Below are 72,089 nucleotides of genomic sequence, written 5' to 3' on the forward strand. Positions count from 1 at the left end.
GCAGCAGAATGAATATTTTGAAGCTTTAAAGTTAATATAACTTTTACTCAAATATAATTGTATTAGGAGAACTAGTTCACTATCCAACAGTGCTATCAATGTGATGAAGGAATTCTAAACCTTCAAAATATCCAGTTTTTGGACAGCCAGATTTCTGAAACTCTACCTGTATTAATAATGTTCTGTCACATGGCAAAAAGTTTAAAAATTTATGAATTGATCTCATTTTACACAAAAACAAAATATGTCAGCAGGTTAAAAATTTTAAGAATACTGTACTGTTGAACAGATGACAGAAAAGTACTGAAATGGTCATGACCATTGGTAAAGTAAAACTGTACCATACTAGTTAAGGGTTAATATTATGTTGTTACAATACTAAAATGCATCTAATATATTTCGAAAGAAACAGACATAACAGAAGAAATTAATGAAATGTCTTGTTTCTTTAATAGAGGATACCCACAACAAAGAAAGTAACCATGATAACTAAAAAACTTCTTGCTCAGAATCTGCATAATCTTCTTCATGTTACATCTCAAAAATAGTTATGTATCAAAAATAGTTACCTAAATAGTGCATATATTTTTTAAACTCGTTTATCCATATTCTTTATTCATATAATTAATAATGAATACTATTAATTATATGAATATGAAGAAAGAAGACTAAACTAAAATACATACATAATTTTAAGGTTATTGGACTGAGTTCGTGATCAATAATTACTTAAAAAGAGAAGAAATTTTGAAATTAAAATTAATTCCAAATATGATACCAATTACAGTACAGATAATTACCATTCCAACTTATCCACTGCTAAGATTCAGGAAACATATAAATAATCAGTTCTTTTTTATTCACTTTTCCAATTGTATTTCGAGGAAGTGCCTCGCACCATTTCAATACAGTAGGAATGGAGTAATTGGGCAAGTGGTCTTTACACCAATCTCGAAGTTCATTGAGAGAAAATTGTTTTTTATTTCTTGTCACTAAAACTGCAGCAACTTTTTCACCCCACATAATGTCAGGTAAACCTACAACAGCACAGTCAATGATATCTGGATGAGCAAGTAAACAACGTTCCACATCAAGAGCACTGACTTTGAAGCCTCCATTCTTGATAATGTCTACTGAACTGCGGCCCAGAATTTTAAATGAGCCATTCACATATTGGGCTGTATCCCCTGGGAGAAAAAAATTAATTCGATGATAAAAATATATATTCCAAAATTACACATCCAGTATAAAAGATATTTTTTTATCATTAATAAAATATAATAATCAAAATTAATGACTCTCATAACTCCGTTATCACACGCTTCAGTTTCTGGTGCATGCCCTCTCTATAGATATTTCCATGGGTATTGTTACTCTGAACAGACAATGTCAATTTAAGGATATCAAGATATTAAGAATTGTGTGAAAGATATACATGGCAAAAATTAACTCAAATATTAAATATGAAAATATCCGTCAAGGGAAAAGTGAATTATAAAAAAATTTGAGTTTAGTGAAGTTTAATCATATATTAAACTTAAACTATTCTTATTCTATTAAGAATAACATAATTAAATAATATAAGTTTATGATGACACCCAACTACTGCTCCACTGCACATGGTCATACCAATACTGTCACTGTGGAGATAGCAATAAAAGACAGCAGATATATCTATGACTTAAACATCAGTGTATTAATAGCACACTGCACTGTTCAGGACTTTGAATCCAAAAGGTGTGTGACTGGTGGGCACTGCACTTGCTTGCTCAATGAGGAGCAAAGGTGGTTAAGTATGGGATTATCTCTGCAACATTTGATGAAACTGTGGCTGATGATAAAATATAGTGTACACTTTGAGCAAGAACTGAAAATAATCAGCATGCAGTGGAAATCTGTTTTCTCCTTGGGAAAAAAAAAATTTTAGAGTCTAATCATTTGCCAGCAAGATGATGCTTACTATCTTCTTGAATTCTCAGTTCCTTGCTTCTGTACTAGTTTCTATCAATGATCAGTAATACTGAGAAACACTACAAGACCTACATATGCCCTTTACAAACAAGTACATACACAAGCTCATAGAAGGAATTGCCTCTTTCATGACAAGTCATCTATGTAGAGTGAACCTGTTATATGGAATATGTTAGGAGTATTGTGGAATGTTATTTACAGCCCATGTCTCTCTCTCTCTTTCCATAATTTAGATATATTTGAGCCTCCATAAAAAAAAAAAAATAAATAAATAATGAAGAGATGCCAATTTCAGATGGTTGTCATTAGCTTTTCTGTAACTTAGTTATACCACATTATTGTGTATTATGTCTATATAAGTGTGCATTCACAGGCAAATTTGCTGTTGTGCAGACTGAAAAATCCAGAATAACTCATAGGAAAAAACTGTACTCCCTCTGATTCAGATGGATGCTGAAGTGTAGCATGCTGTCTGTGATTGGTTTCATTAAATAGTCAAAGGAACTCTTAAAGAAAGTACCTTGCAAGTGATGAAACAAATAGTGTGTTGTGTGGTGAGAGAATTAACAAAATAGATGGAAATATTAACTACAAAAATTATTATTCTGATCTAAATAATTAGATAAATTGTAGAATTCTTACAGTACCAATTTAAATTGACTCAAATTAATAGCATAGCTTAATTTTCGGTACTCATCTTTTTATATAATCTGCAATTGACGTGTTGAGATAGGATAAAATGGTAGTTGAGTTTAAAAATTGGAATTAATATGGATACGTTTAAATTTTGGAAACAGAGTTTAAAATATGCTCAAGGAAATAGAAGTGCACGTCTCATCCTTGGTTGTCATGAATTAAAAGTTGAAATGATAAAGCTAGGAAAGTTAAACTGAGGAGGCCAAGAGCCATAACGAATTGGCTTTCGTTGTTAACGTCTTCAGTTGGTGATAGTGGGAGGGAGTGAACGCGTGTATTTAAAAGACTATGTTCCCGTGATGATCCTCCTAGACATGTATCAAAGTTATAATAAAATTCTAGCAACATAATAAAAAAAAATTAAAAACATATAAATCTTCTGAAACTAATGAGACTTCTCAGCTTTTTTGAAGAACACAGCATAAGGTTCAGTTCAATTGAAGAGAGAATATAGTATTAAGAAATTGGAAAGAAACTAAAACAATGATAACAGTTAAGAAATGAAGAACCAGAAACTGAAAAAGATGCCACTACACAACATGTTAAACCAGTTTAGACATGCTAAACTAGATCATTGTTAACAAAATATGACAGCATTGCTGTTAATTACATTTAAAATCCTAATGACTTTTTGTAAAATAATTAAATATTATTATATTTAATTATTTAAATAACTATTGTTTGAATTTAATTCTTTGATATTTTCTATTTTAAAGATCTTGAAATTAACTCACCTGTTTTGAACCATCCATCTTTGGTAAATGCTGCTTGTGTAGCTTTGGGTTTATTCCAATATGTTTTAAAAACATTAGGGCCTCGAACAAACAATTCTCCAATTTCAGTTTCACACCCTGACTTAACTGAGATGTGGTTGGAATCTCCTTGGACCAGAATATCATATCCATTAGGTGAATACACATTCTGTTTTGCTATACAAACTTCTACTCCAGGAAGTGGCAAACCCACACATCCTAAAAAATTTAAGTTACATTGTATTTTGCAATGGCAAAACAATTTTTTAAGAATAAACTGTCATTGATTACATAGAAGAAGATATCACAGGTAATTAAGAAGAAGATAATAATGGCATATATCTGGTCAGTGGCACTATATGCAGCAGAGACGTGGATTCTTACAAAGGGAGACAAAAAGAGACGAGGCCTTCGAGATGTGGTGCTGCGCAAGATAGAAAAAATTAAATGGACTGAAAAAGTGTCAAATGTGGAAGTATAAGATTTGCCCGACTGCCAAATCTTATAATGGAAAGACGCCTCACCCTAACTGTCAAAATGACCACTGGAATAATCTCGGAGCCAAACATATGGGAACTGTGCAGCTGGAGGATCCCTCAACCCGGACTGAGATCAGCTCCAACCCTTATAGCCAACCATAACAGACTAGCCCTTAGCGACCGCTTTCTCCCCAAGCAGATGCTTATCACAGTCCAAGCAATCGAAGGCGATCTCTACAAATTTGTCAAGGATCGCAAATACGGGAGCGAGATCCTTGATGACCTAAATTCAACCAGGAAAACTGCACAGTAATGTCGCAGTATAATAAATTTAAAAAGGATGTCTGTATAATATTGTATATAATGTCAAAAAATACTGTATAACATTTTTATGAATATTGTGAATAATTTAACTGAAACCTATTATACTGTTGGCCCTGGGGGATGAACCCGAACTTCGATGTGGGCCCCGTCTTCAAGGCCTTTGTACACCAGCCAATGTGAAGGCCCCTGGCATTCCTGCCGTGAAGGGTAAATTGTATACATCCTTTGTACAATAAAGATTATATATATATATACTAAGACAGAAAGGAAAATTCTAGGTAGAATAAGATTAACTAGACTCAAATGGGGTGGGCCACATGATTCAGCATGACGGTTTGCTTCTGGATGCCATGGAGGGGACTGTGGAGGGAAAATGCCCTAGGGAAAGACCCTGGAGCAGGACTTTGAAATTTTGAAGAACTAAAACAAATGGCTCAGGAGAGACAGAGGTGAAAACAGCTCATCAGAGGAACTGACTAGTCACAAGACTGAATTACTGATGACGACGACATTGAATTACTGATGAAGATGATTATTTAGCAAAAAACAATAATTAAGAGTATATATCTAAGTTGTTTGTTTGTTTGTTATTTGGTTTTTAGGAGCATTAGCAACTAAGGCCATATTGCTCCGGGGATATGCGGTGGTCATTCCCTGGCCTTTCTGCATCCTCTGTATTTGGTGGGCACAGGCTCGAACCCCGGTCTAATCAAAAAGCGTGTGCTACGCACTGCTACTTCTGCCCACCTGGCTACGGAGGCACCATATATATCTAAGTGCTAATGCTCTATGCATACATATTGAACTCTGTAGCCACAGGTAATAGAGCAGAGTCAACAAGATTATACTACCCTAGTTGATCCAGAGTCCTCCTAGAGCATTAGCACTAGTTTTGGTCCAGTGGATTATCTAACAGCCAACCTACAAAACCTGTTTTAAAGCTATAGACTTCAAAGGTAAGGAATATTGGACCTTGCCACAATGCCTGTCATAACCTAAAAAAAGGTGAATTTTATAACAGAAAAGATACAAAGACGATATTTGTTCTGGAAACCAAACAGTTTTCACTATTTCAAGCCTCCATTAAGCAAAGTGGTGGTACTGCACCAAGTGAAAAGAATCATCCACCAGTATTGTTTGGTGTCAGACATACCTGTTTGTGGTGTAGATGCCATATCACAACCTCTGCTTAAGTTGTTATGCTTTAGTGATTAACTCCAGCATATTAGACAGTATTTCTATACACCGTACACAGAGAATATAGCAAAGATTGCTAACAGTCCCATTATTATTTTTTTTTAGGGGGTATTAGAACCTATAGTACTTAGTACCATGCATGAGTTGAAGGTTGAGAAGATGAAAGAAGGTATTTGTTGACATTAGACTTGAATTTCTGTAGATTGTAATTTTCAGAAAATACGTATAAAGGATGGCTCTTTCAGAAAACAGAAGTTGAATGAATAAATGAGAAGGAATAAAAGTTAGTTCTGTGAGTTTGAAGTTGGACAGTAAAAGGATGTTGACCAGTTGTGGCACATGTTTGGACTGCTTCGGATGAGAGAGCAGGAATTATAGAAGCCAATTCAGAACAGTGCCCATCTATAGAAAAGGCATGCAGTAGAAATAGAACATCTATGAGACAGAGTGTGGAGAGACTGTTAGAGATGAGTCATTAACTAACCTAACTGCCCTCTTTTGAATGAAATCTAGAAGCCTGAGAGAGGTTTTGGGGGCACCGCCCCAGATGTGGGAACAATATTCCAGGGTAGGATGGATTTGCAATTTGTACAGAGTGAACAGCTGTTTAGAAGAAAAGTGCAGAAAGCAAAAGAGAAAACCCAGTTTTTTAGTTGTAGAGGAAGCAATATTTGTAATGTGCTTATGCCAAGGGAGAATAGATGCTGTGGTAAGCCCCAATAGAGATATGTGATCTTGCCTAGAAATCAGTGTCATTGAATATAAGCATAGGAGCACAATCCTTTTTGCGAGATATAAGACAGAACTGAGTTTTAGAAGGTGAAATCGACTAAGTTATCTTTTCCACACTGGAAAATTACCTGGAGATCAGCATTTAAGGAATTAGTAGTGGATATTGTAGAAGTTGAAGTTGTTTGTGCAGGGCAAGGTTTTGCAAACTGGAAGGCGGAATGCAATATGCTATCATCAGCAAAACTACAGATAGATTTTTCGGTCAATGGAAGAAGGTCATTAATATATAAGAGGAAGAGTGGGAGAAAAAACTGAACCTTAGGGAACATCAGCATTAGTGGAGAAGTTAAAAGACTGAGAGCCATCTACTATCACTCATACTGAGCAGTTACCTGGAGATCAGCATTTAAGGAATTAGTAGTGGATATTGTAGAAGTTGAAGTTGTTTGTGCAGGGCAAGGTTTTGCAAACTGGAAGGCGGAATGCAATATGCTATCATCAGCAAAACTACAGATAGATTTTTCGGTCAATGGAAGAAGGTCATTAATATATAAGAGGAAGAGTGGGAGAAAAAAACTGAACCTTAGGGAACATCAGCATTAGTGGAGAAGTTAAAAGACTGAGAGCCATCTACTATCACTCATACTGAGCAGTTAGAGAGAAAACTGGATATACAATTGCAAAAAACAGTTGGCAAATCATAAGATGGAAGCTTGTTTAGAACACCTTTATGCCAAACACGATCGAAAGCTTTTGAGATATCGAGAGCAACTGCTTGTGATTCGCCGAACTTTTCCATTGAATTAGCTCATAAATGGGTAACATAAGCCAGAATATCACCAGTGGATCAACACTGACAGAATCCATACTGACGATCATTGATCAGGTGGAGGTTTCTACATAGTTTAAGAGTTAATTGATTTCTCCATTACTTTAGAAAGAGTAGAAATAAGTCCAATAGGACAATAATTGGAAGGGAGGGATTTGTCACCCTTTTCAGGAACTGGCTGGATATGAGCACATTTCAAAGCAGAAGGGAAAACACATTTGGAATAAGAAAGAGGGAAAAAGGTGGTACAGAACAGGAGTAAGTTCTGGAGCACAGATTTTGAGAACAAGTGGAGAAATACCATCAGGACCTGGAGCTTTCTTAGCATCGAGATTGTTCAAAATCCTTCAGACATCCTTTTGATGGAAGACCACAGGAGGCATTGAATGGAGTGTACTGGGAATTGTAGGTGGTGTTTAACAAGATCATCAATACACGAGATGGAAGAAATGTAGGATGCTAGCAGGTCAACTTTATCTTTGGTTGAAGTAGCATAGAATCAACTGGGTTTGACAGAGGTGGGAACAGAGAAGGGCAAAGGTTGTGGCCAATTTCTTTGGCAAGAGACCAGAATGCTCAACTACCATTTGGACAAGAAGCAAGTTTTCTACTCTTAGCTTGTTCAGAATCTAGTTTGGACTGATGAATAATTGCTTTACAATTGTTGCAAGCTTTGGTGTAGGCAAAAAAATGAACCTGGAGTTTTGGATACAAACCAATTGTGATATGTAGCATTCTTGTCTTGAGCAGCCTTAGCACATTTATTGGAAAAACAAGGTTTAGATAAAGGACGATTTTAAGGTGGAGTGTGGAATAAAGGATTTCATCCCTACAAGAATAATTTCTCTGACAAGATCTGAGCAAACAGTGATATCAGAAGATTTGAAACAGTAATCTGACCAAGAAAATGAAGAAAAGAAATCTTGCAGATCATCCCACTTTGCATTCTTGTAATGCCAAACAACACCAGGTTGAGAATGACCACGAAAGAAAGGCTCTACAGGGAGAAGAGACCATCATCAAGTTGTGATCTGAGGTGCCTAGAGGACCACTCACCTCGACCGTGTGCTTAGAAGGGATGTTTTAACAACCCTTCTAAGCACACGGTCAAAGGTGTTTTAACACCTTTGGCTGCATGCTGCTTGGTTAGGATTATCTGGTATTCTGGTAGGTAAATGAACAATCTATGCAAGTAATTGCAAAAGCCTCAGCATCTCGACCAGCTGGGTCCAAGTGACTAGAAAATGGAAGCCAGCTGGAGTTGAGAACATTAAAATCACCAAGGAAAATTATCTAACTGTTAGACAAGTTGGAGTGGAGGAAGTCAAAGAGTTCCAAGTGATTAGTGGAGCTGGCAGAATGATAGAAGCAACAGATGAATTTGACAGAATGTGGTAGAGAGATTTTAAGCCAAAGAAGGTTGAAAAGAGGAGACTCAAATTATTAAGTCTCTGACAGGGAATATCAGAAAGGACATATGCAAAAGGAATCATATAGCAAATAACACAGATGAGCAGTGGTTGAATCAACCAATAACTAGAATTCTATCAAAAAAGTGCATACAATTTGGCAAACTGTAAGTGGAAATGGACATCATTGAAATTAGAACCGCAACCACATACATTTGTGAAATGAACGAGGAAGTGTTTTGGTTTAGATCTTTTCACAGATAAGCTTGTTCAATTATTTTGACAATTCATGGTGTATTCAGAACAAAGAAAAGGTGGTGAGGACATGCTGTATGAAGTAATGAAATTTTTGTTGTTTCGCTATGTTTGTTATATATGTTTGGATAATATTTCTCTATTAACACAGAGGTACAAGTAGAGGATTTAGTTTCCACAAAAAAGACCAAACTTTGCCAAAATTTGATGTCTGTGACTCATAAGTGGGAACTGAATATTGTTGGAATGTCTAAGACAAATCTCAGTGACCACATATTAGCTGTATCTGTTTGGAGTTTTTCCTGAATTTCATACTGAATCGTGAAAACACATCACTGTAACACAACTGTAAAGTCAGTTCTTTATCTACTTTTGGTTTAGACTATTCATGATAAAGCCCAATGAATTTTATTATGTTGCCAACAGGAAAATTAAATATAGCCAGCATGAAACATATAAGCAATTTAAAAATGGCTTCAAAGCAATTTCCCTGAGACCAAAGCCAAGTCAAGGGTTGATTGATAAACTACTCTAATGATTTACAAAGACTGGTGGGGTTGCAAACACTTCTTTATGAATACCCAATAATGTCAATGGGATATACAAATTTTTTAGTAGGTCAAAAAAATTTCTCAAGAAACAGGAGTCATTGTATGGCTGTATACAGGGTTCTAAAGTGGCATAAATTTCCTTCATACAAACTATTGTTGAGAACTTACACAGAAATGACTTTGATTGAAGAACAAAATTTTGCAAGTGTATTACAAGAATACAAATAACTTAGCCAAAAATCTCTTTGTTTTCCTTTAAATGAAACTGTGAAATTGCCACAATTATCATTATTCAAGTGATGAAATTTTGCACTATGTGGAAGAATCACATTTACAGGCTGATCCAGCAATTATAGTGTGGCATGGAGGAAGCATTATAGGCCCATAATAATGAAGCTGTGACACAGAACTTTCAATGAATTAAGTTTTTTCATCAGTATATATATAAAAGTTGAAGAAAGTGTGATTTCTGGTACTCATCTTCCAAGTAATATCAGACCAGTTCATTCTCCTGATAGGTTAAAAGTGATTTTCTGAAATCACCTCAAACAGGGCATTTTTTGTATAATTTGATAAGAAAATATTAAGATGTGCATGTGTAATGCTGCATGCATTAGCAAGGGAAATTATTAGCAAAAATAACAGAATTTTGTAATGTTTGGAAATATGTATACAAGAAGTTTTTAAAAAAGTATTTAAATAAGTATTAAAAAATTGTGACTCTCTTAAAAAATAATACTAATTTTTATTAAACCACCAGAAGACCTCATCTGAATTTTGCTTCATGACGTTCCCCCAACTCTGTATGTCTATTAAATAATTACAGTATTCAGAAATATATATTTCCATGTTTTCAAAATGCAGGAATTTCATTGGGCAATGTACTGTACTGTGCTTTTTGAAAAACATGCTTGGAGCTTGTTAAATATAAAAGGATCACTGGATATAAAGTACAAGCTGTTTCAGAAAATCTTTTCATCATAAGGTGTCAATTTAATGATATTAGAAAGCTTCTGGGTAACATTAGAGTCTGAATATATTCTTCAAAATATTTTTCTTTAATAATTTACTGGCGAGTTCTAATAAAATCCTATGGCTCTCATAGAAACTATCGTTTTTATTAACCTTCACAAGCTCTCATCTAAGATATGATTCATGAACTTCCCAAAGTATCTAATATATATTTATTTATATTTATTAGATAAGTATATCTTGTAAATAAGTATTTATCAAATCTTCCAGCAAAAGCTTACCTCTAAGAATCATATTTCAGGTTTAAAAATTCATAAAAAGCAAAAGCGGAGGTAACGAATTAACTACATTAAATTAAATAAGAACATACCCTGATAAAGAAAAAGCACACTGCTTTTACCCCAGGTTGTCATCTATAAAAGAAACTGCATAAAAAGGACTAGGACAGAGTGTCAATAACCAAGAGCCTAAATATAAGACTTTTGATGCTATCATCATCAGTTGGTTATGTTATACAAGCAGATGGTAGTTAATTATTTATAGTAACTTTAATTCCCAGGATGCATCATGTTAAACACATGGAAATTTGAGATGTGTCAGGTGCCATATTGGTGAAAGGTTTGCCAGTAATTTAGCATTTAGGATTTCGTGTGACGTATTCTGTCAGAACCATTGTACGGCAAGGGCTTCATACCAGAGTATTTTGTAATTAGAATTTAACTTGACTAAGGTGATTGAAGAGTCTATTAATGTATTGTGATAAAAGATTGTGCATGTTGACTTGAGTTCAATACCATACTCGTTAGATTATAATGATAATATGCTGTCTGGTTCGCTGTCCTGGATGATCTGTGTTTAGTGGTAGTACTACCTATGTAACAAGCATTACAGCTTGGCTGGCATTTAATAAGATATACTATATTATTTATGTCACAGATATTGTATTTATATGTCTCTTTATACTTTCTGAACAAGGTTCCTAGTTTATTTTATGAGGAAAAGGCTAGTGTGATGTTTGTGCCTGTAAAAACATTATGGAGTTGTGCTAATTGGCATGGGAGTGTAAATTTAGTATTAGCAATGGCCACATGGTACAAGGAAGCCTACGGCTTATGCTACACCAGCCAAAAAAAAAAAATAAATAAATAAATAAATAATAATAAGAAGAAGAAGAAGAAAATTTTAAAAAATAATAATAAGAGAAAAGGAAATAGAAAATGTATGCATTTCCCTCCTCCCGTAGGTAATTATCCAGCTGACCTTTGAATTTCCCCAAACTGTCAGCCTCTACCACCCATGTAGGTAACTTATTCCAATAATTTATAACAAATTGGCTAAAATAAAACTTCCTGCAATCCAGTCTAAACATCTCCCCCTGTAACTTGAAATTATGGCCCCTAGTTCTAGAATCATTTATATCTGTGAAAATTTCAATCTTTCATTTTACTTATGTCTCTCAGATCCTTAAACACCTCAATCAAGTCTCCTCTAAGGTGCCTAGTTTCCAAGCTCTGCAACCCACATATTCAGTTTTTCCTCATATGGATGCTGTTTTGCCGATCTCACCAGGCGAATTATCATCTGTGGATCCTTTCAAGAAGTACAATATCTTTCTTTAGGTGTGGTCTTTGGTGTCATGTATAATTATTATTAATCCTATTAATGTGAGGATTATCAATTTTATTTCTTACAGCTAATATAGTATTTTAGATTAACTGTTTAGGGTATTTCCTAGTTATAAAATTTTTCATTAAATACTGCAGTTCTGCTGTCGTATCTTCTCATGAATAACTGTATTTAATAAAATTGTGGATCTGGTTGTATAATATAGATTTTTTTTTACTCTAAGGGTGGTGAGAATAAAAGTGTAGAAATTTTCCTGTGTCTTTTTCCTATATACTCATGTCCTGAGTTTATCAGATTTATACATCGTTAAGTTTAGAAAGTTAATACTATGATTTTCCTCTAGTTCTGAGGTATATTTTAATCTACTGTGCACAGAATTAAGCTTGTGTAAAAATTTGTCTATAATGGATTTATTGCCAATTAACAGTATGTCTTCTGCATATCGTATGAATAACTTGATCTTGGAAGGAAAAGGTTTAAGTATTTGATTCTCAACAGCTGCTAACTAATTTTTCAGTCTAGAGATTGTGTATGTGTTATCGATTTTGCATGTGTCTGAAAGAATTTCTAGAATTTTCTTTGTGTATGCAGACTTGTCCAAGATTACAGTGGTGTCCCCTTTGTCGGCTTTTTTTTATAACTGTTTTTTATATAACTGCCAGAAAGTGAGTATTTATTAAAGTAATCAATTTCCTAAAAGTAACCATTTTCTCATAACACACACACACACACACACACACACACACACACACACACACACACACACACACACACACACACACACACACACACACACACACACACAATAAGGGTAACTATTATAAAGCTATTTTACTACTAATGCAATGGCTGTATATATTTCTGCAGCTTCAAGCTTCCCCTCTAGAGTTGAATGGAACACAAGGATACACTGGTGTTCAAAGAAAGTGCATCACCCCTTAAAATTGTAATTGTCGTCCGAATAACGTAAGTATATGGCAATATTTCTTACAGATTGTATCAGATAAGATTGACATGCATAGGTGATGACTTAATATTGCATCAGCTGTTACTTTCAGCTATATAAGCATGCTCTGAAAGAGTTGCAATCATTCCTTGCTTGTGTCAGGATGGCGAGTTACGTGCAGTTGACACCACGAAGAAAGTGTGCTATTGTTGCTTTACGTGAGGAAGGATGTTCTTCCTGCCATATTGCTTATAGAGTGTCTTGCAATCAGTTGACAGTGAGTAGATTTCTTTCCAAACTCAAGAATGCTGGTTCTGCTGATAGGAAAAAAGGAACTGGACACAAACGAGTCTCTATGCCAAAACAGGATTGCGTTTTGAAGTGCATATACCCTAAAAACCGTAGAGCTCCTTCATCTGAGCTTAAAAGAGAATGGGAAGAACATACAGGAGTGGTAGAAGGTGCAGTAACAGTCAGAATACGCCTTTTCAAAAATGGGCTTGTAGCCCATCGTCCTAAGAAGAAGCCCATCCTCACACAAAAAATGCAAAAGGCCCAATTAATTTGGTGTAAGGAGCATGTCAAATGGACCTCCGAGCAGTGAAAGTCAGTTATTTTCTCGGATGAGAAGAAATTCAACCTGCATGGCTCTGATGGGAGACAAATGATTTGCCGTAGACGTGATGAAAAATACCATCCAGACTGTATGGTGTCTACATACTGTAAAAACTGTAAAGCTTCTTAATCCGAGCTGAAAAGAGAATGGGAAGAACATACAGGAGTGGTAGCAAGTGCAGTAACAGTCAGAAGACACCTTTTCAAAAATGAGCTTGTAGCCCATCGTCCTAAGAAGAAGCCCATCCTCATACAAAAAAAAATGGAAAAGGGCCGAATAATTTGGTTGAAGGAGCATGTCAAATGGACCCCCGAGCAGTAGAAGTCAGTTATTTTCTCAGATGAGAAGAAATTCAACCTGCATGGCTCTGATGGGAGACGTGATGAATACCATCCAGACTGTATGGTGTCTACAGTGAAATTCCCTAGCAGCCAAATGATATGGGGGGGTTGCATTTCGTATCATGGGGTAGATCACCTGCAGTTTATAAAAGGTTCCGTAAATGCCAATGGAAACCTGGCTATATTGGAAGGCAAATTGCTACCAACCATTAGAGACCATTTCAACCTGCCAAGTAATTGCATCTTTCAGAATGACTCTGCTCCTTGTCATCAGGCAAAAAGTGTAAATAGGCACTTCTGTAGTTACTTTAGCTTCATTTCTGCATTAGAGGTTCAACAGTAATATGTTTACATTTGTTATAGGGGAAAAAATGGTTAGAACAACAGTCCGTTACAACTGTTAGCTGGGCAGAAAACAGCCCAGTGCATCCTACATGATGCACTTACTTTGAACACCAGTGTAATTAAAAAATTAAAACTTTTTATAAAGGAACCTCTGTAAAATCAAGCACTTAACAATTCAACATTCTTTAAATTCTTGCACATTTTTAAAAAATATCATTCTACAACATGGAAATATTAAGAAAGCAATCTGGCACCCATATCTATGATTGCATATCTTTAAGAATTCAAGCAAAAAAAAAAGGACAATATTTCTCTCTTTTAGTGTTATCGCTTATTCAGTAAATTACTATGTGGTAATTTGTTGGTCATACAGCGCTTGTGTGAACCAGTAACTAGTCTGACATCACTTTAGAACAGTGAGAGTGAAGAGAGATACAAAATGCCCACTGTGAGTTCAGCTGTAAAATTATCCTCACTACATTATTAAAATTAAAATGTCATGTACATTATTGATAAAAATTGCACACACACCTCGTTATAATTATTCTTTAAGAATAGGTAATTTTTTTATCCTCCAGTGCAAAAGTACATCTCTAAAACACATTCATTGATATTCTCCATGATACTGTACTAGGCACACATTTAAAATTGATATTACAGTACAGCAAGCCCCCATTATAATGCAGTTTGCTTTACGCTGATTCGCTATAACGCTGTTCTTATATTATAACCCGTATTTGACTATAATGCTGTCACAGATCACTATAACGCTCTTTTACAGATTGCATTTTTGGCATATTTAACGAAATCGTTTCATTTGATGGAGTCGATAGCTTGAAAATGAATAGCAAAACAGCATTAAAACGTTTCCCATGCCGACTTGAGAAATTTTCCCACACTCATTGAAATTTTCTCGCACGCTAATTTAATTGCAATACAGTGACTTGTTACGTAGTTCCGAGATCAACATTTTAAAAAATGATCAAGTATATTGCTTGTAATATTTGTGTTATATGCATTTATCTGAAGTCTAGTCATCACTCAGTACAGTATTAGACATTGTGCATAACGGACAGTTTACTTGAACATTGTATCATGATTAATGCAACCAACACAGTTACATTTTCGAAGAGTTAATAATGGCCGATAAAATGAAAAAGCAACATCTGAGTGCAGTACGAAGACTATAAATGTAAGAAAAAGACTGAATTTGAAAATTAAATTAAACGTTTTGAAGCGAATCGATTCCCGTCAACGACAAGCGGATGTGTGCCATAATTTAGGACTTGCAAGTTTAACTGTAAGAACAATTATAGAAAAATAAAGAATTTATTTTAGCAGCAGGAAAGATAGCTGTTCCACTGCAAACAACTAGGGCTAGGCCGACTATTAGGACTAAAATGGAAAAGACTAACTAATTTTATTGAAGATAATGTCCAATGCAGAATTCAGTTAAGTTAAATATTATATATATGAAAAAAAAAAAGGAGAGAGAGAGAGAGATTAGCCAATATGATGATCTGAAGAAAACTCACCTAAAAAAAAAAAAAAAATGTGGAACCATTTAAAACTGGTAAGGGCTGGTTGAATAGATTTAAAATCTAGGGAGAAGCCACAAGTGCAGATCAAGGAGCCGAAACTTTCAAAAAAGAACTTGTTAAAATTATTGAAGAGGGGTATTGTGTGTTATACTTCTCAACAAGTTTATAACATAGATGAAGCAGGACTTTTGTAGAAATGAATGCCTAAAAGAAGTTCCATATTGAAAGAAGAAAAAAACATGCCAGGTTTCAAAGCAGCGAAGGATCAGGTGACTTTATTGTTGGGTGGTAACGCTGCGGGGGATTTAAAATTAATGCCCCTTTTAGTTTATTTAGAAGAGGGCCAAAGTTCAACCCAAAATCGACACATTTTTCATGATTAAATTCATCAATTAAATTAAATCAATTAAAATCAATTTAGATCAATTAAATTCATGATTTTAATTGGAATTTTAAGTTTAATTTTGATACGTAAATAGTTACCACATAATTATATACGTATGTAATGCAGAATATTTTATATATACAAACATTTGAATATTAAACATTTTGACCGACATTTGTGCATCTTTTCACTACCGTTTATTATTGATTAGGAAATATCCTATGGCACCGACCGCAACTTACAAATACATGTCACCTTATGGGAATGCAGAGCTCGCTTAGCACGGATTCACTTAGCGCTCTGTTTTTCTGGAACGAATTATTAGCGTTAAGCGGGGGTCACCTGTTCGTGATTACATTGGCTGTGACTTTACTATCATTTGTAACCACTAGCACTATCTCTAGTCATTATAAATGTTTACAGGTGTAAATAAGCTCATTTGTTAGTCTTTAATATCACTGAATGCTTTTCGAAAACTGTTTAACCACTAGGTATACCCCTCTGAAATTGAAAAAATTTTAAAACGAGGCACCTCACAATACTGAGGGTGCTGGATTTTAAAGAGTTTACTGAATATTCCAGACAAGAAAAAATAAAAAATATTTTTACCTGGTAACCTATTCCCATTAAGAGGATTTGAAAGTGCCATTCCAATTTCTGACATTCCATATCTTTCTAGAAGAGTGTGTCCTGTGATTTCTTTCCATTGTTTCATCACTGGTTCTGGAAGGGCCGAAGATCCACTAACCATTAATCTATAAAAATATTGGTTAATTTCATTTCTCTCTTCTGTGATGAAAAATTATTAAAGAGTTGTATAAAAAAAAAAAATATATGTTTACAATGAGGAAATGGTTACACACAATCAATATACAGTTATCTTACGCTGCCTGAAACTAGAATTCCTTTTTTATGTTTTCTTTAACCCCTTCCCATCATTCACAAAATGCCTTAACCCCTTCCCGGAACATTTTTTTCCGGAAAATGTGCCGTAACAGATCAACTTTTTTTATTTTACAGATTAAAAGTATGCATCGTACGAATACTCATTGTATAGTTTTTTGTGTTTTTTATTAATTTTTCATAGAAAATATATAGGAGTAACTAACCCATTTGGGCTATCCCAAGTTATCTCATGTATGCCAAAAAAGTGTGCAAATTATACAGATTTTTTAAATAAATTAGCACTTGAGCTAAAAGAAAGGCACAGAAACACTCTTCATTACTCATTATATAAATAAATTTAAAAAATTAAGTGGAACGCACAAGCAGTAACCTCCCGCCACAAGCAATAATCGCGAACTAACTACATTCTGACACACGGCCGCCGCAAGTGAACAGACAAGGTAGGTGTCGCTTACGGGCAGCAGTTCAAGAGGGTGCTGAAATATTTTTCGATATTGTTTTTGTGAATTATTTTCGTAGGTTCAGTATTCTACATTTAGGACAGCAAATTATATTTTGCTTACTGGCGGCACAGGAACGCGTGCTACTGTTCTGACATTGCTGTACAATATAAGTAAAATGAAAGCCAGTCATCTGCTGCCAGACTAAGAAAATCCTGAGAAATCTCAGGATTTACCTGGCTAATGCAAAATTAGCCAGTTAATGCCTGAGAAAATACGTTTCAGTCCTAAATTTGGAGGTATTATTATTTGCTTCGGGTATAATTGTATCCTGAGATATTTCGTGTAGTTCCAAATAACTTTTAAAACTAAAAATGAGATATCTCGGGATAATCCATGAAGGGGTTAAGCAAGGTAGCATGCCTAAGAAATATTACTCCACACATCATGTTAATCTTAATCACAAAAATTTGACTAAGTTTAAATCTCTCATAATTTTTTTTTTGCTTTTTTTTATAAACAAAAAATCATGGTGTGAATATTCTTGCTAATAAACAACATCCTCTGAATCAATTGATAGGATCATTTTTTGGTACAACAGACCTAGGTGTACATCTGTTAAAGAAGCTTGAAAGTAGATGTAAAAGAATGACAGTGATGTGAAGTGAAGAATGAAGGTAGATGTAAAAGGATGACAAAAGAAATTAAAACTTACTGTTGGGTATGTTCCAAAGAAAATTATAAATAATTGGGAGACACATCAAATGAAACAGGGTTGCATTTATACGACAGTTATCCTTAAATAACAGTATCACCTTGGTTGCAGGTAGAGTCCAGATACCTCTGATATTCTAAGTAGTACGTTATTCATAGTTTCTATAGCTTAATATCTTTAACAAAATGGCATCAATTTATGTAGACTTTCTGGGAAGAAAATCTCAAAAATAATCATTTGTATTGTCTGCATAATTTATGAAATGATAGGATAAATTTGAAACTTTTCGTTTCAGGTGGAAAGAAAATTTCAAAAATAATCATTTGTTTTGTCCACATAATTTATGGAATGATAGAATAAACTGAACTCTTCATTTCAGGTGATAACTCATTTTTCCAGTTTGTTTTTAATGACTATCAAAATAGAGAAAGATCCAAAGACTAGTGCAGAGGTCAAGAATCTAGAGCACTGATACCAATGGTTGTACCTGAGACTACCCTGAATGGTACTGCAAGATGGTTTCATTTAATTGCCCAACAAGCCACTGCAATGAAAGTTGTAACAAACCCAAGACTTGACCATGTTCCAATTTAATATAAAATTGAAGCCCAGCAAATGTATTTCAAAAACAACCAGTCACCCTGTGCTTTAATTTTTTTTATGATAACTCCAAATGCCAAAGATATAAAAACCTGCTGTTCTTTAGCACTTTTCTTTGTTTAATCTATAGTAACTATATGTCCTAATTTTCTGGAATTTGTCCCAGTTTTAAACATTGCATCCACAAAGATAACTTTAGGATGCATATACCAATGAGCCAAACATTATGACCACCTATCTAATATGGTGTTGGTCCTCCAAGTGCAGCCAAAACAATGAAAGTTGTAACAAACCCAAGACTTGACCATGTTCCAATTTAATATAAAATTGAAGCCCAGCAAATGTATTTCAAAAACAACCAGTCACCCTGTGCTTTAATTTTTTTTATAATAACCCCAAATGCCAAAGATATAAAAACCTGCAGTTCTTTAGCACTTTGCTTTGTTTAATCTATAGTAACTATGTCCTAATTTTCTGGAATTTGTGCCAGTTTTAAACATTGCGTCCACAAAGATAATTTTAGGATGCATACACCAATGAGCCAAACATTATGACCACCTATCTAATATGATGTTGGTCCTCCAAGTGCAGCCAAAACAGCTCATACCCGGTTAGGTATGGACGCAAAAAGATTTCTAAATATGTCTTCTGGTATCTGGTACCAACATGTAACTAGCAGATCCTTTAACTCCTGTAAGGTCTGTGGCTGAGTGCCAAAAATTGGAGTTGCTGTTCCAACACAAACCACAGATGCTCGATGGGATTGATGTCTGGGGAATTTAGAGGCCAGGGAAATACCTGGAAGTCTTCCTCATGTTCTGGCAAATCTGTCTTGAACAATCCAGGCGGTGTGGCATGGCACATTATCCTGCTGAAAGACGGCACCGCCAGAGGGGAAGAACGTTGCCATGAAAGGGTGTACCTGGTCAGCAATGATGTTTAGGTAGATGGTAGACATCAGAGTGCCCGGCACATGAATGACTGGACCCAGAGTATCCCAGCAGAACATCACCGAAAGCATGACACTGCCGCCACTGGCTTGTTTTCATCCCATGGTGCATCCAGAGCCATCACTTCCCCAGGTAAATGACGCACACATACCCAGCCATCCACATGGTGCAACAGGAAACGTGATTCATTGGACCAGATGACCTTCTTCCAATCACTCAAGGTCCAGTTTCAATGCTCCCATGCCGATTGTAGGCACTGTTGCCGGTGAACCATGGTTAGCATGGGCACTCGGAGCAGCCTCCAGATATGCAGCCCCATTTTCAGCAGGGTTCAAAGTACTGTGTGTTGTGACACATTACTCCCATCACCAGCATTCCAATTACCAGGGAGTTGTGCCACAGTCACCCTTCTGTTGCCACGTACCACCCAGGAGAGCCTCGCTCACCTCAAGCATTGATAAGCCGTGGTCGTCCAACACCTCGCCGGCGGTTGTTAGGTTTTCCCTCCTCTGACCACTTTCATTAGGTACTAACCATGGCTGACCATGAGCGCCCACCAGCCGTGCCATTTTAGATATGCTCTGATCCAGTTGTCTGGCCATTACAATTTGGCCTTTGTCAAAAATCGCTTAAGTCCGCTGCCTTTCCCACCCGAAGAACAAGCGTAACACTGATTAACAGAGCTCAGTATCAGGTGTTTTTTTTTTGCTGTGTCCCAACCCTTATTTCTTGCATACGATGCAAGAAAGCAAGCTTATGCAGCATCAGCCAAAAAAAAAAAAAACGCTCCCATTTCACCCCTCCATTCGTTCCAAATGCCTGTCCAGCTCAGCCTTAAATTATTTAGGCTATTAGCTTCCACAACAAAAGATGGAAGCCTGTTCCATCAATCAACTACCCACTGGCTAAAGGTAAATTTCCGCACATCTATTCTACAACTATCTTTCCTCAATTTGTAACTGTGTCCCCTCGGGTTCTTAGTCTGAGCAAGAGGAAGAATGCCATCAGCATTCAACTTGCTCAACCCATTCAAGGCTCATTTAGTTCACCTGCAGTTGCTTCAATTTGCATAACAACTTGCTGGACATAATGTTTTGGCTCATCGGTGTAAATACCCCAGTTTTCTGAAATCTTAAATGCGATGGTCTACCCACCAATTTTTATCATCTTCATTTATTATTATTATTCTCTTCCTTCTCCTTATGGGTTTCGTTTCCATCCCATAATGAGTGGCACCTCCGTAGCCAGGTGGGCAGGAGCAGCAGTGCGTAGCACACGCTTCTTGATTAGACCGGGGTTCGAGCCCGTGATCGCCAAATATAGAGGATGCAGAAAGGTCAGGGAATGACCACCGTATATCCCCAGAGCAATATGGCCTTAGTTGCTAATGCTCCAAATAACAAACACCCATAATGGGTACTGGTACCAGGTGTGTAGTGTGATTGTTATGTCCAGTTACTATTATTGGTCGAGGAAGTCTATAACTATCCTACAGGTGTTCAGGTTTTCAGCTTTCTGGAGTTCTTTGTTGGTGTTCTCTGTGAGAATTATTGCTGCTAAGCTCTTATGTAGCTCCTTTGGCACCATGCTAGTGGTTGACACAGTGATAGGGATAGTAGTTACTTGTTCCACATACCACATCTGACTTCCTGTCTAAGTTCTGCATACTTCCTGATCTTTTTCTCATATGTTTTCTGGAAGTTGCTGGTGTTTCGCACTGCTACGTCAATTGGGCAGGTAGCCATTTCCTTCTTGTTGATGAGGGTTATGTCTAGATTCTTTTGCAGGATCATCTTGTCCATTATTATGGCATGGTCCCAGTACAGATTGCGAGTAGAGGTCTGTAATACGGCCTGGGGTTCATACTTGTAATACAGTACACTTTCTTTGATCAACTTTGATAAAATATCAGTTAATATCAACTGGTATTTTTGCACTGGCAAAAATACCAGTTGATATCAACTGATATTTCTGTGCTATGTAATATGTGATATTTCTGTGCTATGTATTATTGTTCTCATGTCAAATTTCTATTTAGCAGTATGAAATAAATTTAGTCCTTAAAATATAGAGACTAGTTATCTGCAGTGAACACCAATTCATATGTACATTTTCTTTCAAACTCTATATTAGAACCATATTAACCAATTGTTTTTTCTGTGGGTATCCCCCCACCACTTTCAGAAACTTTTCACAAATCTTTATTTGATCAGATATTTCAAAATAAGGTGTTTCTAATTACACTGAAAAAATTAAGGTACTTCTACATACAAAAACAAGTAAAAAAAATTCAAAACATGGCTGATTCTAAACAGTTTTGGAGCCATGACTATTTAAATTTTAAATAACAATTATAGATTTTGAATGGGAAAAAAAAATAAAAAATAAGCATTAAACATATCTATTAAAATATTCATTCATACTAGATATGTATCTTTTTGTTTTTTTTTTAATATTTTCATAATTTTTTTTAAAAATATGAACGTAAAAAACCTTTTTGTAGGTAGAATTACCCCTATAATTTTATTGACATAATTTAGGAATGCCCTGTATAAAACTGGTTATAGAAAATGCTAGTTTAAATTGCTTGTACCTGATTTTCTGTTCACATGAAGCTTTAATAAATTCTGTTGCATATGATATATATTTTGGTTCTTGAAACCTCTCATTATATTCTTCAATCAGTTTAGCATACATTGTTGGTACTCCCATAAACATATTAACATGAGGAAATTTATCTGATTGTGTAAGGGAATTCCACACCTGAAATAGTAAAAAATATACACTAACCACGACATATGGGAACAAATAAATAAATATTAATCAACTTAATCTTATATCTACTTCTAAGAATCAGTAGTACCATCTGACTATCATGACTTGCGCTGATTATCAAAAGACACTAATCAACTGTGTTAAGGTCTCCATCAACTCACCCTATAAAAAAAACTCTATGTTATGGCTCTGCCAATTATCTTGAAAATCTTCTGCTGAGTACATAATCTAGCATATACTACAGGATCATGCAACAAGAACACAATGACATGCAAAACTCCATTTCTAAGTGGGTTCTGCAGTTTTATTGCCAAAAACTGAAATTTAAAATGTGACATAACATAAAGCTCATATACATCTATTTTTAATCAGCACAATAAATAACAGTTCATAACTAAATCCATAAAAAAGTACGCAATTCTTATTGTTTAAAAAGATTAAATATAACTTCTGAGTAAAATTCAATAAAATTAAATACCTCCTTGACATCAAATTTGGGCAACATAACACAGCAGGCTCCGACAGTTAATGGGCAGAGAAGGGTATTCACTATTCCATGCATATGATGCAATGGCAGAGTATGAAGAATAACATCACTGCTGTTCCACTCCCATGTTTCTATGAGAGCTGAAACCTGTGGAAAAAAAGAAAAAATTCATCTACAGCCATATCTATCAGTCTGTCTTAAAATGCTAAGGCATATCTGTCTATCACACTGTTATCATAAGTGAGGAGGGTATTGAAACATTAGCAAAAAATGACAAATACTCCTAAGCAGGAGATACTGCTTCTACAGGAATGGGATACACTTAAATAGAAAGGGTGCAAGAATATTTCCTGATGCTATCAAGGCAGAGTTAGGTGGATCGAAAAACTGCAAGCTTGGGGGGGGGGATACACGGACTAATAGATTAACAGTAGCCGCTGGCAAAGGTAAAAGTGATTCCTGCACTACTTCTATTGAAATGCAATTGAGCAGCAGCCTGGAAAGCAAGGCAACGGGAATTTCCAGGACTGCTGGGAGTCATAGTGGAACAAATAAATACATGGGCTGTGTGGGTAACTAAGAGTAAAAACAGGTGCGTGTATACTTGCATGTACACCAATGCTAGGACAATTAATAAATTCGATGATATTATTTGTTATTTGGTTTTTAGGAGCATTAGCAACTAAGGCCATATTGCTCCGGGGATATGCGGTGGTCATTTCCTGACCTTTCTGCATCCTCCGTATTTGGTGGTCACGGGCTCGAACCCTGGTCTGATCAAGAAGCATGTGCTATGCACTGCTGCACCTGCCCACCTGGCTACAAAGGCACCAAATTTGATGAGCTTGAAGTGCTAGTCAAGACATCAAAGGCAGATATTGTTGGGATATCAGAGACATGGTGTCACACAGACATAAGCAATGCAGAACTGGAATTTATTATTATTATTATTATTAGCTATATGGTGCAAGAAAGCTTGAGGCTTATGCTGCACCAGCCAAAAAAAAAAAATTCCTGAACCACCCTGAGAGAGAGAGAGAGAGAGAGACACAGAGAGAGAGAGACAGAGAGAGAGAGAGAGAGAGAGAGAGTTGTTGGTTTTTTTTTTTTTAGGAGCATTAGCAACTAAGGCCATATTGCTCGGGGATATGCGGTGGTCATTCCTTGACCTTTCCGCATCCTCCGTATTTGGTGGTGACGGGCTCGAACCCCGGTCTAATCAAGAAGCGTGTGCTGCGCACTGCTGCTCCTTCCCACCTGGCTACGGAGACGCCTAGAGAGAGAGAGAGAGAGAGAGAGAGAGAGAGAGAGAGAGAGAGAGACACAGAGAGAGAGAGAGAGAGAGAGAGAGAGAGAGAGAGAGAGAGAGAGAGACACAGAGAGAGAGAGAGAGAGAGAGAGAGAGAGAGAGAGAGAGAGAGAGAAAAGGGAATCACCAAGAAAGAGAAGAATGATGATATCCAGCTCAGGACCCTGGGTGTGCCATGCCCATACTCACCAGATGTGAGCCCCTGGGGTGAGGAGTACAATGTGTACAGAAAGGATAGACAGGACAGGAAGGGAGGAGGGGTTATGCTGTCAGTTAAGAAACACAAAATCTATTTTGCTTATCCCGGAAAAAATATCCATTTTTATACGCTATACCGTAATGACCACAATGTTAAATTAGTTATATCCCTAGTTAAACACAAAGATATATGCCCAACAAGTGATTTGGAGTTATCCAAGTAACACCAACCTAAATGTCTCCTTTTGTCCATGTATAGCTTTGTTCTTTTTCTTTTTTGAATAAAAGTATAATTACAATTGTCTTTTTTGTTGTTATTAGATATCTGTATAAATCAATTCAGCTAAAGTAAAGAAAGCCAACATGAGAACAGCAGAAAACTTCAGTAAACTTAATTGGCAAATGCATTTTCTGCTACCACAGCTTCTCCCTGCATTCTTGGTAAAAGATGGGGCATGTTATTGGTAGTGGCAGTAGAAGTCGATAATGATGTATTGATTAGTTTTTTTCTCATTATTAAAAGCAGATTAACGGAATTCATGGGTGGGCTGCAATTTACTTACAGGTACACCCTTCAGAACAGCCTCTGTAGCCGAGTGGTCAGGAGTGGGAATGCAGTAGCACACGCTTTTTGAGTAGACCAGAGTTCAAGCCCCTGACTGCTAAATACGGTCGATCTGCAACCCGCACTGGACCAGCATGGCAGATTATGGTCCATTTTCCCTCAGCATGAATTGTTGAGGAGGCTTTCATCCTGCAGTGGGTTGATAAAGGCTGCAGTTTTTACACCCTCCAGACTGCCTCAGTCTTAAGGTGTTTATTCCCCTTTCCCGCTGTTTTAACCCGATATGATTAAAAGCAAATTATCAGAGTTCATGAGTGGGCTGAAATTTACTTACAGGTACACCCTCCAGACAATGTGTTTATCCCCCTTCCCACTGTTTTAACCTTTTCAGAAAATTCAGCAGATACGAAAACGACTTCTACTAACAATAATCACAGTTTAATGATATCAAAATCACAGATTAAATTTGCAAAAAAATCATTAAAATTATAATCAAACGTTTAAGTATTATAATAATATTAATATACTTAAATAATCTTAATAATAATACTTAAATAACTTAAGTATTATAATAATAAGAAGAAAATGGGATATTTTTTCCAGAATTCATCTATGCCAAATCACCGATTCTAAAAGGTCTACGAACATTATTGCCATACATTACGATCTATGTGACAAGTTAAATTATTAAAACATGTAAGTAGTGCTATAATTTATAATTCTCTGCTGATACTGATTACACTGCTACAAGTTACGTAGAAACCTTCAGTATCTGCTATATCAATATGAAAACAATGGCAGCAGATTGAAATGCTACTGTCGATTCAATGCCCAGAATTCAACTATGGTTTTCTATGCAATTACAAGGCTGAGTAAAGAACAAATGCACCTTTTACTGAGTTTCTAATAGAGGGTTTCACACAATTACAGCAGAACTGACTGTACAAAAAAGTTCTTAAAGAGTCTGCCAAAGCAGCCAAAGACAACACTACACCCTATTCATGTGCTCAAATGGCACATGAATAGGGTGTCCATCCATCCCGGTTTTCAAGGATTCATCCCAATTTATGTGAAACTGTCCCAGTGTCACGAAAGTTTTTTTTGAACACTTAAATGTCGCAGATTGTTATTATGAACATTTTTGTACAAGTGTATTTTTGCACAATCAAAAGACAGTAGCAGAGTTCGTAGTACAGTATTGTCTTCAATCACATCGTCAGTCACAGCTTGTACGTCGCCTGTTCACCGCTGGTTTGTGTTTCAGTACACCTGGTCGATCAGTTCATAGATAAAGTGAAATTTTTTGTAATAGTTTTTTAATTAGTTTAAGCTGCATAATAAAAAAAAAATGCTAAATGTAAATGCGTTTTCAAAGAGGACTTCCAGAAAGAATGGAGTTTTATAAAAAAAAAAAAGGAAAGACACAAAAATGAGGCTGATGTGCTCATGTTTTATCAACATAAGTCACGGTGGGAGATGTGATATCAAAGATCACGTTAATTCTAAAAAAAACATGCAATCAAATTTCAAGCAACTTCATCATCATACAAATTGGAACACTTCTTTGTTCAAAGAGAATTCAAATTAACGTGACAAGGTAGCCATCGCTACCTTGTCACGTATCACTGAACTTACAATGGCGCATCATTTAATTAAACATCATCAGTCGTTTAGAAGTGCTGATTGCTTCTCAAGCCTTTTCGGTCAACTTTTTTATCACTCAAAAATCGCACAAAAATTTTCCAGTGCACGAATGAAAACAATTGCACTAATAAAGAATGTACTGATTCCTTATTCACTTAACAAAGTTTTAAAAGATATCAGTAGTACTGAATTCTTTGGAATTTCCACTGATGCAAACAACCATAAATCGAAGAGGGTATCTCCATTGTTATTGCATTATTTCAACGAGAAAAATGGTATGCAAGTTAAATTTCTTAAGATGAATTTTTTTTTACCCGATGAGATATCAGAAACTATCGGCAACTACATTCTTACTTCTCTGAAGGAAAATAATATCCCCAAAGAAAATTGTACTGCATTCGGAGATGACAATCCAAATGTTAATTTTGGAGGAATCAAAAGAAGAAGCCAATGCAACATATTTTCTTGATTCCAAAATTTGGTTATTTACAATATAAAAAAGATTGGATGTCTCGCGCACATATTTCATAATCCCGCTCAATAGGGAGCAGGAAGACTAACAGTTGACGTGGAATTGGTAATTATAAAAATATTTTCTTACTTTCACACTTATACAGTTTGAATGGAATGTTTAAGGAAATTTTGTGCTACTGTTGATATAGATTATAAAATATATTCTCTCGCTCATTGACATTATTTCCTGCCATTAAACGCATTTCAAAAATTTTTGAAGGTTTGAAATCTTGTTTTTTTTCTTCATCCGAAGAAAAGCCTTCCGTTTTTATTGAGAAATTTTTTAAGCATCCATTGGGAGAAGCATATTTGTGGACTGCCCACAGCTTTCTCAGTTTCTCCAATAAGCAGATATTAAAAATTTTAAAAAATTATTTTAGAGGTTAAAATAATTGTTAATGAAACGATTAAGATGTTAGATAATCAAATATCTGATCAATTTCTGCCATTTGAGGCTAGAAAAATTATTCAGTTTGATAGAGAAAGTTAGAGTACATAAGTTTATTAAAAATGAAATTATAGATTTTTTATTCGATGGCTAAAAATTATTTAGAAAATTGGTCGAAACCCCTAGAACAATTCCATTTCTTAAACTGGACACTAATGAAAAACATTCCAAAATGGCAGGATATAGCAAATTCGCCGGAATCATTTGAAAAAAATTTAAATGAAGTTTGATGAAAATTTATATGATCAGTTTGGAGTTTTAAAAAAAAATGCCATAAACAAAGTCGAAAATAATAAAGAATGGATTACACTGAGTTGTGTTGAAAAATGGACAACATTACTTAAAAAATTGAATTTCTTGAACAAAAGAGTGACTTTATTAGATCATGTTCATATTTATTTGCAATTCCGGGTCAATGATGGCTGCTAGCGAATATTTTCTCCCATTATTATCTTGTGGGGTAATTTTTACCCGGTATAAGTTTTAACTAACTTATTCTACACTTTTTCTCTATCCACAGAGCTGAAATTTGCAATAGCTGGAGCAAAGAACTGTTAGATAGAGTAGAAGATATAGAAATAATTAGTTAGTTCCAGGATGGTAATTTCAAGCCAAGCCCAACAAAAACGTTAAAAATGGAAGGTACTGAAGCAAGGAATACAATGGACCAGAGGTGGGCCACCCCGAGGGAACCATGCACCCGGGCGGTGCCAATGTTCAAGGGGCACCTGAAAACCAGAAACTTACACATATGAAGAAAATTTTAAAGGGGGTGCCCCTAGGAACACCCCTGCAATGGACTGTTCACTGATGAGCGTAATAGGTTAGAGAGAAGTACAGTTAATGCAATTATTATGTGTATTTTTAATTTGAGGGGCCTAAACTGCACAAACTTTAAGAATAAAATTAAAAATAACAAAGATCTGTTAAGTGCTCTGCTAAATATATTAGTAAAAAAAGTTTTCATATTTATTGCATAAATTTGTTGTTCAAATTTAAGAATTGTATTCTGTTTTTGTTAATTCTACATTTTGAAACTAAAAATGAAAAAAAACAAGTCTTTTTTTTTTATTAAAACAAAATTTCCCCACATTTTTTTCACCGAGAGATGGACCCCCTCCCGGATAACATCACCACAACGTAAGTGTTCAAGTTTTGTGTTGTTCTAATATGGACACCTTACACATGAGGCAATTTCATTTACTCATCCCAAAAGTAGATACACATTCCTAAAATTCAAATTTCATATCGTTTCAAAATTAAGTCCTCAAAATGAATTTTAAAACTCCTCCACACTGTATGCACCCATTTTTTTTTTTTTTTTTATAAAATAACAGCAGTTTCTTCACCAAACACTTTCCCCTCACATTTTAAAGATTCACCACAGGCACGAGAGTGAACCCAACACATGACCACCAAAGGCTGCCAACCCTTGCTCTATTCAATGGGCAAGCATAAGTTAGCATATTTTGCAATGAACCACTATTGTGCCATGTTAATTTTCTGACATTATCATTTCTTAGCCCCCAAGCCCATCACATGGAGTTGATAAGAACCCCAGACAATATTTGAGCAATTTATGTCCTTCATCTACTCTGTCCACTCAACTAATAACTTCTAATAGCTGTTTCTGAAAGTGTTTTCTTTGATTTCTCCACTGAAAATTCCATAAATCTCTATTAATTATCACACAATTAGGAACAAATAAGGAATTAAATTAAACCTAATTATATACATGTGTTGAATGGCTGTCACTACACTTAGCGACAATGAGCTGACTTTATAGGAGCATGCTTTCCTCCAATTAGCAACACTATCTGGCTTCATAACGTTGAAGCATCATCTGGAATCAAACTGCACAAACAAAGGGCTTAACACTTAATGCAATAGTGCTCCTGTTATTGACAGACTGGCATCCAATTGCATGCATTTACAGAGGATGCGGAAAGGTCAGAGAATGACCACCGCATATCCCCGGAGCAATATGGCCTTAGTTGCTATGTTCCTAAAAACCAAATAACAAACAAACAAACAAGCATGCATTTGTTGATTTTCTGATTTGCATTTTGCTTGCCAACAGGATTAATGGGAGTTTTATTTTCAAAAATAATTTTAAAATATCTGTTTTTAATTTAAAAGCATTATTTTCAAAAGATTGATAATAATGGTACATCAAAAACTGAAAAATTCTATATTATTCTTGTGATTTCTAAAATTCCATGTGCATTGAGGTCATTCAGACCCCAGTGCTTAGAGGAGTAACAATTCTTTGTGCTACCAGGGATAGGTTAATTATGGACCTATAAATTTTTCTATTAAAATTCAAAAAATCTCCATTCAAATTAAATTTCAAGATAGTAAAAAGGTGCATTTCACAAAATTCTGAAATAAATTAAGTAAAAATGGAAGACACTAATATTACCTGAGCATGTAAGTTGTAATGAGTTAATACAACTCCTTTTGGGGGTCCTGTGGTACCACTAGTATAAATAATGAGTGCGTCCGTGTTCTTTATTTTATTATATCTTTTTTGCAATTCAGCTTTTCCCCTCTTTGGAAAATAGCTATCAAGATCAACTGAGTTGGCTGCAACTGTTTTGTTAGGTTCCTCAAGAAAAATATGGGATAGGCTTAAATGTTCTACTAATGAACTAATTTTATCAGAAAATTCATTTGAGGCTATAATCAAGGCACACTTGCTGTCTTCAACAAAATATTCCAACTGAGAGACTGGATGAGTCTTACATAAAGGAAGTGCAATATTCTCAGATATCCAACAAGCCAATTGTGTAATAACATAGGAAACATCATTTGGGCACAGAAATGCTATTCTCTGATTTGTTTTTAAATTTCTTTCTTTGAGACTTTGTTTTATTTTCTCTGCCAAAACAATACTTTCTGATAATATCTCTTTATATTTATACTGGCTCCTGTGATCAACAACTGCTACACGATCAACATATTCTTGAATTTTCCTATAAATTGGAATAAAAGGAGGTGGGAAAAAAAGGCTGGTGCTTATGCCATAATTCTGAGATATAAGAGCACTGTAAATTTTAAGTTTAGGTAACTTCAACACTCTGTGAACAAAATACTTCTTCCAGGGTGCAAGCAATGGTACGGCCATTATAGGAAAACCTAAAAGGGAAAATAAAAAATTGAAGTGTAACTTGTATAATTAGAAACAGTGATCAAGATATTGCCTACATTGTTTAACTCTTCTATTATCATTCTCTAATAATTAAAAAAAATGGGATATATTAATTCCATAAGTTTTATAGGGAAAGTTGTTGTTGTTATTTGGTTTTTAGGAGCATTAGCAACTAAGGCCATATTGCTCCGGGGATATGCAGTGGTCATTCCCTGACCTTTCCGCATCCTCCGTATTTGGTGGTCATGGGCTCGAACCCCGGTCTAATCAAGAAGCGTATGCTACACACTGCTATTCCTGCCCACCTGGCCACGGAGGCACCTCCATATATATATATGGGAAAGGACAAAAGAAAACAGTTTTTCAAAACAATGGCACTTGAGAGGAATCTATAGTGCCCACGGAAGTCATTTTAATACCATTCATTGAAAAATTTGTTGAATGCATTGAATAACATTAAAATAACTTTACTGGAAAGATAAGATAGTTTTTGTTGGGTAGTTTTTGTGTGCAAAAGACATTTAAAATAAAAACAAGGGTGGACTGAGGGTTAAATGATCCCTACATGGTGCTAACAAAATTTCATAAGAACTTTAATAAGAATTTCATATTAATTACGCCATTACACAACATATATTTTTTTTGGAAAGTAACAGCAATATTTTTTTTTTTTTTTTGCACTTTTTATTATTATTAGCCATATGGTGCAAGGAAGCCTAAAGCATATGGTGCAAGGAAGCCTAAAGCTTATGCTGCACCAGCCACAAAAAAACATTTCTGAACTACTCTGAGAGAGAGAGAGAGATAAAAGGAATCACCAAACAAGAGAAGAATGATGATATCCAGCTCAGGACCCTGGGCATGACAAGCCCATACTCTCTAGATGTGAGCCCCTGGGGTTATTCTCCCTAATCACAAAAATGACATCAAAATATTCCTAGCACATCAGAGTTTTGGGAATGTCCATTATTTTTCAGTGAAAACAAAATTAAACAGTAAGAATTTATTACAGTATACACAGAGCGTACAAATAAAGGAAGAAATATATGAGCTTTCGGCTATATGGTAGCCTTCATCAGAATTAAAAATACATGAATGGCACAGTTGGAATGAAGATGTGCACTGCCAGGTGCGTGAGACGCGAGGTTTAATTGTTTGTTGACGTCTGTGGCTGTGACGCATGATGACGTGGCCAGCGCTTGTCCAATGATAGAACTACTGACTCTGTGATCGGGTTGACTTGGCAACCACTGTTCCTGTTCAAGGATTTATCCGAAGATTTTATATTTAACGATTCCAACCAGGTACGTTTTAGGTAATGGTGGGATCTGTCTACCACCACGACATCGCGGTGTGGGTCGATGTCGTGGTGGGTTGTCCAGACATGTTCGGCGATAGCTGAGTGTTCTATATCCGCTAAACGGATCGCTCTTTTGTGCTCCGAGAGACGTTTCTCGAGTCGACGTCCAGTCTCTCCAAAGTAGCAGCTAGTGCAGTCACGGCAAGAGATGCGGTAGACCAAACCGCTCTGCAGAAGGGTGGGGACAGGTGTTTTCACGTTGGAAATGAAAGAACGCAGTTTCTTGCCTGGGAGTTGGATGCACTTTATTCCGTGCGTTCTCAGGATTCTACCGATCTGTTGTGACAGGTTGGGGTAGTATGGGATGAATGCCCTCGTGGATGGCTCGTCACTGTTGGTGTTGTAGCTGGTCGTCACGATGTCACGTGTCTGTAGATCACACCTGTCGAGGACGTCAATGGGGTAGCCACACCTCGTAAGGTCTACTTTGACCCTAGTGACCTCTTTGCGTCTTTCATCAGCGGAGCTGGAGTGTGTCCAGGCGCGAGTAAGCAAGGTTCGGGCAGTGGAGAGGAGGTGGCCTTGCGCGTGTGCTGACCGGAAGTTGGTGAACTGGCCAGCACACATGGGCTTACGATAAACTGTAGTCCTCAGGTATGTGCCTTCACGTCGGACAAGTGTGTCTAAATATGGTAAGGAGTTGTTCGACTCCAGCTCAATCGTGAATTTTATGAAGGGCGATAGTGAGTTGAGGTATGATAGAAGTCGCTGACCTGAGTCTCTAGGGATGACCACGAACACATCGTCAACATAGCGACACCAAAAGGCGATGTGATCTGGTGCGTGTGCAAACGCACGTCCCTCTAACTCCTCCATCACGATGTTTGCTGTGACCGAGCTGACAGGGGAACCCATGGCCGTGCCATGTATCTGCTGGTAGACTGAGTCATTAAATATGATCGCACCCCCTGTTAAGCACAGTCTGAGGGCGGCGGAAATGTCATCGGGTGTGAGACCAGTTCTTTCGTTGAGGGTTCTATCATTGTCCAAGAGTTGTTTTGCACAAGAAATGGCAAGTTCCACAGGGATGGAGGTAAAGAGCGATATGACGTCGAACGATGCCATAACTTGATCCTGCGAGATGGATACGTTCGACGTCATATCGCTCTTTACCTCCATCCCTGTGGAACTTGCCATTTCTTGTGCAAAACAACTCTTGGACAATGATAGAACCCTCAACGAAAGAACTGGTCTCACACCCGATGACATTTCCGCCGCCCTCAGACTGTGCTTAACAGGGGGTGCGATCATATTTAATGACTCAGTCTACCAGCAGATACATGGCACGGCCATGGGTTCCCCTGTCAGCTCGGTCACAGCAAACATCGTGATGGAGGAGTTAGAGGGACGTGCGTTTGCACACGCACCAGATCACATCGCCTTTTGGTGTCGCTATGTTGACGATGTGTTCGTGGTCATCCCTAGAGACTCAGGTCAGCGACTTCTATCATACCTCAACTCACTATCGCCCTTCATAAAATTCACGATTGAGCTGGAGTCGAACAACTCCTTACCATATTTAGACACACTTGTCCGACGTGAAGGCACATACCTGAGGACTACAGTTTATCGTAAGCCCATGTGTGCTGGCCAGTTCACCAACTTCCGGTCAGCACACGCGCGAGGCCACCTCCTCTCCACTGCCCGAACCTTGCTTACTCACGCCTGGACACACTCCAGCTCCGCTGATGAAAGACGCAAAGAGGTCACTAGGGTCAAAGTAGACCTTACGAGGTGTGGCTACCCCATTGACGTCCTCGACAGGTGTGATCTACAGACACGTGACATCGTGACGACCAGCTACAGCACCAACAGTGACGAGCCATCCACGAGGGCATTCATCCCATACTACCCCAACCTGTCACAACAGATCGGTAGAATCCTGAGAACGCACGGAATAAAGTGCATCCAACTCCCAGGCAAGAAACTGCGTTCTTTCATTTCCAACGTGAAAACACCTGTCCCCACCCTTCTGCAGAGCGGTTTGGTCTACCGCATCTCTTGCCGTGACTGCACTAGCTGCTACTTTGGAGAGACTGGACGTCGACTCGAGAAACGTCTCTCGGAGCACAAAAGAGCGATCCGTTTAGCGGATATAGAACACTCAGCTATCGCCGAACATGTCTGGACAACCCACCACGACACCGACCCACACCGCGATGTCGTGGTGGTAGACAGATCCCACCATTACCTAAAACGTACCTGGTTGGAATCGTTAAATATAAAATCTTCGGATAAATCCTTGAACAGGAACAGTGGTTGCCAAGTCAACCCGATCACAGAGTCAGTAGTTCTATCATTGGACAAGCGCTGGCCACGTCATCATGCGTCACAGCCACAGACGTCAACAAACAATTAAACCTCGCGTCTCACGCACCTGGCAGTGCACATCTTCATTCCAACTGCCATTCATGTATTTTTAATTCTGATGAAGGCTACCATATAGCCGAAAGCTCATATATTTCTTCCTTTATTTGTACGCTCTGTGTATACTGTAATAAATTCTTAATGAATCCAGAGCGCGTAGGCCTGTTTCGTTAAAATTAAACAGTGTAATTAATTAGTGATGCAACAAAATTAAACATTATTAATACTATGTATAAGAACTGCTGCTAAATGCTGTAAACAATGCAAAGAGGGGGGGGATTTGGTTTTTTTTTTTTATGAAAACCCTAAACACGAGAGGTATTAAAATTAAAATAGATTCAAGGCAGAACTTGACAAACATTTGGAGCGAGGGGATGGGTGAAATAAGTTTTTTTTTTTTTTTTTAGCTGATGTTATATAAGCTTGCTTTCTTGCATCACGTGCCCTTGCTAATGCTAAAACCTTGTACTTAGTACCGTGCATGGGTTGGAGTGTGAGAAGAAGAAAGAAGCTACTTGTTGACATTAGACTTGAACTTCTGTAAATTGTAATTTTCAGAAAATAAGTATGAACAAAGGTTGTTCTAGAAAATGAAAGTTGAAGGAATAAATGAAGAAGAAGAAAAGTTGGTTCTGTGAGTTTCGAGTTAGTAAAAGAATGCTGGCTGGCTGCAGCATATGTTCAGACTGCTTTGAAAGAGAGGGAGAGAGCAGAAATTATAGAAGCCAATTCAGAAGAACAGTGCATACGGAAGTATCTATAGAAAAGGCATGCAGCATAAACAGAACATCTATGAGACAGAGAGTGAAGAGACTCCATTAGAGATGAGTCATTAATTAATCTAACTGCCCTCTTTTGAATGGAATCTAGAAGCCTGAGAGAGGTTTTGGGGGCCACCGCCCCAGATGTAGGAACAATATTCCGTGGTCGGATGGATTTGAGATTTGTGCAGAGTGAATAACTGTTTGGAAGAAAAGTAACACTGAGAGCAAAAGAGAAAACCCGGTATTTTAGATGCAGAGGAAACAATATTTGTAATGCACTTATGCCAACAGAGATTAGAAGTCAGGGTAATCCCCAATAGAGATATATAATCTTGCCTAGAAATCAGAGTGTCATCAAAGATAAGCATAAGAGCAGAAGAATCCTTTTTGAAAGATATAAGATAAGACTGAGTTTTAGAAGAACTGAAATCAACTAAGTTATCATTGCCCCACTGGAGAATTACTTGGAGATCAGCATTTAAGGAATTGGTAGTGGATATTCAAGAAGTTGAGGCTGTTTGAGCATGGCACTAGAAAGTGGAATGCAATGTGCTACCATCAGCAAAACTATGGATAGGATTTCCAGTCAATGGAAGATCATCAATATACAAGAGGAAAAGAGTGGGAAAAAAACCTTGGGAAACATCAGCATTAGTGGAGAAGTTAGAAAACCTGCAGTGAGCAGTCAGAGAGAAAATTGGATACACAATTAAAAAAAACAGTTGGCAAACCTTAAGATGGAAGCTTATTTAAAAGACCTTTATGCCAAACACAATCAAAAGCCTTTGAAATGTCAAGCAACTACTTGGTGTTACTGCAACCCATAGTGCATTCATCAGAGTTCAATGCTGGGCCCCTTACTGGTTTCAGTATTTATTAACAATATTGATGAAGGAATATCAATCTTATTTTCTACAAAGAAACGAGGAATACTGCTGCAACAAGACCTAGAAAAATTAGGCAGATGGACAGAAAAATAGTAATTAAAGTTTAACACTGATAAATGCAAAAAACTGCACATGGGCAGCAGTAATCGTAGAGCAACATATCAACTGGGTAGTACCACACTCAAGATGGTGGAGTTCAATTGACACCCAGGGATAAATATACATTCCATTGAGCCTCCATTTGCCAATCCATTTCCCAGGCTGTAACCTATCGATGGTTATTGACATATGGAAAATATTCTAAGAGTTGTTTGAATTTCAAATTAAAATATAAACAAATTAACATAACTCAACACAAAATTTTAACTCACTTTTATTTATATTAGCCACTTAGTGGTTGTTTGGTTTTTAGGAGCATTAGCAACTAAGGCCATATTGCTCCGGAGATATGCGGTGGTCATTCCCTGACCTTTCCGCATCCTCCGTATTTGGTGGTCATGGGCTCAAACCCCGGTCTAATCAAGAAGCGTGTGCTACACACTGCTGCTCCTGCCCACCTGGCTATGGTGGCACCAGCCACTTAGCCTCCTGTAAGAAGAATCTGAAGAATTGAATAATCCTTCCACTGCTCCTATTTACAAGAGTTTTCGCCCCTGCCACTAGGAGGCAGGCCTCTACTATCTAGTCTCCATCTTCGCATAAACACAGTTACCACAAATTTATTAAAGTAGGTAAATAAACTTTTATCTGTGAACAATGTCCAAAGGGTCCCTCTTTCCAGAATCTCCACAGGTATCTCTTAATTCTTGTCTCAAATCCCCACAGATCAGACGATCCAGCATTATGTGCATCGATGTCTCAAGTTCACCGCATTGGCATGAACCATCTTCCTTGAGCCCCAAATTGCAGCCAAGGTTTCACTTTAGAATTAATAATTCCTACCTTTGGTATAAAATCGTAGGTTTGCCTTCCTTAATCTGTTTCTTCCCATTTCTCTTGCCATTTCCGCATTATTTGATCTAATATTCTTTTTTTTGCTTCCTTAATATCAGTTCTAGAATAAATTCTATTTTCACTGGGCATGATGTTATTCCCATATAAGTTTACCTGATATTTTTCTTGGTAAGATACAAGAGACCAGAGAGTAACACTACATACTGGACACGGATACTCCCAGAGAGCACCTGTAAGGCCTCTGTGGAGACAGTTCGGCATGCTCTGGTAACATGCAATAAAGCGAACCTTTGCGCCTGTATTAAATATTTTTGAATTATTACTATAGCCACTCTATGTACCCAAGCTCCGGCACTGTAAGTTACAATTGGGACAAATAAATATTCATATATTAAATTTATTGATCTTCCTTTAATGCCCCAATCTGCCCTCACAACTCTCTGCAGCTTAGCATAGAGTGCTCTTATTTTCTCTTTCAAATATTTAACGTGTTCTGTAAATAACAACCTTTCCTCTATCTTTAATCTCAAATACTTGATTACCTTCACATACCGAACCGTGTCACCCAGAAGCCTCACAGTGGGGGGGGCGGTTCATGCTTAATCTATCTTTTAACAGAATATACACTATCTTCTCCTTGGATATCAACAATCTATACCTCTTTGACCATTCTTCCAGTATACTTAAGACTTCTTCAGCCTTTCTTTCTATATGTGATCTGGCATCTCCTTTAACAACTAACACCAGATCATCCGCATAAGCAATGATATCTATTCCAGGCAAGTTCATATTTAAAAATTCGTCAAATACAATATTCCACGCAAATGGGCCCACCACCAACTCCTGTGGACACCCCCCTATATATTTTCTTATTCACTTGAATAAACTTAGTTTTAACAACTTCTCTTCCTCCAAAATAATTTTTAAGTACAGTAAACATCTTATTTGAACATTCAGTTTTACTTAATCTATACAGGATGCCCACCCACCAGAAAGCGCCCGTCGAAAGCACCCTTAAAGTCCACAAAAATCCCTAGGGCATACCGCTCCTCACCCCGCTCCACTGCCTGCACCAATGAATAGGCTGCATCTTCCGTGGAATAACCTTTTTTAAAACCATATTGGTATGAAAATTGGTTAACTGATGACAGGCCTTTATTTTCATATTTAATCATTATTCAGTTCATAAATCTTGGCCAAAACAGAGAAAAGGGCAATAGGCCAAACGCCCCAGTATCATTTAGCATCCTATCTGTGCCTTTAATTAACAATTTAATGTGTGCAATCTTCCAGCCTGATTGGAAAGCTCCTTCTAAGCACTTATTATATATTTTATCACTATATCTGGATATTAAATACTCTCTTTACTACCTCCATCTCAATTTTATCAAGGCCTGGCGATTTGTTTACCTTTGCGTGGTCCACTGCATCCATGACTTCTATTAAATTAAAAGGCTCTTCTATTTCATCAGAACTATACCTGTTATTTCCCTCTATCATTTGTTTCTGCTCATCTGTTATCTGTGTCTCTTCATCCAGAAAAAGTTCACCAAGAACCCTGTTCACAGACTCTTGCCAAGTTAATGTTTCATTATCAACAGTGCCAATAATGTAAGAAACTTCCAAAATATTCTTCTTATTTAAAACTTTAAATATGGAATTCCATGGATCCTTGCTCCCCCACAAATTCCTTCCCCTTCATAACCTTAGTCCTGTTGGCAGCTTGAATGTAGTCACGCCTTAGCTCTCTATATCTTTCCTTTATTGTATCACTTAATTCTTGATCAGCATATCTTCTAGCTCTTTGAAACTGATGCCTCACTTTAAAAAGTTCCTTTCTCTTCCGGTCCAAATCAGTAGACCACCAAAACACTGAACGGCTCACACTTTTCATACTTTTATGACAAGATTTCTGCATATTCTCAATGAATTTCAGCACATATTTTTCTGAAGTCATTTTAGTCCGGGATAAACATACAGTCTGATATGAAGTTGTCTGCCAGTACAGACTTGCTGCTAGAACAGCTTGTGGGATTCTGCAAGTGATATACATAAATTTTTCCAGCAGAGGCAAGGAGAAGATTATCCTATTGTATGAAGCAATGGTTAGGCTGCATCTTGGGTATTGCATACAGGTCTTGAAGCCCATTCCAAGAAAGATGTGGAACTGTTGACTAATCTTGTTGCAGAGAAGAGCAACAAGATTAGTCAAGGCCACAATGGGTATTTCTAACATGAAACACTTCATTTCTGCAAATTAAAGTGCCTGGAAACCAAGCAGGTACAAGGAGAACTGACTGAAGTGGCTAAGGCTTTAAATGGATTGAGTTAACTATAGGATCCTTGCTATTTCTCAGACAACACACATAAAGGAACAAACTGAAAAAGGATGGCTACAGGATAGATGTATGAAAACTTGCTTTCACCTAGAGAATAACTGATTGGAATAAACTTCTATTTAGTGCTGTAGAAGTGGATAGTTTTAATAAATTTAAGGAGACAGATTAGTAGAGGGATAATCAGAAGAGGTGAGTAGTTTTTATTTATTTTTGGCTGAATTAATAAATACCCTCTATAACACGTACTGCTAACTGTGACACATACATTGGACATGAGTATGTCTGCCAGGAACAAAGGCTGAGGACATTGTAGAGTATATATCATCTTTTAAGGGCACAAAAGGTGATATTGTTGTACACATTGGCACTAACGATATTAAGAGTAGGAGACCGACAGAATTACTTAACAAGTATAGGTCAATGTTGAAAAAAAGCCATGAGTTAGGGTTGAATTTGAAAGTGTCTGCAATTCTGCCCAGACACGATAGGAGGAAGTATATGAGAGCCTTGTCAATCAATTCAGCCCTAGACAGAGATTGTACAAGGCTCAAGGGATAGAATTTTTCTCAGGCTGGTCTGTGCTTGTTAACAGAAGAAACTGCTTCTACAGGGATGAGTTACACTTAAATAGAAAGGGTGCAAGAATATTTGCTGATGCTATCGAGGCAGTGTTAGGTGGGGTGGGAAAACTGCTAGCTTGGGGGGGATACACGGCCTAACAGATTAACAGTAGATGCTGGCAGAAGTAAAAGTGACTCTTGCACTGCTTCTATTGGAATGAGCAGCAGCCTGGAAAACAAGGTGCAGGGGATTTCAGAGACTGCTGGGAGTCATTGCGGAACAAGTAAACACATGGGCTGTGTTAGGGTAGCTAAGAAAAGGAACACGTGCACATATACTTGCATGTATACCAATGCCAGGAGTTTGGTAAATAAATTTGATGAATTTGAGGTGTTGGTCAAAACATCAAAGGCAGATACTGTTCGGATATCAAAGATGTGATGTCACACAGATATAAGACATGCAAAATTGGAATTTGAGGAGTACAATATGTAGAGAAAGGATAAACAGGATACGAAGGGAGGAAGAGTTATGCTAAGGGGTGGTTGAGGGGGAGAAGACAGAGAGTGGTAATCAATGGACACTGCTCATCGTGGAGTAATGTTATTTTATTTTATTTTTTTTGGTAGTTGTTGGCGCATAGGCTTCTGTGGCCATAATGCACCTCCCAAGGTTTTTGCAGTACTTCGATCCAAGCCCGAGGCAGGAATCGAACCCACTACCTTTGGGTTGCCAGGCAGGCACTTTACCCACCCGGCTAGCCCGGTCGGCTGAGTAATGTTATTAGTGGAGTCCTTCATGGTTCAGTGTTGGGTCCATTATTGTTTTCTGTATTTATAAATAATATTGATGATGGTATATCAAGCTCAATGTCCAAGTTTGCAGACGATACAAAGGTTGGCAGGGTTGTTAAGGATACTACTGACACTATGCTGCTGCAACAGGATCTGGAAAGGTTAAGCAGATGGGCTGAGAGGTGGCAAATAAAGTTTAACATTGACAAATGTAAAGCACTACATAGGGGAAACAGCAACCCCAGAGCAACGTATCAACTCTGTGGTACTACACTGACAATGGTAGAGAATGAAAAAGGCCTGGGGGTAAATGTGCAGGCAGATATGAAGTTCTCTGAGCAGTGCAGACAGGCTGCAAGAGTAGCTCATGATGTATTGTCGATGATATATATGAATTTTTCTGGCAGGGATAAGGAGGAGATTATTCTCTTGTATAAGGCAATGGTCAGGCCACACCTAGAGTACTGTATACAGGTCTGGAGGCCTCATTTCAAGAAGGATGTAGAGCTGCTGGAACGAGTACAGAGAAGGGCAACAAGATTAGTGAATTGAACAAAGGGTTGCTCTTACGAAGAAAGGCTTAAGTTTTGCAAATTACAGTGTCTGGAGACTAGGCACCGGTGAGGTGATCTGATAGAGGTGTATAAAGCCTTGAATGGTTTGAGCATGCTCAATGATGATGAGATTCTGCCTCTTGCTCAGAATAATTACCTGAGAGGGCATAAATTCAAATTGAGGAAAGACAGATGTAGGATAGATGTGCGGAAATTTGCCTTTGGCCAGCAGGTAGTTGGTTGGTGGAACAGACTTCCATCCCTTGTTGTAGAAATTGATAGCCTAGATAAATTTAAGGCTCAGCTGGACAGCTATTTCGAATGAACGGACGGGTGAAGTGGAAGTTTTTTTTTTTTTTTTGGCTGATGCTGCATAAGCTTGCTTTCTTGCATCATATGCCTCTACTAATGCTAATGCTATTAGTTAAGAAACACAAAATCCAAGGAAGTACAATCAATCAACATAGCTGGACAGTACAATGTCGAGTCAGTTTGATGTGATATAAGCACTGGGAAAGAAAAATGGAGGGTAGGAGTGTGTTATAGGCCTAATGACTCTGATGAGTATAATAAAAAACTGTACAGAGAAATAGAGCGGGCCAGTAAACCGGAGTGTCTTATAATGGGGGATTTTAATTTCCCAGATATCGACTGGAATTTGTGGTCTGGTCACACACACTAGCAAGGCTTTTGTGGATTTACTGGATGATTGTTTTCTACATCAGCATGTTAGGAAGGCAACTAGAGAGAGTAATACTCTTGATCTGATTATCAGTAATGATTCTTCATGATTAAGAATCTGCAGATAAAGGAACCACATGGTGGCAGTGATCACAGTGTGCTGAGTGGGATTTACTCAAAGAGGTAACTACCATCAGAGGTAAAGAGAAGGGTTTTTGCTTTCATAAAGGTGACTACGATGGTCTAAGACAGTATTCAAATTCTGTACAGTGGGACCAACTGATGATATTACCAACAACAAATTCAAAATGGGAAGCATTCAAAGAATTAATCTTAGAAGCTACTAGGCTTTTCATACTAAGAGATATTGTTGAAGGTTTAGGCCTAAATGGATGTCAGATGAACTAATGAGACGTGGCAGAGAAAAAAAATTAACAGGTAAGCCTACGATAGAAATAAGCTGGTCTGTAGCCATGTCACAAAGGAGGTTAGGCAGGCCAAGGCAGGTTACAAAAAATCCTTGGAAAAGGATACAAAGAGAAACAGCAAAGAGTTCTTTACTTATGTAAACTCTAAAAGGAAGGGGAAGAATCAGACTGGTCGACTTGATATCAATGGTTCAACTGTTGATGATCCTGCTCAGGATCATCAACAGTTGAATCAGACTGGTCGACTTGATATCAATGGTTCAACTGTTGATGATCCTGCTCAGGAAGCCAACAAACTAAATGAATATATTGCATCTACATTCACACATGAGGAGTTATTCAGGTTGGGGAATGCCAGAGGTGAATTAAACTCTGGCAGTGAGCTAGATGATTTTGTAATAACTGAGAGCAAAGTGGAGAAGAAATTGTTGAAAATAAACATAAGAAAGGCACCTGGGGTGGATGGAATCTATCGAGTTATATTAAAGGAGGCAGCAAAGGAAGTAAGCAAATCCTTGGCCATAATTATAAGAGCTTCCTTGGATGCAGGGGAGGTACCCATGGACTGGAAATGTGCAAATGTGACCCCAATCCACAAGGAGGATCAAAGGGGGAGAAGGTAATTACAAACCTGTTAGTTTGATTTCTGTTCCAGGGAAATTAATGGAGGCACTAGTTAAAGAAGCATTGCAGGATCATCTACAGAAGACTTCAGTTATAGCTTAGACACAGAATGGGTTTCTTAAGGGGAAGTCTTGTCTGACCAATCATATTGGATACTATGATGTAGTCACAAAGGAACTGGATACAAAGAATAATTTTGATATCATATATTTGGATCTTAGAAAGGTTGTTCTAGTCATTTTGTTTTTAGGAGCATTAGCAACTAAGGCCATATTGCTCCGGGGATATGCGGTGGTCATTCCCTGACCTCTCCGCATCCTCCGTATTTGGTGGTCACGGGCTCGAACTCTAGTCTAATCAAGAAGCGTGTGCTACGCACTGCTGCTCCTGCCCACCTGGCTAAGGAGGCACCTTTAGAAAGGCTTTTGATACTATTGCACATGGGTGTGGCATTGGAGGCAAATTTCTGCTGTGGATAATGGGATATTAGAGTGGGAGAAGACAGAGAGTGGTAATCAATGGATACTGCTCTTCATAGACTAATGTTATTAGTGAAGTCATTCAGGGTTCAGTGTTGGGTCCATTGTTGTTTTCTATATTTATTAATGATATTGATGATGGTATATCAGGCTTAATGTGCAAGTTTGCAGACAATGCAAAGATCAGCAGGGTTGTTAATGACACTATGCGAAGATCAGCAGGGTTGTTAATGACACTAATGACAGTACGCTGCTGCAACAGGATCTAGAAAAGTTGAGCAGATGGGCTGAGAGATGGCAAGTGAAGTTTAACATTGACAAATGTAAAATACTGCATATGGGAAACAGTAACCCCTGAGTAATGTATCAACTGTGTGGGACTACACTGACAGTGGTAGACAATGAAATGGACCTGGAGGTAATTGTGCAGACAGATATGAAGTTTTCTGAGCAGTGCAGACGGTCTGCAAGAGTAGCTCATGATGTCTTGTCAATGATATACAGGAATTTTTCTAGCAGAGATAAGGAGATGATTATCTGCTTGTATAAGGCAATGGTCGGACCACACCTTGAGTACCATATACAGGTCTAGAGGCCTCATTTTAAGAAGATGTAGAGCTGCTGGAACGTGTACAGAGAAGGGCAACAAGATGAGTGAATGGATCAAAGGGTTGCTCTTATGAAGAAAGGCTTAAGTTTTTCAAATTACAGTGTCTGGACACTAGGCACCTGTGAGATGATTTGATTGAGGTGTATAAAGCCTTGATTGGTTTGAGCAGGCTTAATGCTGATTGGAATTCTTCCCTTTGCTCAGAATAATCACCTGAGAGGATATAAATTCAAATTGAGGAAAGGCAGTTTTAGCATTAGCATTAGTAGAGGCATTTGATGCAAGAAAGCAAGCTTATGCAGCATCAGCCAAAAAAAAAAACCCACTTCCACTTCACCCCTCTGTTCGTTCAAAATACCTGTCCAGCTGAGCCTTAAACTTATTTAGGCTATCAACCTCCACCACAAGGGATGGAAGTCTGTTCCACCAACCAACCACCCGCTGGCTAAAGGCAAATTTCCGCACGTCTATCCTACATCTGTCTTTCCTCACAGTTGTGTGGAAGTCTGCCTTTAGCCAGCAGGTGGTTGATTGCTGGAACAAACTTCCATCTGTCGTTGTAGAAGTTGAGAGCTTAAATAGATTCAAGGCAGAACTAGACAAACGTTTGGAGCGAGTGGATGGGTGAAATGAGGTTTTTTTTTTTTTTTTGGCTGATGCTATATAAGCTTGCTTTCTTGCATCATGTGCCTTTGCTAATGCTAACATATAATTAATCAGATATTAGATAAGTGAGAAACCCTCACCTCACTTTTTTTTTTTTTTTTTTTTTTTCATTATGCAGTTTTTAATTAGATTTTTTGTGCTTGTGCGCAGGTTGCAGTTAACCCTGTTTGGTATTACACATCACAATTAGCGGCAATCTTAGATGTGTTACAACAATGTTTAATTTTGCTCCATCATTATTTCATCAATTTATATTAAAAGCTGCACTTATGTGATAGTAGGAAATAAGTTTCAATTGCACTTTAAAATTTCATTTTCTTGGCAACACCTGTTGGCCTTCCACAATTAAGAGCTCATAATGACTATAGATAACATTTGTTACTACTCATAATACTAAGCTAAATGTACATGTAAAATTAATGATTTGTATGTACAACCCAGGGGCTCACATCTGCTGGATATCATCCTTCTTCTCTTTCTTGGCGATTTCTTTTTACTTCTGACTCTCACTCTCTCTCAGGGTAACTCATTTTTTTTTTCAGCTGATGCAGCAAAAGCTTCAGGCTTCCTTGCACCATATAGATAAAAATAACTCAGTGTCAACTACATATTATATAATTCACCATGTGTAAATGAAGTTCTGTTCCCACAAGGCAATTTCTTGTTGACACTATGCAGAGAGTGGTCATGTCTTTGGAGATTGTCCCCATAAAGAAGATTCTCCTAAATGTATCAACTGCAAGAGACCTGGTAGAGATTATATGCCAAGTGTCCTGAATATTTTAAAGCGGTAAAACTTACGGACAGCAGAACCAAAATACCATGGTCAAAATAGATGAAATTGACTGTGATGCCATCCAAAGCCTAGTAAATAGTGACCACCACGCTATTGTATTTGGTTTGAAGCCACAACAGCAATATAATGATTCACAGCTAGAAGACCTTAGATATTTCTCAATGACTAGCATCAAATAGAACAAATATAAAGATTATCTTCTGAGCATTTTCTCTGCAGATGTTGTAGACAGTTTAAACATTATGATGGCATTGGAGTTTACAAATTTCATCCGGACCCACATGTATTTGGCAATGGAGCACTCAGCAAAAAGAAAGCAGACAAGACAAACTTCTGTTCCTTGGTGGTCTTCAGACTTAAGTATTTAAGTAAAACAAGTACAACAGGTTAGAAAAGAATACCAGCAACATAGGCACTTTTCAGCCGAGGACGTTCAGATTTACAGGGAAGCATACAGTAACCTAAGGAAAAACTATCAGAAGGCAATTGCCAACTCCAAAGGTGTTGGCAAAATTTTGTTATGGATATCAGAAACAAAGAGCCATGGGGCCTGGTTTATCGAATATCAAGGAACAAAATGGCTTGTGGGGATGATTATAACACAGTTAAAGTAGATGGTCAAGAAACTTAAGACTGGATGTCTACGGTGGATTCCATAATTAATAACCTATTTCCCAAAGATTTAACAGATCTCGATTCACCTAAACAATTGCAAATACGTCAAGATAATGAAATTTATGAAGGATCATCGACACTGAACCCTTTACACTCCTGGAATTAGCCAATGCAGTGGCAAAGCTGAATGGCAAGAAATGCCCAGATATTGATCTGGTTGAGAATACAGTGATTGTAAAATTTTTTGAAGTTTTCCCACACATTCTTTTAAATTTGATGAATAAGTGTTTACTAGAAGGAAAATTTCCACATCAATGGAAAATAGCTCTACTCAAAATACTGCACAAGCCTGGGAGATCAATATTGGATCAGCAGGCCTACAGACCTATTTCTCTTTTAGCCAATCTGGGGAAGTTATTTGAGCGAATGTTAGCCCCAAGTATCCTAAAAATGCTAGAAGAACATCAATTATACTCAGAAGTGCAATACGACTTCAAGAAAGGGCGGTCAGCTGAGGACGCCATAAATCTTCTGGTCAACTACGTGTCCAACTCAACTGCTAAATATGTACTTGCAGTGTTTGTGGACTTCGAGGGCACATTTGACACTTTATGGTGGGAAAGTGTCCTCAGGAGCTTAAGATCCGCAGACTACGATGTGTTCATTTATAGCGTCCTGCGATCGTACTTTAGTGATAGATATATTAAGGTTGTGGCTAAACACCTTACATACTGGGCTCAGGTTTCCAGTGGATGCCCCCAAGGATCAGTGTTGGGACCTATCCTCTGAAACACTGTACTAGATCAGTGGTTAACAAGGGAACATAATGGTATTGCAAGATAGCTTATGCAGATGACTTGGTAATTGTGGCTGATGGAAGCACAATGAGAACAACTGAAGAGAAAATACAGCCGATTTTGGATTATTTGATGGCATGGGCTACAGTCAACAAACTGAAAATATCCCCCAGTAAAACCGGTTTTATGACTTTTAAGAACCATTTTAGTCACAACAGACAGCCCAGAATCTGACTGAATAATTCCCAAATCCCTTATGCATTCCAAACTAATTATTTGGGTATCATTTTAGATAAACTCAGTTTTGTGCTTCATGTGTCAAAACTCAAGGATAAAATCCGTTTTTTCACAGCCTCTGTCATCAGTCTCCAGAAAGGAGTGGGAATTATCAAAGAAAACTTTGAACCTTTACTATAAAACCATATTCTTGCCTACCATATCATACACAGCAAGTGTTTGGTACCAAAAAGTATCAAAGGTTAACGTCAAACAAACTTTTTACCACACAAAGATCAGTTCTTCCGACAATCAATAATATTCCAAGGCCTGTTTCAAATAACGCACTCGAAATACTTAGCGGTATGATCCCTGTGGATTTATATGTTGCTTTCCAGAGTTTGATATACTATCTAAAAAGAGGTCAATCTAAGACAATGCTTGGTGCTGCAACGTACCAGCCAGTGAATTTAAAAGGGAGAAGAAAAGGATTTGGAAGGAATTTAAAAAAGATTATTTTTTAATCTTTTTTAAATTCATTTGTTTTTGAAAGAAGATGGGACAAGAGTGAATTCGGGCTTGTTACAAGAAAGTATATCACGCAAGTGATATACTTTCTTGTATATCACGCTATTGAGTTATAGAAAGTATATCACGCTATTCAGTTATAGCTCGGACACAGCATGGCTTTGTTAAGGGGAAGTCTTGCCTGACCAATTTGATTGGATACTATGATGCAGTCACAAAAGAACTGGATGCAGGGAATAGCTTTGATATTATATACTTGGATCTTAGAAAGGCTTTTGATACTGTTGCACATGGAAGACTGCTACACAAATTGGAGCAGTGTGACATTGGAGGCAAATTGCTGCTATGGAATAAGGGGTGGTTGAGGGGGAGAAGACAGAGAGTGGTAATCAATGGACACTGCTCATCGTGGACTAATGTTATTAGTGGAGTCCCTCAGGGCTCAGTGTTGGGCCATTATTGTTTTCTGTATTTATAAATGATATTGATGATGGTATATCAAGCATAATGTCCAAGTTTGCAGATACAAAGGTTGGCAGGGTTGTCAAGGACACTACTGACACTATGCTGCTGCAACAGGATCTGGAAAGGTTGAGCAGATGGGCTGAGAGGTGGCAAATAAAGTTTAACATTGACAAATGTAAAGTACTACACATGGAAAACAGCAACCCCAGAGCAACGTATCAACTCTGTGGTACTACACTGACAGTGGTAGAGAATGAAAGGGACTTGGGGGTGGTTGTGCAGGCAGATATGAAGTTCTCTGAGCATTGCAGACTGTCTGCAAGAGTAGGCCATGGTGTTTTGTCAAAGATATACAGGAATTTTTCTAGCAGGGATAAGGAGGTGATTATCTCCTTGTATAAGGCAATGGTCAGGCCACATCTTGAGTACTGTATACAGGTCTGGAGGCCTCATTTTAAGATGTAGAGCTGTTGGAAAGAGTACAGAGAAGGGCATCAAGATTAGTGAATTGAAAAAGAGTTGTTCTTATGAAGAAAAGCTTAAGTTTTGCAAATTACAGTGTCTGGAGACTAGGCACCAGTGAGGTGATCTGATAGAGGTGTATAAAGCCTTGAATGGTTTGAGCATGCTCAATGCTGATGGGATTCTTCCTCTAGCTCAGAATAATCACCTGAGAGGGCATAAATTCAAATTGAGGAAAGACAGATGTAGGATAGACGTGCGGAAATTTGCCTTTAGCCAGCGGGTAGTTGGTTGGTGGAACAGACTTCCATCCCTTGTGGTGGAGGTTGATAGCCTAAATAAGTTTAAGGCTCAGCTGGACAGGTATTTTGAACGAACAGAGGGGTGAAGTGGAAGTGGTTTTTTTTTTTTTTTTTTTTTTTTTTTGGCTGATGCTGCATAAGCTTGCTTTCTTGCATCAAATGCCTCTACTAATGCTAATGCTAAAAGTGGAATTCACAACAACCCCTGGAGTTATTTCATGGTTTAGGCCTTCTATGACAACTTTTATCTGCTAACAGGGCATGGGTCTCTCCAGGGTAAGTTATTTGAGCGCGGTCTGGAGTCTGACTCATACTGCACGTGTGGGGAATATGAAACATGGATTCGTGTACTTCTGAACTGTCCAATGTATTCTCAACCTAGAGCAGTTTTAATGTCTGTGGTTCCAAACTTAATGGAGAACAATGTAAATATCCTAGTTGAACACTGTGATAATTTTAATGCTCTGCAAATCTTCTTGAGAACTGTCTTTACATTGAGGACTCCGCTAAGAACTTAGGCTTTTTCTGGAGATTAACTTCATAAAAGACAAAGGTTTTATATGAAAACAGAAGATTTATGTGAATTCTTATAGTGTCGATATATGTCAATTATTGTGTTTATTTATGTTAATTAATGTTGCGCTGATTTATGACACTTGGTATTATATACATTTCTGTTAATTGTTATTGTTAAGATTTGTTTCTGTGAAACAGATTTATGTGAAAGAGTTTGTAGCTGTCTCAATGTGTTTGTCGGCAGGTTTAAAAGTTCTAGTAGACAGACTACACAGTGCTGTAAATTGAATGTGCAGGTGGTTTCTGTGGGGTGTGGAGGTTTGTGCAGTACTTATGTAGTTAAACTTCATCAATTGTATGTTTGTGGAGTACTTATGTAGTTAAACTTCATCAATTGTATGTAATCTAATTATTTATTGGTTTTCCTAGTTGTTTTTTTTTTTTTGGTAGTTTTTGGCACATAGGCTTCTGTGGCCATAATGCACCTCCCAAGGTTTTTGCAGTACTTTGATCCAAGCTCGAGGTGGGAATCGAACCCGCGACCTTTGGGTTGCCAGGCAGGCACTTTACCCACCTGGCTAGCCCGGTCAGCTTTCCTAGTTGTCAGGAATTCTGAGACTCTGAGAACATTTAAAACAACTGATGTGTATATCTGATTTATATAATAATTAGTTTCTCAGTGGGACTGAAGATAGTTTGTGGAGGTTTCTCCACTTGACATCAAGATCGCTGGCACCCACCAGTATTGCACTACCTCTGGTGGGTGCAGGAATTGTGCATTTTGGCACAAACAGATAATGTAAATCCAGGCCTAGACAAGAGCTTCAGGCTTTAAAGAAGCTATTCTTTGCCACAGAATTCTGGCTCCTAAAGTGGGCCAACAGGAAGCACAACCTTCCAGCTCTGATTCATACCACGCAGCTTGCCAACTCTCTCGGGATTCCACGGCTTCCCACCTTAGTTGACGACCAACGCCTCCTAGCAACAGTCAAGATGATAACGGGCATAATCGCAACACCTTCATTCTGGGATACCTGTGGCTGGAGGATTCCCCCTGCTGCCCTTAGGGCCAATACCAAGCTCTACTCGCATTCAGTGCGACTCCATCTTTCAGACAGGTTCCTCCCTCAGCAGATGTTCAAGCAAACCCAGGCACTTGACGCCGACCTGAACAAATTCGCTGTTGACCGGACTTACAGGAAAAAAATTATGTCTAGTAGGACTAATCAGCAATGACATGTGTACCTTGCATCTGTTCCTGTCTGATTGAGCTGGTGCTCTTATCTCGATGTTAAGCCAGCTCAATCAGACCTAACTCTCATAAGGAGTTCTCTCCTTTGTATCAAAATATGTTTTCATTTGTAAAATTACCCGTTTTTGAGGAGGCTGTAAAAATGTAAACCCCTGGCTTTTTGGCCGTGAAGGGCATTAAAGACACACACACACACACACACTCTCTCTCTCTCTCTCTCTCTCTCTCTCTCTCTCTCTCAGTAGCTACCTTGTATTGGCGTTGGTGAGATGGTAATACCATACACATGTTTTTAGGCCTGCTTAATACAGGTTCTACGCCAGAACAGAATAGCTAGGTGGAGATGGGCTTTTGCCTATGAGCCATCCTCGAATCTGGGATACACGTACACAAAGCAACAGGAGGTCACATATAATATTACTGTATTATATACGTATAATGAGAATGTTTGTTAATGTATACAAAATTGTATATATATCTTCTTTGTAAGTTTTGTATATAATAATTGTGTGTACAAATAAATAGAAGCGGAATGTGTAAATAAAATATTTATTGAATTAGAACTGAAATATCAGTTTCTGTTGTGGGTGATTCCATCTCAAGTGGCCTAATTTTGAAGATTGTCCCTGCTCGACCATCTTCAATTTTGTTGAAACTTGGTGTAGATGTTTATACAGGTTTCTAAAAAAGCTGTGCAAAAATTCAGATCAAAATATAGTATGCTTGAGGCACCAGCATCTTTTTTGTGGAGGTCACTTGTGTAACGTGGAGCAAATCACAAAAAATTTTCAAAGTTTTAAGTGTTACTGTTGCACAACGTTGAGAGGTAGTGCTTTGAAACTTGGTATACTTAGTTAACTTTTGGCAGAGAATGCAAAACTTTTGGTGTCCAGGCTCAAAAACCTTCACATTTTGTACAATGCAGTCTAAAATTGGCATCCTCTCCTTAGAGGGAAAGGATGAAATCACTGGTCCACTTGGTACAAATGGCTTAAATTTTCATGAATAAATATTTTGCATCTACACATGAAAAAATAGGCCTGTAGCCAGAGGCGGATTCAGAGTAGGGCACGTGCCACCCCTCTTGTTTTTTGGAACATACACTAATCATTTAAATTCTTTTTAGCTACAAAACTACAGGCATACCTCGGTTAACGTTACCTCTGATAACGAAGCTTCGATATAACGAAGTCGGCAATTTCAAGCCCCATTTAACATAAAAAAAAATATATTCCAGTTTAATCACCTGAAATCTAAACAAACTGAAGAAATTACGGAAACCTTTGGGGCTTCTCGGGGTTGGTTCGAGAAATTTAAAAAACGGGCCAGGATTCATAGTGTAAAATTAACAGGAGAAGCTGCAAATAAGTTTCCAGAAAAACTAAAGGAAATAATTGAACGTGAAAATTTTCCAAATTTGGTGTTCAATGTTGACGAAAGCGGTTTGTTCTGGAAACGGCTACCAACAAAAAACTTCATATCTATTGAAGAAAAATCAGCTGCTGGGTTCAAAGCAGCCAAAGACCGTTTAACGTTACTCTTTGGATCAAATGCCTCTGGCGATTATAAATTAAAATTGTTATTAGTTTACCATTCAGAAAATCCGAGGGCGTTAAAAGGTAACATAAAAATGAATTTACCTGTAATATGGAAAGCAAATAGAAAAGCGTGGGTTCCCAAGGAGTTATTTACTGATTGGTTTGTTAACCACTTTTGTCCTGAAGTAAAACGGTATTGTCAAAAAAACAACTTTGAAGAAAAAGCTCTTTTGTTGTTAGACAATGCTCTGGGACATCCTACTGATCTTAACACGTTGGACACATGCATTCCTGTCAAAGTTGTGTTTCTTCCAGCAAACACAACTTCCCTGATTCAACCATTGGATCAGGGAGGAAAAGCATCATTTAAAGCTTATTATCTGCGTCGAACATTAAGCAGTTTAACTGAACTAGAGGATAAAGAGGAAATGACAGTTAAAACTTTTTGGAAAAACTACACCATTAAAAACGCAATTGAAAACATTGATAGTTCTTGGAAAGAAGTCACTAAGAAATGCTTAAATGGAGTTTGGCGCAAAATATGGCCAGAAGTTTATTTATTTATTTATTATTTAAGTTGTACTAGAAGAAGAAAATAACATCCAAGAAATTGTAAATGAAGTTATCCAGATGGCTCAATCAATAGGTTTCGAAAATGTCAATGAAGAGGATGTTAGAAATTTATTGAATGCAGAAGATAATGGTTTTTCAGTGGAAGATTTAGAAAACCTTGTTAGCAATGAAGACGAAGTTAAAGAAGTTCCTGCCGAAAAAGTGTTAACAACCAAAGATTTAAAAAGGTGCTTAAATGACATTGAAAACGTTAAATTTTTTTAGTGAAAATGATCCTGATTTAGGAAGAAGTATTATTGTTAAGCGATCAGTGTTAAATGCAATAACTCCGTATAGGCAATTGTTAAATGAAAGAGAAAAAAAGCATAAACAATCAACTTTAGACTCGTATTTTAAAATGTGATTTCACTTTGTATGTAAGTTGACTGTTTATTTAATAAAACTTTTCTTTGTCCGAAAAAAAAGCTTTTCATTTTCTTTAAGTAGGAACGTATCCCTATTCTGGCCATAGTATTTTTACCTCTGAAAACGAAGTTTCGCTTAACGAAGTAATTTCGTGGAACGCATCCTATTCGTTATTCGAGGTATGCCTGTATTTTATTTTTTTCATTGTTAACACAGGATTTAATCTATTTTTGCATTGTGGCTCAGCTATTTTCAACTGACTGCAGTTAGCAACACTCATGCTGATGTGATTGCCATTCTAGTTCGAGGTGTCACGCAGTTTGGTCGTGCATAATGTTTACTTCAAAGTAATTCAGACTTTAGCTGTGTGCCTGTGTCCGGCAGTCATATTACGTTTGAGTGTTGCATTTGTTTTGTTCTGTGCATTATTTTGTGCCTTATTTGTGCAAAATGGTGCCCCTCCTGTCATTTTTTTCTGGATCTGCCACTGCCTGTAGCCAAGTGGTCAGGAACGAGACTGCAGTAGCACCCACTCTTTGAGTGGATCGTGGTTCAAGCCTGTGACTGCTAGATACAATTAATGATTGTGTTCATGACTTATTATTAACTTCTCTGACCTGGTGTTCAAATCAGAGTATAAATAAGTTTTCAGAAATAGAGATACCAGAAATGTAATACTCTGGAGTTAAATGATTTTATAACTGAAAGGAAGCGTGAATAGCAACTGTTGCAGCAAAAAATGAATAAAACACCTATGACTGTGAAAGCTATCCAAGTTATATTAAAAACAGCAACAAAAGAGGTAATCACACCTTAATACTGAAGGTATCCTCAAATTCAACAGTCCCTACAGATCGGAGGTGTGCAAATGTCCCTCCTATTCAAAAGGGTGAAGTGGTAATACAGATATACACCACTTTATTGCCAAAGAATAAAACTACAAACTTGGCACACCCAGGGTCCTGAGCTGGATATCATCATTCTTCTCTCTCTCTTGCTGGTGCAGCATAAGCCACAGGCTTCCTTGCACCATATAGCTACTACTACTAATAATAATAATAATATATATGCAGTCTTCTGTACTGACACATCATAAATCAGTCTCAGAGTTAAAATATACCAGAACCAGAATTTTCTTCTTATGACATCATCTAAAAAGCCAGCTGATGTCTCCATAAATGAAGGTCAATCTCCCAACAGGTCAACAACATTAAAGCTTCATTAAAAGAACTTTTGAAACTCTTCTGTATCCTTGATAACACCAAACAAAGGGCAGGTTTACTATGCGGCAAAAATCAAGGACATGCCAACTGAGAAAGTCCCATACATTTAAACTATCAACAATGCCAGTAATGAAATTCAAACAGATTTCAGAGCTTAATAATTCCACAGTGATAAAATTGAGGGAAGTCCCTATGTGACCAAGAGTTTTCTCCTGAATGGAATCATCGGCAACTTCATTTTACCAGCAAGCCACTTAACCAGAACTCAAGGCCAAGAATGGTTTTGAGATTGCTTAGTACTGCAGAAGGCCAAATAGTCAATCCATAAATTATTACTGGTTTTATAGAAAAAAATATTTAAAAATAATTTTCTGATCCATACTTTGAATTCCAATTTTAAAAAATACTAATATAAGCTTTGAGAATTTTAATCCTCATGAAGGCAAAATCATTTCTAAAGGCCAATTTAAAATCAAAAATTATCAAAATAAATTTAACAGAATTGCAAGAAAATAACTGTTCATCATTAATTCTAATCCCCAAATTAACAGGAAAATGTGATAGCATAAAAATAAAATATTTAGTTTTCTGTAAATTAAGTGAGAGACCTAAACATTGTGAAAGACCATCAGATCATCCACACCCTTCTGCAAAAGTGACTTCAGTGGTTTAAACCGTCCTGCTATATTAAAGGAGGCAGCAAAGGAGGTAAGCAAACCCTTAGCCATAATTATGAGAGCTTCCTTGGACTCAGGGGAGGTACCCATTGACTGGAGATGTGCAAATGTGACCCCAATTCACAAAGGGGGATCAAAGGCTGACACAAGTAATTATAGACCTGTGAGTTTAACTTCTGTTGCCGGAAAATTAATGGAGGCACTGGTGAAAGAAGCACTGCAGGATCATCTAGACAAGACTTCAGTTATAGCTAGGACACAGCATGGTTTTGTTAAGGGGAAGTCTTGCCTGACCAATTTGATTGGATACTATGATGCAGTCACAAAAGAACTGGATGCAGGGAATAACTTTGATATTATATACTTGGATCTTAGAAAGGCTTTTGATACTGTTGCACATGGAAGACTGCTGCACAAATTGGAGCAGTGTGGCATTGGAGGCAAGTTGCTGCTATGGATAAAGGGGTGGTTGAGGGGGAGAAGACAGAGAGTGGTAATCAATGGACACTGCTCATCGTGGACTAATGTTATTAGTGGAGTCCCTCAGGGTTCAGTATTGGGGCTTTTATTGTTTTCTGTATTTATAAATGATATTGATGATGGTATATCAGGCTTAATGTCCAAGTTTGCAGACGATACGAAGGTTGGCAGGGTTGTCAAGGACACTACTGACACTATGCTGCTGCAACAGGATTTGGAAAGGTTGAGCAGATGGGCTTCGAGGTGGCAAATGAAGTTTAACATTGACAAATGTAAAGTACTACATATGGGAAACAGCAACCCCAGAGCAACGTATCAACTCTGTGGTACTACACTGACAGTGGTAGAGAATGAAAGGGACCTGGGGGTGGTGGTGCAGGCAGATATGAAGTTCTCTGAGCAGTGCAGACGAGCTGCAAGAGTAGCTCATGGTGTATTGTCAATGATATATAGGAATTTTTCTAGCAGGGATAAGGAGGTGATTATTCCCTTGTATAAGGCAATGGTCAGGCCACACCTAGAGTACTGTATACAGGCCTGGAGGCCTCATTTCAGGAAGGATGTAGAGCTGCTGGAACGAGTACAGAGAAGGGCAACTAGATTGGTGAATGGGACAAAGGGGTTCTCTTACGAAGAAAGGCTTAAGTTTTGCAAATTGCAGTGTCTGGAAACTAGGCACCAGCGGGGTGATCTGATAGAGGTGTACAAAGCCTTGAATGGTTTGAGCATGCTCAATGCTGATGGGATTCTTCCTCTAGCTCAGAAAAATCACCTGAGAGGGCATAAATTCAAATTGAGGAAAGACAGATGTAGGATAGATGTGCGGAAATTTGCCTTTAGCCAGCGGGTGGTTGGTGGGTGGAACAGACTTCCATCCCTTGTCGTGGAAGTTGATAGCCTAAATAAGTTTAAGGCTCAGCTGGACAGGTATTTCGAACGAACAGAGGGGTGAAGTGGAAGTGGTTATTTTTATTTATTTATGTTACTTTTTTTTTTTTTTTTTTTTTTTTTTTTTGGCTGATGCTGCATAAGCTTGCTTTCTTGCATCAAATGCCTCTACTAATGCTAATGCTAATGCTAAAATGCAATCCACAAATCCTAAATACCTTAACAGTTAAAACTAAATCATACATATGAAATAAAGTTAGAATTGACCCATAAAAAAAAGGGACTAATATAGAAAAAAAAAAAAAAAAAAACATACAGAGAACACTGCTTTGAAGGATTCCAAGTCATTGGGTATAAGATATTTGCAGAGGCATTAAAGAAAACAAACCAATCAGACAGTAGTCCTTAATTACTGCAAGCATGAAACCAATAATGCCAAAAACAGGTTTCTAAAACAGCAATATTTTATAAAACAGAATAAGTTTAACTTATACCAGGGGAAATGATGCATTCTATAGCAATAAGGGAATTACTCATGGATGTGTTAAGGAAGGAGATCAGTTCTAAGTCAACACAAAGGGAATGGATGCAAGGAATAATTTTGACCTCATATACTTAAAATTCAATAAAGATTCTGATACTGTTCCACAACAATGACTATTGTATATATTAACATAATAATGGCCCCAACACTGAACCCTGTGACACTCCACTCATCACAGTAATCTATGAAGAGCATTGGTCATAAACAGCCAATGCTCTTCATAGATTAATGTGATGGGTGGAGTGTCACAGGGTTCAGTGTTGGGGCTATACTATTAGTGCAACATATATCAAGCATGCGTTAGTACAGCACAGAACTTCCCACCATGATATGCTAGGGCCGCGTAGCCTAGTGGTCAGGCGCGCGGGTGCATAAGTACACGTGCCTTGAGTGACCGGGGTTCAAGCCCGTGACTGCTGAATACGGTGCTGTTTCTTGCATTCTGTTTATCTTGTGAACTCCTCTGACCGTTTGGTCATCCCGGAGTATAAACAGAAAATTTATTTATTTATTTATTTACACAAGGTCTATCACACAAAGCTGACCAGAAACACTTTGTGCTACATATTGAATGACCACAGAGTAGAAGTAACAGGCAAACCCATTGAATGTCAAGGGCACTTGCATTCTGGAAGACATGAGCTATTAGAATGAGCAGAAGCCTGAAAAACAAGGTGCATGGTATTTCAGAGACTGCTGGGAGCCATTGCGGTACAAGTAAACACATGGGTTGTGTTAGGGTAGCTAAGAATAGAAACAGGTGCAGGTATACTTGCGTGTACACCAATGCTAGGAGTTTAGTAAATAAATTTGATGAATTTGAGGTATTGCTCAAAACATCGAAGGCAGATATTGTTGGGATATCAGAGACGTGGTGTCACACAGATATAAGGGATGCAGAACTGCAATTTGGGGAGTACAACGTCTACAGAAAGGATAGACAGGATAGGAAGGGGGGAGGGGTTATGCTATTAGTTAAGAAACACATAAAAACCAAGGAAGTGAAGCCAGTCGACATCGCTGGACAGTGCAGTGTGGAGTCAGTTTGGTGTGACATAAACATTGGGAGATCAAAATTGAGAGTAGGAGTGTGCTATAGGCCTAATGACTCTGATGAGTATAATAAGGAACTGTACAGGGAAATAGAGTGGGCCAGTAAATCAGAGTGTTTTATAATGGGAGATTTTAATTTCCCAGATATTGACTGGAATTTGGGGGCTGGTTACTCACACACTAGCAGGGCTTTTGTGGATTTATTGGATGATTGTTTTCTACATCAGCATGTTCGGGAGGCAATTAGAGGGAGTAATACTCTTGATTTGATTATCAGCAGTGATTCTTCATGCATTAAGAATCTGCAGATAAATGAACCACTAGGTGGCAGTGATCACAGTGTGCTGAAGTGGGATTTACTCAAAGAGGTAACTACCATTAGGGGTAAAGGGAAGGGTTATTGCTTCCGTAAAGGCGACTACGATGGACTGAGACAGTATTTAAATTCTATACAGTGGGACCAACTGATGATGTTACCAACAGCAAATTCAAAATGGGAAGCATTCAAAGAACTTATCTTGGAAGCTACTAGGCTTTACATACCAATTAAGAAATATTGTTCAAGGTTTAGGCCAAAATGGATGTCAGATGAACTAATGAGGCATATGGCAGAGAAGAAAAATGCATGGGATACATACAAATTAACACATGACACAGAAGCCTATGATAGATACAAGTTGATATGCATCCAAGTTACAAAGGAGGTTAGGCAGGCGAAGGCAGATTACGAGAAATCCTTGGCAAGGGATGCAAAGAAAAACAGCAAAGAGTTCTTTACTTATGTAAACTCTAGAAGGAAGGGGATGAATCAGATTGGTCCACTTGATATTGATGTGTCAAGTGTTGATGATTCTGCTCAGGTAGCCAACAAACTAAATGAATATTTTGCATCGACATTCACACATGAGGAGTTATTCAGCGAGGGGAATGCCAGAGGTGTATTCAACTCTAGCAGTAAGCTACAGAATCTTGAAATAACTGGGAGTAAAGTGGAGGAGAAACTGTTGAAGATAAACACAAGAAAGGCACCCGGGGTGGATGGGATCTATCCAGTTATATTAAAGGAGGCAGCAAAGGAAGTAAGCAAACCCTTAGCCATAATTATGAGAGCTTCCTTGGACTCAGGGGAGGTACCCATAGACTGGAAATGTGCAAATGTGACCCCAATTCACAAAGGAGGATCAAAGGCTGACACAAGTAATTATAGACCTGTGAGCTTAACTTCTGTTCCAGGAAAATTAATGGAGGCACTGGTTAAAGAAGCACTGCAGGATCATTTAGACAAGACTTCAGTTATAGCTCAGACACAGCATGGTTTTGTTAAGGGGAAGTCTTGCCTGACCAACTTGATTGGATACTATGATGCAGTCACAAAAGAACTGGATGCAGGGAATAACTTTGATATTATATACTTGGATCTTAGAAAGGCTTTTGATACTGTTGCACATGGAAGACTGCTACACAAATTGGAGCAGTGTGACATTGGAGGCAAATTGCTGCTATGGATAAAGGGGTGGTTGAGGGGGAGAAGACAGAGAGTGGTAATCAATGGACACTGCTCATCGTGGACTGATGTTATTAGTGGAGTCCCTCAGGGCTCAGTGTTAGGTCCATTATTGTTTTCTGTATTTACAAATGATATTGATGATGGTATATCCGGCTTAATGTCCAAGTTTGCAGACGATACAAAGGTTGGCAGGGTTGTCAAGGACAAAACGGACACTATGCTGCTGCAACAGGATCTGGAAAGGTTGAGCAGATGGGCTGAGAGGTGGCAAATGAAGTTTAACATTGACAAATGTAAAGTACTACACATGGGAGACAGCAACCCCAGAGCAACGTATCAACTCTGTGGTACTACACTGACAGTGGTAGAGAATGAAAGGGACTTAGGGGTGGTTGTGCAGGCAGATATGAAGTTCTCTGAGCAGTGCAGACGGGCTGCAAGAGTAGCTCATGGAGTATTGTCAATGATATATAGGAATTTTTCCAGCAGGAATAAGGAGGTGATTATTCCATTGTATAAGGCGATGGTCAGGCCACACCTAGAGTACTGTATACAGGTCTGGAGGCCTCATTTCAAGAAGGATGTAGAGCTGCTGGAATGAGTACAGAGAAGGGCAACAAGATTAGTGAATGGAACAAAGGGGTGCTCTTACGAAGAAAGGCTTAAGTTTTGCAAATTACAGTGTCTGGAGACTAGGCACCAGCGAGGTGATCTGATAGAGGTGTATAAAGCCTTGAATGGTTTAAGCATGCTCAATGCTGATGGGATTCTTCCTCTAGCTCAGAAAAATCACCTGAGAGGACATAAATTCAAATTGAGGAAAGACAGATGTAGGATAGACGTGCGGAAATTTGCCTTTAGCCAGCGGGTGGTTGGTTGGTGGAACAGACTTCCATCCCTTGTGGTGGAGGTTGATAGCCTAAATAAGTTTAAAGCTCAGCTGGACAGGTATTTTGAATGAACAGAGGGGTGAAGTGGAAGTGGGTTTTTTTTTTTTTTTTTTTTTTTTGGCTGATGCTGCATAAGCTTGCTTTCTTGCATCAAATGCCTCTACTAATGCTAATGCTAATGCTAACATCAACTTCAAAAAAATTAGGTTGATTGAGGGTGTTAATAAATATGGATATTAATACTAAGCTATATGGAAGTCATAGGGCCAATGATCTGCCCCACAATTCACTGAGGCCAAGATACTGTTTCAACTTCCTTACTGGTATGGCTGTGCTTAACTAATTTAATGCATGGGGCAAAGAATTCATACTGCATCCCTACAACAAAAAGTTTATACAGAATTTCATTTTTGGGTTCCTATCGGAAATGCACTAAACATGACATGACAGAGTACAGCAGGTTGGTTCTAAATATAGTTTTCTGAGTATTTCATCCCCCCTCCCAAAGCTAAAAATCAAACTCTTGAGTTTATGTGATCAATTACAGCACAAATAAACCACTTCTTGGGAAATTAAATCAATTTTTAATTGGCTTGCATTAGTTTTCGATGGATATTTTTTTAATAAAAAAATAGCCACCCTCTAAACGCAACTGACATCAAACTAACCTTAGGGCTTCAAGCGAAAAGCACAAATTAACCTTTTCTGTACGGCGCAAATGCATTGAAAAGGCAACAGAACACAGCAGTAAAGTGGACTGCTCTGTAGCAATCAGTGTGCAGTTACTGCCGCGTAGCACTTCATGACCACTTTCCGCAGCCAGAAACTGATATCTCTTTTGAATGTCCCTGACATCAAAAGTTAGTTAAAATTCACGTGTTGTACACATGGCAACGTAGTAATGGGAACCAGTAGAGGAGGATATGATCAAATTTCTTTGACGTTTTGAAACGCGCTGTGACCGATAGGCTGCGGCACAGAGAAGTGGGTCTGAGACCGAGTTTTTACTGCTCCTGGAATAGAGAAGTTTTTTCTGTTTTATTAGCTTAAATTGGCATATTAACTTATTTTCTAGAGTAACTTTATATTTCTAGTTACGATACTTAGTTTAAAGTTTAACTTAGATAGAGATTTTACTTAGTATCGGTAAGGGTATCAAATCCACGTGTTACAAGTTGCAGCTCCGCTGAACGAAGTTTTTTAGCCATATTTAGCCGCTTTATTGACCAATTGTTATATTAAATTATTTTCTATAAGTAGCTTATAGATCTAGTCAGGATCCTTAGTTTTTTCTGAAGCTTGAGACAGCGAGATTTGGAAGTTAATTAATACTTTAAGTGTCCGTAGATTTACCGTTCGTAACTTGCCGTTTTTTTTTGTTTTTTTTTTTTTGGCTGGGGCATCATAAGCCTCGGGCTTCCTTGCACCATATAGCTAATAATAATAATAATAGTAATATCAATTAATCAGTAAAATTTATTAATCTTGTTAAATATCATTGTCAATTAAATTGTACTTTTTAACTAAATACATATAACGACTTAGATTTTACAAACGTAACATAAATAATTAATACATAACTTGATATGGAAGTTATATAAACGGAACTCGTAGATAATACTCGATACTGAAAAATATATATAGCGTTATAACTGTGTTGGGATACAAGTTTAGGGTTATAATTTTGTACTGGAATTGAAGACCTGTGAGTTTAACTTCTGTTCTAGGAAAATTAATGGAGGCACTAGTTAAAGAAGCACTGCAGGATCATTTAGACAAGACTTCACTTATAGCTCGGACACAGCATGGTTTTGTTAAGGGAAAGTCTTGTATGACCAATCTGATTGGATACTATGATGCAGTCACAAACGAACTGAATGCAGGGAATAACTTTGATATTATATACTTGGATCTTAGAAAGGCTTTTGATACTGTTGCACATGGAAGACTGCTGCACAAATTGGAGCAGTGTGACATTGGAGGCAAATTGCTGCTGTGGATAAAGGGGTGGCTGAGGGGGAGAAGACAGAGAGTGGTAATCAATGGACACTGCTCGTCGTGGACTAATGTTATTAGTGGAGTCCCTCAGGGCTCAGTGTTGGGTCCATTATTGTTTTCTGTATTCGTAAATGATATTGATGATGGTATATCAAGCTTAATGTCGAAATTTTCAGACGATACAAAGGTAGGCAGGGTTGTCAAGGACACTACTGACACTATGCTGCTGCAACAGGATCTGCAAAGGTTGAGCAGATGGGCTGAGGGGTGGCAAATGAAGTTTAACATTGACAAATGTAAAGTACTACACATGGGAAACAGCAACCCCAGAGCAACGTATCAACTCTGTGGTACTACACTGACAGTGATAGAGAATGAAAGAGACCTGTGGGTGGTTGTGCAGGCAGATATAAAGTTCTCTGGGCAGTGCAGACGGGCTGCAAGAGTAGCTCATGGAGTATTGTCAATGATATATAGGAATTTTTCTAGCAGGGATAAGGAGGTGATTATTCCCTTGTATAAGGCAATGGTCAGGCCACACCTAGAGTACTGTATACAGGTCTGAAGGCCTCATTTCAAGAAGGATGTAGAGCTGCTGGAACGAGTACAGAGAAGGGCAACAAGATTAGTGAATAGAACAAAGGGGTGCTCTTACGAAGAAAGGCTTAAGTTTTGCAAATTACAGTGTCCGGAAACTAGGCACCAGCGAGGTGATCTGATAGAGGTGTATAAAACATTGCATGGTTTGAGCATGCTCAGTGCTGATGGGATTCTTCCTCTCGCTCAGAATAATCACCTGAGAGGGAATAAATTCAAATTGAGGAAAGACAGACGTAGGATAGACGTGCGGAAATTTGCCTTTAGCCAGCGAGTGGTTGGTTCGTGAAACAGACTTTCATCCCTTGTCGTGTAAGTTGATAGCCTAAATAAGTTTAAGGCTCAGCTGGACAGGTATTTTGAACGAACAGAGGGGTGAAGTGGAAGTGGTTTTTTTTTTTTTTTTTTGGCTGATTCTGCATAAGCTTGCTTTTTTGCATCAAATGCCTCTACTAATGCTAATGCTAATGACACATATGGCAGAGAAGAAAAATGCATGGGATACATATAAATTAATGAGTGACATGGAAGCCTATGATAGATATAAGCTGATCTGTAAGCAAGTCACAAAAGAGTTTAGGCAGGCAAAGTCAGATTAAAAGAAATTCTTGGCAAAGGATGCAAAGAAAAACAGAAAATAGTTCTTTAACTATCTAAATTGTAGAAGGAAAGGGATGAATCAGATTGGTCCACTGGATATTGATGGTTCAACTGTTGATGATCCTGCTCAGGTGGCTAACAAACTAAATGAGTATTCTGCATCTGCATTCACACATGAGGAGTTATTCAGGAGGGGAAATGCCAGAGATGAAGTAAACTCTGGCAGTAAGCTAGATAATCTTGTAATCACTGATAGTAAAGTGGAGGAGAAATTGTTGAAGATAAACACAAGAAAGGCACCTGGGGTAGATGGGATCTATACAGTTATTTTAAAGGAGGCAGCAAACCCTTAGCCATAATTATGAGAGCTTCCTTGGATTAAGGGGAGGTACCCACAGACTGGAGTTGTGCAAATGTGACCCCAATTAACAAAGAAGGATCAAAAGCTGACACAAGTAATTATAGACCTGTGAGTTTAACTTCTGTTCCAGGAAAATTAATGGAGGCACTGGTTAAAGAAGCGCTGCAGGATTATCTAGACAAGACTTCAGTTATAGCTCGGACACAGCATTGGTTTTGTTAAAGGAAAGTCTTGCCTGGCCAATTTGGTTGGATACTGTGATGCAGTCACAAAACGGCGCCTCCGTAGCCAGGTGGGGAGAAGCAGAAGTGCGTAGCACACGCTTCTTCATTAGATCGGAGTTCGAGCCAGTGACCACCAAATACGGAGGATGCGGAAAGGTCAGGGAATGACCACTGTATATCCTCGGACCATTTTGGCCTTAGTTGCTAATGCTCCTAAAAACCAAATAATAACAACAACAACAGCAGTCACAAAAGACTGGATGCAGGGAATAACTTCGATATTATATATTTGGATCTTAGAAAGGCTTTTGATACTGTTGCACATGAAAGACTGCTGCACAAATTAGAGCAATGTGGCACTGGAGGCAATTTGCTGCTATGTATAAAAGGATAGTTGAGGGGGAGAAGATACAGAGTGGTAATCAATGGACACTGCTCATCGTGGACTAATGTTATTAGTGGTGTCCCTCGGAATTCAGTGTTGGGTCCATTGTTGTTTTCTATATTTAAAAATGATATTGATGATGGTATATCAAGCTTAATATCCAAGTTTGAAAGACGATACAAAGTTTTGCAGGGTTGTTAAGGACACTACTGACGCTATGCTGCTGCAACAGGATCTAGAAAAGGTGAGCAGATGGGCTGAGAGGCAGCAAATGAAGTTTAACATTGACAAATGTAAAGTACTACTTATGGGAAGCAGTAACCCCACAGTAAGGTATCAGCTCTGTGGTACTACACTGATAGTGGTAGAGAACGAAAAGGACCTGGGGGTAATTGTGCAGGCAGATATGAAGTTTTCTGAGAAGTGCAGACGGACTGCAAGTGTAGCTTATGGTGTCTTGTCAATGATATACAGGAATTTTTCTAGCAGGGATAAGTAGGTAATTATTCCCTTCTATAAGGCAATGGTCAGGCCAAACATTAAGTACTGTACGCAGGTCTGGAGGCCTCATTTCAAGAAGGATGTAGAGCTGCTGGAACGAGTGCAGAGAATGGAACAAAGGGTTGCTCTTATGAAGAAAGGCTTAGATTTTGCAAATTATGCAAATTACAGTGTCTGGAGACTAAGTACCGGCGAGATGATCTGATAGAGATGTATAAAGCCTTGAATGGTTTGAGTATGCTCAGTGCCTATGGGATTCTTCCTCTTGCTCAGAATAATAACCTGAGAGGACATAAATTCAAATTGAAGAAAGATAGATGTAGGATAGATGTGCGGAAATTTGCCTTCAGCCAGCGAGTGGTTAGTTGGTGGAACAGACTTCCATTCCTTGTTGTGGAAGGTTATAGCCTAAATAAATTTAAGTCTCAGCTGGACAGGTATTTCGAACGAACGGAGGGGTGAAATCGGAGAGTTTTTTTTTTTTTTTTGACTGATGCTTCATAAGCTTGCTTTCTTGCATCATATGCTAATGCTAAGTAAGATATGTTACTACTCTGTGGGCTGCGGCACTGCTATTACTTGTGTCAAATTTGGTGTCAGGCAAGAGAAAACCCAGGAAGGGGTCACAGTAATATCATAATTACTACTCTTGCTCAGAGTAGTAACATAATTACGACTCTGTGATTACAGAGTGCCGGCCGGGCTGGCCAGGTGAGTAAAGTGCCTGCCTGGCAACCTAAAGGTCGCGGGTTCGAATCCCGCTTCCGGCTTGGATCACAGTAAAATGCAAAAACCTTGGGAGGTGCATTATGGCCACAGCAGCTCATGCGCCAAAAACTAACAAAAAGAAAAGATTACAGAGTAGTAATCACAGAGAAGTAACAACATATTTTTGATATCTTACTTCTCTGTGGTAGTGGTGTGATTTGCAGAGAGAAAAATCTGTTTTCACGGTTCAAAAGGCCATTTAGATGTGTATTAGATAAAGATGCACCTGACCCACAGGCTATATGGAGATGGTACTACACATTTTGGGACACCATTAGCATTCAGAGCACCATGGAGTAGGTCGTTAAAACGTGTCAGAGGTCAAGTTGCAAAGATATGTGCTGTCTTCGTTCGTAGCCAGCGGAAATCATTCAGGCGCCCATCAAGGGAATTGAACATGCTTCGTGCAACCCAGCACATGGGCTTTATCCGAGTCTTATACCTAAATGACTGTGATAGATATAAATTGGTCTGTAATCAAGTCGATTTCTCATAATTTGCCTTAGGCAAGCTAAGGCAAATTATGAGAAATCCCTATCAAAGAATAAAAAAAAAAAAAAACCCTCTACTACAGATAAACTTTCAACTGTAATGGAGGTCAGCGACTTAACTTAAATAAGTTCAAGGCAGAACTAGACAAACATATGAAGTGAATGGATGGTTGAAATGGGAAGGATTTTTTTTTTCTTTTCGTTTTTTGGCTGATGCTATACAATATAAGCTTGCTTTCTGGTATCATATTCCAAGTAAACACGTTCCTTTCAAGAATTTGCTTCTATTAGATAATGCTTCTGGACATCCTACGCATTTAGATACAGTAATTTAATTTCGAACGTGAGAGTCATATTTCTACCGCCAGACATGACTTCACTCATCCAACCTATGGATCAGGATGTTATTTCGAATTTAAAGGCATACTATTTACGCACAACTTTTAATCAGGCATTGTGTGCAGTAGACGATGAGAAAAATTTTACGCTGAGAGACTTTTGGAAATCTTGCAATATTTACCACGTCGTCATAAACATTAATAAAGCCTGGGCGGAAATTACTAAAAGTTGTGTAAATGGCGCATGGAAGAAAATGTGCCCATGGCACGTGAAGGGCTTCGAAGGATTTGAAAAAAGACCAATCATATGAAGAGGTTACAGATAAGATTGTAAAGGTTGCAGAGCTACCTCAGTTGGATTTTGATGCCAAAGATGTGGAGAAGTTCCTATGCACTCTGATTTCTAGGCAAGATGATAGTATCTCTTTTGGGGATTACCCTGACTTCTAATCTCTCTTGGCACAAGCACATTTCAAATATTGCTTCCTTTGCATCTAAAAAACTTGGTTTTCTCTTTCGCTCTCGGCGTTACTTTTTTTCCGAACAGCTGTTCACTATGTACAAATCGCAAATCCGCCCTACCGTGCAATATTGTTCCCACATCTGGGGTGGTGCCTCCAAAACCGTTCTGAGGCTTCTAGATTCCATTCAGAAGAGGGCAGTTAGGTTAATTAACAACTCATCTCTAACAAAGTCTCTCCACTCGCTGTCTCATAGACGTACTGTTTCTGCTGCATGCCTTTTCTACAGATACTTCCACGGGTACTGTTCTTCTGTAATTCCCGCTTTCTCTTTGAAAACAGTCCGAACACGTGCCGTCACCAGTCAACATCCATTTACTGCCCAACTTCAAACTCACAGAACCAACTTTTCATCTTCCTCGTTTATTCATTCAACTGGTGTTTTCTGGAACAACCTTCATTCGTACGTATTTCCTGAAAGTTCATGTCTAATGTCAACAAATATTTTCTTTCGTCTTCTCAACCTCCGACGACTGTACTAAGTACTATAGGTTCTAATAACTCTCATGTTTGGGGTTTTCATAAAAAAAAAAAAAAAAAAAAAAGAAGTTAATAGAGGAAGAAGAGAAGGAAATATCTAACGGAGCTTATTGTAGGCAGCCATAGTGAAAGAAGAAAATGCTGACGAACTTCAAGATGAACCAGATGAGGAGCCGAGACTCTTCATCACCAGAGAGATGACAATGGCATTTCGTGAAATTGCATCGGCAATGGCGAGGTTTCAGAAGATGGATCCTGACAACGAACGATTCTTAAAAGTTAACAGAGGGGTGGATGATATGATGTTATGGATGATAATTGGTGGACAATTCTACAAAGAAATCTACGAAGGAAAGAAAAAAGCCACCGTCCAGTCATCCATTAGTATGTTCTTTTGTAAGGTATACTGCGCAAGTATACACGCAGGTATACTTCCGTGTACACCAATGGTAGGAGTTTAGTAAATAAATTTGATGAATTTGAGGTATTGCTCAAAACATCAAAGGCAGATATTGTTGGGATATCAGAGACGTGGTGTCACACAGATATAAGGGATGCAGAACTGCAATTTGGGGAGTACAACGTCTACAGAAAGTATAGACAGGATAGGAAGGGGGGGAGGGGTTATGCTATTAGTTAAGAAACACATAAAAACCAAGGAAGTGAAGCCAGTCGACATCGCTGTACAGTGCAGTGTTGAGTCAGTTTGGTGTGACATAAGCATTGGGAGATCAAAATTGAGAGTAGGAGTGTGCTATAGGCCTAATGACTCTGATGAGTATAATACGAAACTGTACAGGGAAATAGAGTGGGCCAGTAAATCAGAGAGTCTTATAATGGGAGATTTCAATTTCCCAGATATTGACTGGAATTTGGGGGCTGGTCACTCACACACTAGCAGGGCTTTTGTGGATTTATTGGATGATATTTTTCTACATCAGCATGTTCGGGAGGCAACTAGAGGGAGTAATACTCTTGATTTGATTATCAGCAGTGATTCTTCATGCATTAAGAACAGTGTTGCCAACTCTTAATAATATTTCCCGCTAGCCGCATACTCAAAATCCGCTATTTGGGGGGGATACAAGGAATAATAGATTAACAGTAGCCACTGGCAGAGGTGGAAGTGATTCTTGCACTGCTTCTATTCAAATGAGCAGAAGTCTGAAAAACAAGATGCAGGATATTTCAGAGACTGCTGGTAGTCATTGCGTTACAAGTAAACACATGGGTTGTGTTAGGGTAGCTAAGAATAGAAACAGGTGCATGTATACCTGCGTGTACACCAATGCTAGGAGTTTGGTAAATAAATTTGATGAATTTGAGGTATTGCTCAAAACATCAAAGGCAGATATTGTTGGGATATCAGAGACGTGGTGTCACACAGATATAAGAAATGCGGAACTGGAATTTGGGGAATACAATGTGTATAGAAAGGATGGACAGGACAGGAGGGGAGGAGGGGTTATGCTATTAATTAAGAAACACATAAAGTCCAAGGAAGTGAAGCCAGTCGACATCGATGGACAGGGCAGTGTCGAGTCAGTTTGGTGTGACATAAGCATAGGGAAATCAAAATTGAGAGTAGGAGTGTGCTATAGGCCTAATGACTCTGATGAGTATAATAATATATTGTACAGGGAAATAGAGTGGGCCAGTAAATCAGAGAGTCTTATAATGGGGGATTTTAATTTCCCAGATATTGACTGGAATTTGTGGGTTGGTCACTCGCACACTAGCAAGGCTTTTGTGGATTTATTGGATGATTGTTTTCTACATCAGCATGTTCGTGAGGCAACAAGAGGGAGCAATACTCTTGATCTGATTATCAGTAGTGATTCTTCATGCATTAAGAACCTGCAGATAAATGAACCACTAGGTGGCAGTGATCACAGTGTGTTGAAGTGGGATTTACTCAAGGAGGTAACTACCATCAGAGGTAAAGGGAAGGGTTTTTGTTTTCGTAAAGGCGACTACGATGGTCTGAGACAGTATTTAAATTCTATACAGTGGGACCAACTGATGATGTTACCAACAGCAAACTCAAAATGGGAAGCATTCAAGGAACTAATCTTGGAGGCTACCAGGCTTTACATACCAACTAAGAAATATTGTTCAAGGTTTAGGCCTAAATGGTTGTCAGATGAACTAATGAGACATGTGGCAGAGAAGAAAAATGCATGGGATACATACAAATTAATGGGTGACATGGAAGCCTATGATAGATATAAGTTGGTCTGTAACCAAGTCACAAAGGAGATTAGGCAGGCAAAGGCAGTCTACGAAAACTCCTTGGCAAAGGATGCAAAGAAAAACAGAAAAGAGTTCTTTACATACTTGCACTCGAGAAGGAAAGGGATGAATCAGATTGGTCCACTGGATATTGATGGTTCAACAGTTGAGGATCCTGCTCAGGTGGCTAACAATCTAAACGAGTATTTTGCATCTACATTCACGCATGAGGAGTTATTCAGGAAGGAGAATGATGTAGGTAAAATAAACATTGGCAGTGAGCTGGATGATTTTGTAATAACTGAGAGGAAAGTGGAGGAGAGATTGTTGAGGATAAACATAAAAAAGGCACCTGGGGTGGATGGGATCTATCCAGTTATATTAAAGGAGGCAGCAAAGGAAGTATGCAAACCCCTAGCCATAATTATGAGAGCTTCTTTGGACTCAGGGGAGGTACCCATAGACTGGAGATGTGCAAATGTAACCCCAATTCACAAAAGAGGATCAAAGGCTGACACAAGTAATTATAGACCTGTTAGTTTAACTTCTGTTCCAGGTAAATTAATGGAGGCACTGGTTAAAGAAGCACTGCAGGATCATCTAGACAAGAATTCAGTTATAGCTCAGACGCAGCATGGTTTTGTTAAGGGCAGGTCTTGCCTGACCAATTTGATTGGATACTATGATGTAGTCACAAAAGAACTGGATGCAGGGAATAACTTTGATATTACATATTTGGATCTTAGAAAGGCTTTTGATACTGTTGCACATGGAAGACTGCTGCACAAATTGGAGCAGTGTGGCATTGGAGGCAAATTGCTGCTATGGATAAGGGGATGGTTGAGTGGCAGAAGACAGAGAGTGGTAATCAATGGACACTGCTCAACGTGGACTAATGTTATTAGTGGAGTTCCTCAAGGTTCAGTGTTGGGTCCATTGTTGTTTTCGGTGTTTATGAATGATATTGATGATGGGATATCAAGTTTAATGTCTAAGTTTGCAGATGATACAAAGGTTGGCAGGGTCGCTAAGGACACTACTGACGCTATGCTGCTGCAACAGGATCTGGAAAGGTTGAACAGATGGGCTGAGAGGTGGCAAATGAAGTTTAACATTGACAAATGTAAAGTACTACATATGGGTAACAGTAACCCCAGAGCAATGTATCAACTCTGCGGTACTACACTGATAGTGGTGGAGAATGAAAAGGACCTGGGGGTAATTGTGCAGGCAGATATGAAGTTCTCTGAGCAGTGCAGACGAGCTGCAAAGTAGCTCATGGTGTCTTGTCAATGATATACAGGAATTTTTCTAGCAGGGATAAGGAGGTGATTATTCCCTTGTATAAGGCAATGGTTAGGCCACATCTTGAGTACTGTATACAGGTCTGGAGGCCTCATTTCAAGAAGGATGTAGAGCTGCTGGAACGGGTACAGAGAAGGGCAACAAGATTAGTAAATGGAACAAAGGGTTGCTCTTACGAAGAAAGGCTTAAGTTTTGCAAATTACAGAGTCTGGAGACTAGGCACCGGCGAGGTGATCTGATAGAGGTGTATAAGGCTTTGAATGGTTTGAGCATGCTCAATGGGATTCTTCATCTTTCTCAGAATAATCACCTCAGAGGGCATAAATTCAAATTGAAGAAGGACGGATGTCGGATAGATGTGCGGAAATTTGCCTTTGGCCAGCGTGTGGTTGGTTGGTGGAACCGACTTCCATCACTTGTTGTTGAAGTTGATAGCCTAAACAAATTTAAAGCTCAACTGGACAGGTATTTCGAACGAACGGAGGGGTGAAATGGGAGAGGGTTTTTTTTTTTTTTTTTTGGCTGATGCTGAATAAGCTTGCTTTCTTGCATGATATGCCTCTACTAATGCTAATGCTATTTTTAACACTTAACCCGCCAAATTTCAAAAATTTTCATTTGTTTGTACTTTGTACAAACAAACAAATAGTATATATAAATAGTTATTTATTTTCTGTTTTTAATATAAAATCAATATCTAAAAATCTAAATTAATTTCGAAATTCAATATCTCCTCATCATATGCTTCTTGTGTACCTATTTTGCGAAGTACTTCTTCAGGCAAAACAATTTTTACAACACTTTTCAACTCTTTTGAGCCCGTA

General features: G+C 38.1%; 1 protein-coding gene across 1 annotated transcript; it reads right to left on the reverse strand.

Moving 5' to 3' along the window:
* Nucleotides 1-723: 723 nt before the first annotated feature.
* LOC150078835 (malonate--CoA ligase ACSF3, mitochondrial-like) lies at nucleotides 724-38,957 on the reverse strand. Its single transcript, XM_090382417.1, has 7 exons — nucleotides 38,738-38,957; nucleotides 29,940-30,655; nucleotides 22,832-22,987; nucleotides 22,172-22,341; nucleotides 16,577-16,722; nucleotides 3,402-3,638; nucleotides 724-1,187 (listed from the first exon to the last, which is right to left on the reverse strand). The coding sequence occupies exons 1-7, from the start codon at nucleotides 38,955-38,957 to the stop codon at nucleotides 820-822; spliced, it is 2,013 nt and encodes a 670-aa protein (XP_090238543.1). The 3' UTR covers nucleotides 724-819.
* Nucleotides 38,958-72,089: the final 33,132 nt, after the last annotated feature.

Source organism: Mastigoproctus giganteus, chromosome 10, assembly GCF_048544385.1.
Source record: "Mastigoproctus giganteus isolate SK-2022 chromosome 10, ASM4854438v1, whole genome shotgun sequence".
NCBI lineage: Eukaryota > Metazoa > Arthropoda > Arachnida > Uropygi > Thelyphonidae > Mastigoproctus > Mastigoproctus giganteus.

Coding starts and splice junctions, on each gene's coding strand:
- LOC150078835 (XM_090382417.1), bottom strand. CDS start 38,957: ATGACTTCAGAAAAATATGTGCTGAAATTCATTGAGAATATGCAGAAA. Junction 22,342..22,831: donor CCAAATTTGATGTCAAGGAG/GTATTTAATTTT, acceptor TTACTATTTCAG/GTGTGGAATTCCCTTACACA. Junction 1,188..3,401: donor AGATGGATGGTTCAAAACAG/GTGAGTTAATTT, acceptor TTTTTCTCCCAG/GGGATACAGCCCAATATGTG.